General features: G+C 57.4%; 4 protein-coding genes across 5 annotated transcripts in view; 1 reads left to right on the top strand and 3 right to left on the bottom strand.

The window, feature by feature from the left end:
• The window catches only part of LOC127587235 (pleckstrin homology-like domain family B member 1), a 21,075-nt gene extending 44 nt beyond the window's left edge, over nt 1-21,031 (bottom strand). The window contains exons 1-14 of the mRNA XM_052045499.1: nt 20,955-21,031; nt 17,198-17,461; nt 16,557-16,694; nt 14,506-14,634; nt 13,469-13,624; nt 12,599-12,706; nt 11,874-11,981; nt 11,528-11,630; nt 10,488-10,695; nt 7,497-7,581; nt 5,314-5,397; nt 4,289-4,505; nt 2,811-2,896; nt 1-1,316 (exon numbers count right to left, since the gene is read on the bottom strand). The exon at nt 1-1,316 is cut by the window's left edge and continues 44 nt beyond it. Coding sequence (XP_051901459.1) covers nt 1,182-1,316; nt 2,811-2,896; nt 4,289-4,505; nt 5,314-5,397; nt 7,497-7,581; nt 10,488-10,695; nt 11,528-11,630; nt 11,874-11,981; nt 12,599-12,706; nt 13,469-13,624; nt 14,506-14,634; nt 16,557-16,694; nt 17,198-17,383 — 1,743 coding nt within the window. The 5' untranslated portion in view covers nt 17,384-17,461; nt 20,955-21,031 and the 3' untranslated portion in view covers nt 1-1,181. The remainder of the gene's footprint in view (nt 1,317-2,810; nt 2,897-4,288; nt 4,506-5,313; nt 5,398-7,496; nt 7,582-10,487; nt 10,696-11,527; nt 11,631-11,873; nt 11,982-12,598; nt 12,707-13,468; nt 13,625-14,505; nt 14,635-16,556; nt 16,695-17,197; nt 17,462-20,954) is intronic.
• Nucleotides 21,032-25,220: 4,189 nt separating this feature from the next.
• On the bottom strand, nt 25,221-33,717 carry ethe1 (ETHE1 persulfide dioxygenase). Of its 2 annotated transcripts, XM_052045540.1 has the most exons (7): nt 33,352-33,710; nt 32,469-32,613; nt 32,102-32,250; nt 31,659-31,788; nt 31,123-31,212; nt 27,431-27,547; nt 25,221-25,504 (listed from the first exon to the last, which is right to left on the bottom strand). In XM_052045540.1, the coding sequence occupies exons 1-7, from the start codon at nt 33,493-33,495 to the stop codon at nt 25,437-25,439; spliced, it is 843 nt and encodes a 280-aa protein (XP_051901500.1). In that variant the 5' UTR covers nt 33,496-33,710; the 3' UTR covers nt 25,221-25,436. The 2 variants fall into 2 exon arrangements, with proteins under 2 accessions (XP_051901500.1, XP_051901501.1); XM_052045541.1 differs by lacking the exon at nt 31,123-31,212 and having other exon boundaries at nt 33,352-33,717.
• Nucleotides 33,718-37,744: 4,027 nt separating this feature from the next.
• On the top strand, nt 37,745-57,611 carry xrcc1 (X-ray repair complementing defective repair in Chinese hamster cells 1). The gene is made up of 17 exons (XM_052045497.1): nt 37,745-38,024; nt 39,653-39,745; nt 40,830-40,937; nt 41,495-41,653; nt 43,828-43,908; nt 46,911-47,025; nt 47,357-47,505; nt 47,763-47,886; nt 48,362-48,611; nt 51,120-51,236; nt 51,828-51,924; nt 52,131-52,266; nt 53,696-53,753; nt 54,172-54,296; nt 54,719-54,809; nt 57,027-57,102; nt 57,275-57,611. Exons 1-17 carry the CDS (start codon nt 37,974-37,976, stop codon nt 57,386-57,388), a joined length of 1,944 nt encoding a protein of 647 aa, XP_051901457.1. The 5' UTR covers nt 37,745-37,973; the 3' UTR covers nt 57,389-57,611.
• Nucleotides 57,612-66,245: 8,634 nt separating this feature from the next.
• Nucleotides 66,246-67,397, bottom strand: LOC127587158 (interferon-inducible GTPase 5-like). The gene has a single exon (XM_052045352.1). The coding sequence runs from the start codon at nt 67,395-67,397 to the stop codon at nt 66,246-66,248; it is 1,152 nt and encodes a 383-aa protein (XP_051901312.1).
• Between the last annotated feature and the right edge of the window lie 1,149 nt (nt 67,398-68,546).

The raw sequence follows: 68,546 nt of genomic DNA, 5'->3' as shown, positions 1-68,546 counted from the left end.
CTCACGGGACAATCCCCCATCCCAGGGATCGATCCGGTGACACTTCACCGCCCCCTCCCTCTGTGGGGAGTCCGTCCTTCCTTAGGGAGGGACACCGGACGGTGCACAGTATTCCAGATTAATAAATATTTATTAATATCAACAGTGATGGCATCAATTCCTGGGAATACCGGCCAAGGTTTCAGTTCAGTTGTATGGGAGAGTTCGGGAATGAGGAATCCGTGATCCCTGTACATTCCCGCAGGAGAGAATCACTGCCAATTCCTGGAACAAGTACAGTGCATATAATGTCAATTAATGCTCCCTCTGCACCGTCCCGTCACACACTTCTGGGGTCAGACACAGGGTGAAGCTCCCTGCGCACCATCCCGTCACACACTCCTGGGGTCAGACCCACACCAAAGCTCCTCCTGTGTTGGTTTACGACACTGTTACAAAACATCCAGACCCCTCCTACAGGACAGGACCTCCCCAGCTCCCTCAGCCACCTCCCTGACACACATTTGAGGATTTGCATCATTCAACACTCTGTCCTTTCACACAGAGACGATGACAGTAACCCTGGGTAGGTACATTGAGAAAGAATTTACCGTCCACCAAAACTGCAATAGTTGAGAGCCATTTGAAAACTTGCACGTGTTGCTGTGAGGTTATTAACCCAGTTTGGTGACATCTCAACCACCATCTTAAGTGTACTGGCTTGATAAATGCAATGACACTCAGCTTCCATCTTGGGTGTACTGGTGCTGCTACCATCTTGAGTGTACCCACTCCAGTAATTGCCACAGCACATCTGTAGCCACCATCTTGAGTGTACCAGCTCGATAATTGTCAATGACACTGAGCTTCCATCTTGAGTGTACTAGTGCTGGGACCACCATATTGAGTGTACTAGTGCTGGGACCACCAGCTCATCCAATGACTCCTTCACCACCATTTTGGGTGTTCCAGCTCTGATACCACCAGTACCCCGGCAGCCAAAAGCAACCCCTTGGCTGGCAGTGGAACCCCTTCGAGGATGCTCCGGTGAGCGGGATCGGTCCTGGGATTTCCAAACCGTCCCCCACTGTGAGACCAGCGTTCCACGTTTTCTGGAGAAGTTGGGGGGGGTGAGGGGAGCGGCGAGGAATCGGCGAGGATGCATCCAGGGGGCAGGGGAAGGGTAGGGTAGGTGGTCCTGCTCAGAAACGACCGGTGCCCTCAACAGCAGTCAAGATCACCTCCATCCAGATCCGCAAGGCCACGTCGCTCGGGGCGACCAGGTAGTAGAGCCGATCGTAGGTCTTCAGGCAGAAGGTCAGCAGCGGGTTTGGACTCTTGAGGGAAGAGGAGAAGGTCAACGGCCACTGGGGCCCCATGGTAGCCACCCCTCCCCTCCAACCTCAGCGGGCAGCGCACCAACCTCTCCGCCAACTCCAATCCCTCCTCACCCCCAGCAGGGGCACCACTCAGCCTGGGTGTAGAGGCGCCCAGATGGTCCCTCCTCCCCTCCCCTCCCCCCTTCTCTCCCTTATCCCAAGAGTCCAAGACTCTCCGTCCCACTCTCAAAGCACGGAAACAGGCCCTTTGGCCCAACTGGCCCGTGCCGGCCCAGATTCCCATCCAAGCCCCTCAGTCGGGTCACCCCTCAAGTCTCCTACGCTCCAGGGAATAAAGTCCTAGCCTGCTACAACCTGAAGTCCCAGCAATATCCTCATAAATCTTCTCTGCGCTCTTTCCAGATTAATGGCATCTTTCTACAGCAGGGCGAACAAAATTGAACACAACACTCTAGGTGCGGCCTCACCGACGTCCTGTACACTGCAACATAACGTCCCGACTCCTGTACTCAGTGCCCTGACCGATGAAGGCCAGTGTGCCGAACGCCTTCTTCACCGCCCTGTCTACCTGTTACACCACTTTCAGGGGACCATGTACCTGTACCCCTGGGTCTCTCTGTTCTACAACACTCCCCAGGGCCCTGCCGTTCACTGTGAAAGTCCTGCCCTGCTTTGAATTCCCAAAATGCTACTCCTCGCTCTCTCCTGCTGGAATCCCGATTCCTGAGGCTCCAGGACAATGGAGTCCTCTCGAGCCTCAGGGCGATAGAATTAGGGAGTCCACTCAGCCCTTCTACCTGCTAGCCCAATGCCATAAGCCAGTCCCAAATCCCTGCCTGTTCCCCACGACCAACACTACGTCGCACTCCCTCCATCACTCTCTGGGGGTGGGGGGTTCTCACCAGCGCCTCTACTTCCTCAGGACGCTAAAGATATTCTGTATGTCCCCTTTGACACTCACCAACTTTTATCAATGCTCCATAGAAAGCATCCTATCTGGATGTATCACGGCTTGGTACGGCAACTGCTCTGCCCAGGACCGCAAGAAACCGCAGAGAGTTGTGGACACAGCCCAGCGCATCACGGACACCAGCCTCCCCTTCATGGACTCTGTCTTTACCTCTCGTGGCCCCAAAGACCCCACCCACCCGGGACATTCTCTCTTCTCTCCTCTTCCATCAGGTAGAAGATACAGGATACAGGACAGCTTCTACCCCACTGTGATAAGACCATTGAACGGTTCCCTTATACGATGAGATGGACTCTGACCTCACGATCTACCTTGTTGTGACCTTGCACCTTATTGCACTGCACTTTCTCTGTAGCTGTGACACTTTACTCTGTACTGTTATTGTTTTTACCTGTACTGCCTCAATGCCCCCTGCACTAACCCAATGTAACTGCACTGTGTAATGAATTGACCTGTATGATCGGTGTGCAAGACAAGTTTTTCACTGTACCTCGGTAGAACTGACAATAATAAACCAATACCTTGGGGGCGCTCCTCAGATGGTCGAAGTACACCTCCTCGATGGCCTGGAAGTAGATCACCCCCTTGCGTTTCGTCTCTCTCTGGTCTTCGGGGCAACAGAGGAAAGAAGATTAATCCGGCATTGGGGGACGGGCAGGGAGTCCGGCACTGCCTGGCCCCCCCCCCACCGACCCCCGACCGTTTCATCTCAAAGGATAGCGGAACGGAGGAGGTGTTGGCAGTTCCTGATACGGGGTCGGGGGGGGGGGGGGGAGGGTGGTGGCGCACCGGGGCAGGGGGGTGCCACAGGAGACCGGAGTGTTAGGGCGGGGGTGGGAGGCTGAGCTTCAGATTCCCAGGCTTCAACCTACAGTCACAGAGTGTTACAGCAGCCCCACACCACCAGGTTCAGGAACAGTGACTTCCCTTCAACCATTTGGTTCTTGAACCGACCGGCACAACCCTGATCACTGCCTCAGTGCAGCAACACTGGGGCCTCCTCATGCACTGCAGTGGACTTGTCTCTGATTGTGTGTTTGTGTTTGTGTTTGCACTGCCTGTATAATGTGACGTGCACTTTATGTTCTGTGTGTTGTCTGTACCTCTGTGCCTGTGATGCTGCTGCAAGCACATTTTACACTATACCGTCCCTTGCCCTCCCTGCGCCTCACCCTCCCTGCGCCCCACCACCCCTGCGCCTCACCGCCCCTGGGCCTCACCCTCCCTGCGCCTCACCCTCCCTGCGCCCCACCACCCCTGCGCCTCACCCTCCCTGCGTCCCACCGCCCCTGCGCCTCACCCTCCCTGCGTCCCACCGCCCCTGCGCCCCACCACCCCTGCGTCTCACCCTCCCTGCGTCCCACCACCCCTGTGCACACGGCAGTAAACAGCTCCTGTTCTTTCCCTCCCTTGTAGAGGTGTGGGAGGGGCGGTGAGGAGGGAGCGCCGCGCTGTGGGAGGGGCGGTGAGGAGGGAGCGCCGCGCTGTGGGAGGGGCGGTGAGGAGGGAGCACCGCGCTGTGGGAGGGGCGGTGAGGAGGGAGCACCGCGCTGTGGGAGGGGCGGTGAGGAGGGAGCGCCGCGCTGTGGGAGGGGCGGTGAGGAGGGAGCGCTGTGGGAGGGGCGGTGAGGAGGGAGCGCCGCGCTGTGGGAGGGGCGGTGAGGAGGGAGCGCTGTGGGAGGGGCAGCGAGGAGGGAGCGCCGCGCTGTGGGAGGGGCGGTGAGGAGGGAGCGCCGCGCTGTGGGAGGGTAGTGAGGAGGGAGCGCCGCGCTGTGGGAGGGGCGGTGAGGAGGGAGTGCCGCGCTGTGGGAGGGGCGGTGAGGAGGGAGCGCCGCGCTGTGGGAGGGTAGTGAGGAGGGAGCGCCGCGCTGTGGGAGGGGCGGTGAGGAGGGAGTGCCGCGCTGTGGGAGGGGCGGTGAGGAGGGAGCACTGTGGGAGGGGCGGTGAGGAGGGAGCGCCGCGCCGCGGGGGGGGGGGGGATTCAGAAGGGGCGACCCACCTGTGTAGTAGGACAGGCGGCCCTGGCGACTGTCGAACACGAACCACCGCTTCCTCCAGGTGCGGATGCGCCGACCCACCTTGGTGAGTGACCCTCGGCAGGTGGTGCTGGTCAACTCCAGGTGGGGGCAAGTCCCCACCCCGTGACCCGCTGACTCCACGTGGGAGCGCAGGTCAAAGGGAGCAGCCGGGGGTGGGGCCCAGTGTACTCGCTGGGTCTGGGGTGGGGGAGAGGGTGGAGGGGGGGGGGAGAGAGAGGGGCGAAGGGGGGAGGGGTGTGAGGGGGAGAGAGAGGAGAGCACGGGAGGTGGGGGGGCAGAGAGGGGGAATGGGAGAGGGGGAGGGGGGTGAGGGGGCAGGGGGGCAGGGGGTAGAGGGGGTGGGAGAGAGGGGAGGAGAGGGGGAGGGAGAGTGGGTGGGGGGGGTGGGGGGGGAGAGAGGGGGGAGGTGGGGGGAGAGAGGGGGAGGTGGGGGGAGAGGAGGGGGAGGTGGAGGAGAGGTGGGGTAAGGAGGCAGTGGGGGAGTGAGTAGGGGGAGGGTAGTTGGTGGGTGATCGTGGGGGGGAGCGATGGAGGATGGGGAGGGGAGGGAGGGCAGGGGAGGGGACGGGGAGGGAGGGGAGGGGAGGGGAGGGAGACATCGGTGAAGGACAACGTGAGTCTCTGCTGGTGATTCTGCACCAACCATCAACCTGGGGATCAAATCGGGCCCCCCCCTCCCCTTCCCCCTCCCCTTCCCCCTCCATTGCTGCCCCTATGCTCCCTCCTCGCTGCCCCTCCCGCGGCGCGGCGCTCCCTCCTCGCCGCCCCTCCCGCGGCGCGGCGCTCCCTCCTCGCCGCCCCTCCCGCGGCGCGGCGCTCCCTCCTCGCCGCCCCTCCCGCAGCGCGGCGCTCCCTCCTCGCCGCCCCTCCCGCAGCGCGGCGCTCCCTCCTCGCTGCCCCTCCTGCGGCACGGTGCACAACTCTGAAGCCGTGCGAATCTCCCAACGACCACCCCCCCCCGCCCCCCCCCCCCCCCGAAACCAACCTGCTGGCGTTGCCCCGGGCCCGCGGTTGAGGGGGCACCGTCCGCGGTGAGGTCGCCCTCCTCCGTCCCTCCCCTCTCCTGATCCTGCAGGAATACAGAACATCGTCACCTGTCCCTTGTCCGCTCAACAGGACCCGCTCCAGGGCAGCATCAATTGTCCCTCCCTCCCCGCCGCCCCCCCCCCCCCCCCCACCCCGAGAAGGTGGGGGGATGAGCCTCTTCCCCCCCTCAAACTGCCGCAGTCCGTGTGGGGAAGGGGCTCCCACGGTGCTGTCGGGGGGAGGGAGTCCCGGTGGTTCAGGGTGAAGGGACAGCCGATGGATTTCGCAGGGGGGAACCTGTGGGCGGTGGTGTTCCCCATGCCCCCCCCCCCCCGGCTGCCCCCATCCCTCTGGCGGGGGGGAAGAGGTGGGGGGTTCGGGAGGTGCTGTCGGAGTAGCCCGGGCGAGTGACCGCGGTGCGTTCTGTAGACGGTGCGCACTGCGGCCGCTGTGGGCCGGTCCTGGAGGGAGGGGGTGTTTGTGGGGGTGCGTGGGGGGGGGTTGCCGATGGAGCGGCTGCTCTGTCCTGGATGGTGTCGAGCTTCTCGAGAGTTGTTAGAGCTGCCCTCACCCAGGGAGGTGGGGAGTGTCCTGTCACACTCCTGACGTGTAGGTGGGGGACAGGTAATGTGGTGGACGTGGAGTGCATGGACTAACCCCACCCAGAAGTGGGGAGTGTCCCATCTCTTGGGCTGAGAGGAGGCAGAGAGATTTAGGGAGGAATTCTGGAGCTCGGGGTCTAGTCAGCTGAAGGGACAACCAAAAACAGCTTCATCTAATCATTCCTGGGAAGGGGGGGGATTGTCCCGTGAGGAGAGGTTAAACAGATGGGGCCGGGACTCTCTGGAGTCTAGGAGAATGAGAGGGGATCTCACTGACACAAAACCCTCGACGGTGGAGGGGGGGGGTGCTGTGGGGGAGGGGAGTCCAGGACCAGGGGTCCCTGTCTCAGAATGAGGGGTCAGCCGCTCGGGACTGAGATGGGGGGGAGATTTCTTCACCTAGAGGGTCGGGGAACCTCGGGAATTCTCTCCCCCCCTCAGATTGTGTCCAAGAGGGGTTTCCGGGAATGGGGTTGGCGCTTGGGAGGAGGTGGGTTGCAGTGGCAGGGAACAGGAGAGCAGGAATGAGCAGCCGAATGGTCTCTCTGTTGTGTGGGAACGGAGTGCCGGGGGCAGTCTCAGCGGGACATTGATAGGATGCAAAACCGGGCTGAGAAGTGGCAGATGCAGTTCAACCCAGATAAGTGTGAAGTGGTTCATCTTGGTAGGTCAAATATGATGGCGGAATATAGTATTAATGGTAGGACTCTCGGCAGTGTGGAGGATCAGAGGGATCTTGGGGTCCTAGTCCATAGGACGCTCAAAGCAGCTGCACAGGTTGACTCTGTGGTTAAGAAGGCATATGGTGTATTGTCCTGCATCAATCGTGGAATTGAATTTAGGAGCCGAGAGGTAATGTTGCAGCTCTATAGGACCCTGGTCAGACCCCACTTGGAGTACTGTGCTCAGTTCTGGTCGCCTCACTACAGGGAGGATGTGGAAGCCACAGAGAGGGTGCAGAGGAGATTTACAAGGATGTTGCCTGGATTGGGGAGCATGCCTTATGAAAACAGGTTGAGGGAACTTGGCCTTTTCTCCTTGGAGCGACGGAGGATGAGGGGGGACCTGATAGATGTGTATAAGATGATGAGAGGCATTGATCGTGTGGATAGTCAGAGGCTTTTCCCCAGGGCTGAAATGGTGGCCACAAGAGGACACAGGTTTAAGGTGCTGGGGAGCAGGTATAGAGGAGATGTCAGGGGTAAGTTTTTTACTCAGAGAGTGGTGAGTGTGTAGAGTGGGCCGCTGGCAACGGTGGTGGAGGCGGATACGATAGGGTCTTTTAAGAGACTGTTGGATAGGTACATGGAGCTGAGTAAAATAGAGGGCTATGGGTCAGCTTAGTAATTTCTAAGGCAGGGACATGCTCGGCACAGCTTTGTGGGCCAAAGGGCCTGTATTGTGCTGAAGGTTTTCTATGTTTCTATGTTTCTGCACAGGCGGATATCCCACCGGTATGTCCACCTGCCCACCCAATCCCGGGCTCGGTCAGAGGGTTGGGACACCCATCCTTGGACGGGACGGTCTCCCCGTTACTCACCCGCGCCCGGAGGAGCCGCTCTTTCTCTGCCATGGCGGCTCGGAGTTTCCTCTCCATCTCGACCAGGAGGCTGAGGGACCCTTCGCTGAAAAGAAGGGGAGATTCGTCGGAGGGTGTCCCACACAAGCCCCCTTCCCACCTCCCCTTCCCCCTCCGTCCCTCTGAACCCAATCCAGCCCAACCCAATCCTTCCTCACCGGGCAGTGACCTCTTCCAGGGTTCGGGCCGGCAAACCTTCTCCGAACCGCTCCCCCGGAGGGCAAGGGAAACCGACACCGTTCCGTCCTGGGTCCAGCTCTCCCCCCTGTCCGAAACTGCTCACAGTGCCATTACGGTTCACCAAGGGCAGCAGGTGGGAGCTTTGAGGTCTGAGCTACGAGGGACCAGCACCTGAGTCTCTGCTTTGCAGTAATGCAGCACAGAAACAGGCCCGTCAGCCCATCTCGTCTGTGTTGCCCAGCGAGCTGGTCCCATCTACCCACGTTTGGCCCACAGCCCTCTAAACCTCTCCCATCTGTGGACTTATCTAGATGGCTGTTAAACGTTGCTGATGTGCCCGCCTCAGCCACTATTTCTGGCAGCTCATTCCAAATACGCACCACCCTTTGTGTGAAGAAGCTGCCCCTGATGCCCCTGTTAAATCTCTTGCCTCTGATCCTAAACCTCTGCCCTCCCTGGGACAAAGACCGTGTGCTTTCACCCTGTCTATGCCCCTCATGATCTCATTCTATCAGGTCACCCCTCAACCTCCTATGTTCCAGGGAATAAAGTCCTCATCTACACAACCTCTCCTTGTAACTCAGGCCCCCAAGTCCAGGCAACATCCTGGGAAATCCTCTCTGCACTCTTTCTGGTTTAATAACATCTTTCCTATAACAGGGCGGCCAAACCTGTACACAGTGCTCCAAGTGCGGCCTCACCAACATCCTATATAACTGCAACATCACGTCCCAACTGCATTACTCAGTGCCCTGACCGATGAAGACCAGTGCGCCGAATGCCTTCTTCACCGCCCCGTCTACCTGTGACGGCGCTTTCAGGGAACTATGCACTTGTACTCCTAGGTCCCTCTATTCCACAGCACTCCCCAGGGCCCGACTGTTCACTGTACGAGTCTCACCCTGGTTTGATCTCCCAAAATGCAAACCTCACGTTTATCTGGATTGAAAGCCATTCCCCAGTCCTCAGTCCACATTCCCAGCTGGTTTAAGGAGACCGCCACATCATCGAAGACTGACAAACGTCTACAGGTGTCCACTGAAGAGCATCCTGACCAATTGCACCGTGCTCTGGTGTGGGAATTCCGACGCACGGGAATGCAAGAGGCTACGGGGAGCGGTGGGACTCAGCCCAGTTCCATCGCGGGTACAGCTCTCCCCACCGACAGGACATCTCGGGAAGGGGACATCCACCATCAGGGACCCCCACCCTCCCTCTTCTCGATGCTGCCCTCAGGCAGGGGGTACAGGAGCCTGAAGACCCCACACCTCACGGTTCAACAGCAGCTTCTTCCCCACTGCCGTCAGGTTCCTGAACCCACCTGTAAGACCCTAACACTGCCTTGGACACTACATTTTGCTCTCTCCCAATCGTGTACTCGTGTTGTTTTGTTTAATTTGTCGTGTAAGTTATGAATAATTTACTTTAGTTTCTGTGTCTCGGGTCTGTAATGTGCTGTTTCTCCGCTGCAGCAGGCAGAGTGAGAATTATTCACTGACATACAGCGTGAAACGTGTTGTTTTGTGGCAGCAGTACAGTGCCAGACATAAAAATCTGTAAATTACAAAAATAATTAGATTGTGCAAAAGAGGAATAATGAGGTGGTGTTCGTGGGTTCATGGACCGTTCAGGAATCTGACGGCGGAGGAGAAGAAACTGTTCCTGAATCGTTGAGTGTGGGTCTTCAGGCTCCTGTACCTCCTCCCTGACTATGACACTGTGATTGTGCACTACAGTGGACTTTTGTCTTTGTTCTGATTGTGTTCCTTCTTGTAAAAATTGTGCACAATTTATGTTTAATTGATGTTTTACATAGAACATAGAATAGTACAGCACAGGAACAGGCCCTTTGGCCCGCAACGTCTGTGCTGACCATGATAGAAACTATAGAAAACTACAGCACAGAAAACAAGCCATTAGGCCCTTCTAGTCTGTGCCGAAACATTATTCTGCTAGTTCCATTTACCTGCCCCCAGCCCCTACCCCTCCAGACCTCTCTCATCCATGTATCTATCCAATTTACTCTTAAAAGTTAAGAGCGAGCCCGCATTTACCACATCGGATGGCAGCCCGTTCCACACTCCCACCACTCTTTGTGAAGAAGTTCCCTCCGATGTTCCCTCTAAACCTTGCCCCTTTCACCAAATTAAACCATTGAAGCCAAACTGATGCCAAATTAAACTAATCCACCTGCCCGCACACGACCCGTGTCCCTCCTTTCCCTCTGTCTTCATCCATCTGTCTAAATGCCTCCGAAACACCAATATTGTGGCTGCTTTCACCACCATCCCTGGCAGCCTGTTCCAGGCACCCACCACCCTCTGTGTGGAAAAAAAACTTGCCCTGCACATTTCCCTTAACTTTCTCCCTCTCGACTTAAAGTTATGCCCTCTAGTACTTGACATTTTTATCCTGGGAAAGAGACTCTGGCTATCTACCCTACCTCTGCCATCATAATTTTATAAACTTCTATTATGGAGGGGGAGGTATTAAAGTTTTCCTTGTGAATGCTGCTTATCTGATGCTCTGTGCCTGTGATGCTGCTGCAAGGAAGTTTCTCATTGCACCCGTGTAAACATGGACTTGTGCGTCTGACAATAAACTCGACTTGACTTGGACTTCTGACTTCAGAGCTGGACACTGCGGAGCTCAGAAGGAGATCCCACTCCATCACCATGGAGATAAGATGCACCTTTCTACTTCTCGACCCGGAACGGATACCTTCACATTTTCCCACGTCATACACCACTTCCCAGATCCCTGCCCACTCACTGGAAGCTGGTTGCTCGGGAGCACCGGGTGTGACCAGCCCTCCGACGGGGAGAGGTCTCAGCAGCGGGATCCCTCTCTTCCGGGGATCCCGGGATGGTGGGCAGTTGGTTGGAGTGGGAGACGGACATCGTTTGGTGCGGCGTTCCAAAGCTTTTGCTGCGCTGCAGGGTGATGAGGGAGAGGAGGTGCAACGGAGGGAGGGAGAGACCTGGAACACAAAGAGGTCCTGCATTTGTACAGGGTGTAGTCCCCCTACACCGTCCCATCACACGCTCCCGGGGTCAGACACAGAGTGAAGCTCCCTCTGCACCGTCCCATCACACACTCCCGGGGTCAGACACAGGGTGAAGCTCCCTCCGCACCGTCCCGTCACACACTCCCGGGGTCAGACACAGGGTAAAGTTCCCTCCACACCGTCCCGTCACACACTCCCGGGGTCAGACACAGGGTGAAGCTCCCTCCACGACCCCCTTCTTTCCCCCAGTGACCTTTGGATGTCCTCTCCAACATCTCCCGAACCCTCCGCACTTCCCCCTCCTCATCCCAGATCCAGAGGTTCCCCGGGATCTGAAATGAGGAGGGGGAAGTGTTTTCCCCCGCCAACCCAATCCTTCTCCAGAATGGATTCCATTCCCCACTCCAATCCTCACTCATCCATGGATCCCTTCCCACACCCAGACCTCCCTCAACGTGAACCTTCCCATCAAGAAATGTCCGAATCCCTGCCCTCGGTCTGAAGTTGGGAACGATCACAAATTCCTGGGAAAAGTCTGGAATCTGCTGCACCACCCCACCCCCAAGCACATTCCCACCGGATCTTCCCATCTCCTTTTCCCAATTTCCGACCTGGGCTCTTCCCGCAACAACTTGGTGAATGCCTTGGTATATCATGTCACGTGTACCCCCCGGTCGAACCTCACTGAAGACGGACACGGGCTTCTCAGTCTCGGACAGTGTCTGGGGTGGTCTCCCCACTCCCCCACCACTACCCCTGGCGTATGACTGGAACCTGTCACCACCCTCACACCACCTGGAAGTACCTTCTGCCTGCATGGATTCCGGTCTCTCTGATCCCGGGATCCCTGACAATTCCCGCCTCTTCCGACGGAAACTCCCGGTGAGGCTCCTGTACAGGACGGGATCCTGTGGGAGTGGTAGTGGTCAGTCAGTAATGGCAGGGGGTCGAGAGAGGGAGGGGGGGCAAGGGGGGGAAGGGGGGGACAGAGGAGGGGAGAAAGGGGAGAGAGACGGGGAGAGGGAGAAGGGGAGAGGGGGAGGGGGGAAGGGGAATGGGGGAGATCGAGGGGGTAGAGGGAAGGGGGGAGGGCGTAAGAGGGGGAGAGAGAGGGGGGAGAGAGTGCGGAGTGAAGGAGGGGGTACACACACCTTCAGGACGCCCTGAGTCACAGAGAGACTGGCCGTGGTGAAGACACTCAGTGTGGGATCTCCCTGTGCACCCAACTCGCGAGGGGGTGTCCTCGCCATCCGAGAGCTCTGCGGGGGTGGTGGAGGAACAATGAAGTCATCTCCGATCCATCCATCCCTCCCCCCACCGTCAATCCCCCACACCGTCCCATCCGGAGGGGGGTCACAGGCGGGGAGGGGCGTAGGGGAGGGAGGGGGTCACTGAGACAAGGAGGGGTGTAGGGGAGGGAGGGGGTCAGAAACGAGGAGGGTTTCTCCCACGAGCTGGCACAGACATAATGGGATCAATGGCCTCATCCCGCGTCAGAAGAATGAGCCCTGGGTCCGACTGTCGGGGTTCGTACGGATTACATTACGCCCCCTCCCCCCCACCCCCCGGCCAGCACTGGGGTTTGTCCATGCACATCCCGCCCGCGTTCTCTAGCACTGTGTTTACACCGGTCAGGGTAGTGCGGACCTCCACGTGTGCATGTGCGGCTGGGTGACCGTGCGCAGTCTCGGGCGAGCACGGACTTCCATGCGCGCCCAGCTGGGAGACGGCGTACGTCGCCAGGGGAGCGTGGACCTCCACGTGTGCACGTGCGGCTCAGAGACCGTGCGCGGTCCCTGGGGAGCGCAGACATCCACGAGCGCCCGGCTGGGAGATGGTGTACAGTGCTGGGGGAGCACGGGAAGCGCGGGCTCACCTGCCCCAGGCTCTGGACGGCGTTTGCCTCCGGCTCCAGATATTGTCCCGCGTCTGACAGCTGTTCCCGTGCGCGTCCCACCATCTGCTCCAAACACCACACCCGTTCCTACGGCAAGTGGGGGGGGGGGGTTCATGGTGAATGTACCGGAACGTTCTCTCCCCCAGGACCCGGAGGTGGGGGTCAGATTATCCCCAAAACCGCCCACCCCCCCCCTCCACTGTCTCCCCCGAGTGTTGGAGCGAGGGTTTCCAATTGGGTGGGAGGGGCGGTGAGGGAGGTAGGGGGCCGGAGGGGGGTGAGGGAGGAGCGGGAGGGCAGTGAGGGGGGCAGTGAGAGGGGGTGGAAGGGAGGCGAGGGAGGGGCATTAAGGGGGTGGTGAGGAGGCGGTGGGGTGAGGGGGGGCAGTGAGGGACGGTGAGGGAGCGCTCCACACCGACCCCTCGGAGAGCCCAGGGACGTGTGGAGGGCCCCAGGGATGTGCAGGGGTCCCAGGGCTGTGTGGGTGTCCCGGTACGTGCGGGGGTCTCGGGACATGCAGGGGTACCGGAACGTATTAAGGGTCCCAGGAACGTGCGGGGGTCCTGGGGGCGTGCAGGGGTGCCCAGGGGCGTGCAGGGGTCTCGGGGGTGTGTGGGTGTACCGGAATGTGCGGGGGTCTCGGGACATGCAGGGGTCCCGGAACGTGCGGGGGTCCCGGAACGTGCGGGGGTCCCAGAACGTGCGGGGGTCCTAGAACGTGCGGGGGTCCTGGGGGCGTGCATGGGTCCCGGGGCGTGCGGGGGTCCCAGGGGATGTGCGGGGGTCCCGGGGGTGTGTGGGGTGCCCAGGGGCGGGCGGGGGTCTCAGGGCGTGCGGGGGTCCCATTACCTCTCGGGAGGACACCCTCCTCTGGCACTGCAGCTGCTCCAGGACCAGGCGCTGGGACTGGGCCTCGCGCTCCTCCTCCAGACCACTCAACCTCTCCAGAGCCTGGAACTCCACGTCCTCAAAGGCCCTGAGGGCCCCGTCCACGGCCTCGGCCTCCTGTCCACGGGGTCCGGGGAACTCACGGTTAATCCCGGGTCAACTGGGGGGGTGGGGGGGGTGGGGGGAGAGGGGGCAGGTGTGAGGATGGGGTGTGGGGGGAGGGTGTGCAGGGGGAGGGGGTGTCGGTAATGTAGGGGAGGTGGGAGGAGGGGGACTGGGGAAAGGGGGTGGGGGAAGGGGGTGGTGGTGGGGGAGGTGTGGGGGAAGGGGAGGGGGAGATGGGAGAGTAGAGGGGAGGGGATCTGGAGGGGGAGGGAGAGGAGGAGGAGGTGAGGGGGTGGGCCAGGGAGGGCAGGGGCAGGGTGGGTTGGAGGGGTAGGAGGGAGGGGGTAAGGTGGATGGGAAGGGTTAGGGGGAGGGGGAGCGGTGGAGGGGAGGGGGAGGGTTGGAGATTAGAGGGAAGGCGATCTGGAGGGGGAGGGGAGGGGTGGGGTAGGGAGGGCAGGGGAGGATGTTTGGGGGGGAGTGGAGGGGATGGTGGGGAGGGGGAGTAGGTGGGGGTGGGGGGAAGGGGGAGTGGGTAGGAAGGGAGGCGTAGGGTTAGGGGGAGGGAGGGAGAGGGCGAGGGGGGAGGGGGGAGGGAGGAGGAGGGTGGAGGGGGGGAGGGAGGGGGAGGGGGGAGGGGGGAGGGGAGGAGGGAGGGGGAGGGGAGGGGGGAGGGAGGGGGAGGGAGGGGGAGGGAGGGGGAGGTGGAGTGGGGAGGGGGAGGGGGGAGAGGGGAGGTGGAGGGGGAGGGGAAGGGAGGGGGGAGGTGGAGGGGGAGGGGGAGAGAAGGGGGAGGGGGAGGGAGGTGGAGGGGGGAGGGAGGAGGTGGGAGGGGCTGGAGGGGGGGAAGGAGGGGGAGGGGGGAGGTGGAGGGGGGGATGTTCTTCCCGTACCTCTTGCAACTTCTCCCTCAGCTGCTCCTTGCCGCATTCGGGAAGCGCCTGCACCCTCCGCTGCATCTCCTCGAGTCTCTGTCGAGCCTCGTGCAGCACTGCCCGCTGCCTCTCCACACGGTCCCTCTCCTGTGGGGGTGGAGGGGGAGGGAACCCCGTCAGACAGAGACCAATCACCCCCCCACCATCCCTTCCCCCCCCAGTGTCTGCCCCCTCCCACTGCCCCATCACCCCACCCCTCTGGAGGTCCCAGTGGCTCCCAATGCCTGGTCCAGGGGTTACAGGGCTGGCCGGGGTAATGGGAGATCTGTTCCCTCTCCTGGGGGCATCCAGCACTGGTGGGCAGGTCTGGGTGGGGTGGGAGGGTGGGGGGGTCACATCTAGGAGAGAAGAAAATTAGGACCTCCCTCCCCATCCCTGAGGACCGTCAGGTCCAGGGGTCTTTGGAGTTCCTGGGAGTAGGGAGATGGGGTCAATGGGTATCGAGGGAGAAAGTGGAGGTCCTGCTTCTGAGTGGGACAGGTTGAAGAGGGGCCGAATGGCCTCTTGGATCAGGTGACATACGCCGAGTTTCCTTGCGAAGGGGGTAAATTGGATTGGGTGATGTCAAGTTCCGGAACAGCCAATCACAATGCTCAGTAGGTTTGGCTTGGCCAAGGCACCAATGGAGCTGTGATACTGGGGGAGGCCACCAGATGGCAGAGGGGGGTCAACACTGGGCTTAAAGGGACATCACAGAGAGAACAACCCAAGTTTGTCCGACCTCTCCTTATAGCTCATGCCCTCTAATCCAGGCAGCGTCCTGGTGAACCTCTCCTGCACCCTCTCCAAAGCCCCCGCACCCTTCCTGTAACGGGGCGACCAGAACCGCACACAATACTCCAAGTGCGGCCTGACCAGAGTTTTATACAGCTGCAACGTGACTTCCCGACTCTTGTACTCGACGCCCCGACCGATGAAGGCCAGCGCGCCGTACGCCTTCCTCACCGCCCTGTCGACCTGTGCGGCCATTTTCAGGGAGCTGTGGACTTGGACCCCAGGATCCCTCTGTACATCAACGCTGTGAAGGGTCCTGCCATTAACTGTGTCCTGTCCCCTTACATCTGACCTCCCAAAGTGTAACACCTCACACTTGCCCGGATTAAACTCCATCTGCCACTTCTCCGCCCATGTCTGTAACTGATCTACATCCCGCTGTCTTCTATCTTCTGCACTGTCCACAATGCCAACAATCTTTGTATTGTCTGTGAAATTACTGACCCACCAGGTACATTTTCATCCAAGTCATTATAGACATCACACACAGCAGAGGTCCCAGTACGGATCCCTGCAGAACATCACTGATCACAGACCTCCAGCCAAAATAAGTCCCATCGACCACCACCCTCTGTCTTCGACGGACAAGCCAATTCCGAATCCAAACGGCCAAGTCCCCGTGAATCCCATGTACCTTGGGGCAGGCACAGTAGTGTAGCGGTTAGCATAACGCTTTACAGCGCCAGCGACTCGGGTTCAATTCTGGCTGCTGTCTGTAAGGAGTTTGTACGTTCTCCCCGTGTCTGCGTGGGTTTCCTCCGGGTGCTCCAGTTTCCTCCCACATTCCAAAGACGTACGGGTTAGGAAGTTGTGGGCGTGCTATGTTGGCGCCGGAAGCATGGCGACACTTGCGGGCTGCCCCCAGAACACTACGCAAAAGATGCATTTCACTGTGTGTTTCGATGTACATGTGGCTAATAAAGAAATCTTGTTTTATCTTTCCTTACCTTCATCTTGTGGGCCAGCCAGCCATGAGGAACCTTGTCAAACACCTCACTAAAGTCCATGTAGACAACGTCCACGGCTCTCCCCTCGTCGATCACCCTTGTCACCTCCCCAAAAAATGCGGTCAAGTCACTCAGACACGACCTGCCCCGCACACAGCCACGCTGACTGTCCCTAACCGACAGCCCAGCTCTTACACCGACTCTCTCCCCTCCCGGCACAGGAGCGGCCATGACCTGCTCCCTCAGAATGCTAGCCCAGCAGGCAGCCGATGGGCTGAATGGCCTCACCTTCTCCTTCTCAGCCTGGTAGTGGAGGTTCATGGCTGTGATCTCACTCTGCACCTGCTCCGCTCTCCGACGCTCCCTGCACAACTTGTCCAGCGCCGTCCTCAGCTCCGCGCGGAGGAGGGGGAGTTCCAGGTCCGCCTGAGGGGAGGGAGCGGAGGGCGAGTGAGGTGGGGAGGGGAGGGAGGGGAGGGGGAGTGGGGACGGGAGGGGAGGGGAGGGGGAGTGAGGAGGGGAGGGAGGGGAGGGGGAGTGGGGTGGGGAGGGCGGGGAGGGGGAGTGGGGAGGGGAGGGGGAGTGGGGTGGGGAGGGAGGGGAGGGGGAGTGGGGAGGGGAGGGGGAGTGGGGTGGGGAGGGAGGGGAGGGGACGGTGAGGGGGGAGGGGTGGGGAGTGAGTGGGGAGGAGGGAGCCTCCTCCTGTCCCCCGTCTCACAGACCAATCGACCCCCCTCCCCTCTGACACCCTCTCTCCACCCCCCCAACCCATCCAGACCCGAACCCACACCCCCCACCCCAATCCCTGCCCCGTCCCTCCCCACTCCTGCCCCTCTCCCCATCACCCCTCCCCTACGGCCTCCCTCCTCCCTCTCCCTCCCCCTCTCCCCCTCCCTCATCCCTCTCCCCCCACCCACTACCAGACGAACCTCCATTCCCTGGGATCCGACGCTCCCGACGTTCCCATTCCTCTCCTCCTGGGCGGTGTCCAGTTCCGGGGGGAGCCCAGACCACCCGTCGGCTGAGGGGGGGCTCCCTCGGTGCCCCGTCCGCCCCCTCATCTGGTCTCCCAGAGTTCCCTGCGGCCCGTCCGACCCCGACGTCCGGTCGATCATTCCCCCCCTCCACCGGGTCCTCACCTCCGTCCTCTGACCCGTGACCTCCCAAGGACGGCCGGAGGTGGTGGTGTCAACCTGTTGGGTGGGGGGGTGGTCAGAGGACAGTACAGCCAATCAGAGCGTTCCCTCCTCACCGCCCCTCCCACGGCGCTCCCTCCTCACCACCCCTCCCACGGCGCTCCCTCCTCACTGCCCCTCCCACAACGCTCCCTCCTCACCGCCCCTCCCACGGCGCTCCCTCCTCACCGCCCCTCCCACGGCGCTCCCTCCTCACCGCCCCTCCCACGGCGCTCCCTCCTCACCACCCCTCCCACGGCGCTCCCTCCTCACCACCCCTCCCACGGCGCTCCCTCCTCACTGCCCCTCCCACAACGCTCCCTCCTCACCGCCCCTCCCACGGCGCTCCCTCCTCACCGCCCCTCCCACGGCGCTCCCTCCTCACCGCCCCTCCCACAGCGCGGTGCTCCCTCCTCACCGCCCCTCCCACAGGGCTCCCTCCTCTCTCCTCACCGCCCCCTCCCTCTGTGACCCCTACCCCTGTTTCAGGAACAGCTCAGGTTCTGTGTAACAGGGACAGGCTCAGGAGGACATCACCCTACCTGTGCGGGTGGGCCTGTGTAAAACGCAAGCAGGACCCGGGGCTGCGTATCACGGACTGATTCACGCTAATTAAACGCGGCCCTGATGGTCTCTGTTTTAAGGAGGAAGCTTCTGGAACTTTTGTGCGCCTGTGACATGCAAAACAACCCGAGCTGGTTTCACTTCCCCATCCCTGTTCCCTCCGGCTCCCAACATCCGGCACCACAGCCCACTTGCAAATTTATCCACACGGTGACAGGTGAAGTCAGGAGCACGGAATCCAGTCAGTCACACACACACACACACACACACACACACACACAACCATGCACACACACACACAACCATACACATACACACACACAACCATACACACACGCACACACACACACCATACACATACCTATGCACACACACACACACCCATGCACACACACACAACCATGCACACACACACACACACAACCATACGCATACCTATGCACACACACACCCACGCACACACACAACCATACACACACACCCACACACAACCATACACACACACACGCACACACACACACACAACCATACACATACCTACGCACACACACCCATGCACACACACACACAACCATACACATACCTATGCACACACACACCCATGCACACACACACACACACAACCATACACATACCCATGCACACACACACACCCATTCACACAGACACCCAGCCACACACATATACACACTCACCCATACACAGAAATACATACACCCATACACCCACCCACAACATAGTCACACAGACGCACACACCCATACAGACCCACACACAAATACAGAGACACAGATATGCAGACATACACACACACACATACACACACACACACCCAGGCACACGCGCGTGCACACACACACACACACACACAAACACACACACACACACACACCCGACACACATTGTCGGCAGTAAGCGCCCAGGATTCCAGCACGCCTGCTCTCAGCCAGAACTATTCGACTGGGGGAGCTGCACACAGCAAGAGCCTGCATTGTGCAGGACCTCGTGGTGTCTGGGGGGCCATGTGTTGGACAGACGTGGGGCGCAGACTGTCTGTGTAAGGCAACGGTTCAACGATTGGAACAGTGTGGGGATACAGTGCGGCCCTCCCTCCTCAACGCCCCTCCCATGGCGCTCCCTCCCTCCTCACTGCCCCTCCTACAGGTAACCTGCTGGGGTAGAAATAAAGCCACAGCCCTCTGCCTCGAGGTGTGAGAGTCTGTGCCTCATTCGGTAGTTCACCAGCCAGTCCCGAGAGCTGTCATTCACCACCCCTGCCTGGGGACTAAGCTACACTTCACCAGCTCTTAAAGGGACAGGACTCGTTCCTCTCCAAGAAAACCAGTTCGGCAACCTCAATCCTGCTGAGTCAGCAGGTGCCATACAATCCAACAGCCGAGTCACTTTATCCAGCCTCACCCACTCTGCTGCATTGGGAGTGTCCACCGAGTGAAGGGGCTAATATTCAGAGGGAGCCCAGCTCCCGGTGCATCACTGTGGGGCAGTGGGATCAGTGTGGGGACTGACACGGCTGTGGGGAGAGATTAGGGCAGTGGGATCAGTGTGGGGACTGACACGGCTGTGGGGAGGGAGCGGGGCAGTGGGGTCAGTGTGGGGACGGACACGGCTGTGGGGAGGGAGCGGGGCAGTGGGGTCAGTGTGGGGACGGACACGGCTGTGGGGAGGGAGCGGGGCAGTGGGGTCAGTGTGGGGACTGACACGGGGCTGTGGGGAGAGATTAGGGCAGTGGGATCGGTGTGGGGACTGACACGGGGCTGTGGGGAGGGAGCGGGGCAGTGGGGTCAGTGTGGGGACTGACACGGGGCTGTGGGGAGAGATTAGGGCAGTGGGATCGGTGTGGGGACTGACACGGGGCTGTGGGGAGGGAGCGGGGCAGTGGGATCGGTGTGGGGACTGACACGGGGCTGTGGGGAGGGAGCGGGGCAGTGGGGTCAGTGTGGGGACGGACACAGCTGTGGGGAGGGAGCGGGGCAGTGGGGTCAGTGTGGGGACGGACACGGCTGTGGGGAGGGAGCGGGGCAGTGGGGTCAGTGTGGGGACGGACACGGCTGTGGGGAGGGAGCGAGGCAGTGGATACACCAGTCAATAGTTAACTTGACACCGGCCCCTGTGAAATTTATCAGATGATTAAAATTCTTCTCACAACTATCAGGTCTTGCTGAAGACATTGGCTAATTCCACGTAAATGTAATCAGTGACTCCTCATCATGTGGGAAAGATTAGGGGTTAACTATCTGTTTCAAGGTGAGATAATCCAGGAAACCAGAGGCTCCTTCATCTGCCTCAGCGACGGCATAGGAAAATTTAATTTGTGAGTTCCAGTGTAAACGTTATCGGCACAGGGTGAGATCCGTCACTGGAGATCGATGGAATCAGACCAAAAATTCCCCAGGGTAGTTTAGCAGGGATTAGACACAGGGTGAGGTTCCCTCCGCACCGTCCCATCACACACTCCCGGGGTCAGACACAGGGTGAAGCTCCCTCCACACCGTCCCATCACACACTCCCGGGGTCAGACACAGAGTGAGGCTCCCTCCGCACCGTCCCGTCACACACTCCTGGGGTCAGACACAGAGTGAAGCTCCCTCTGCACCGTCCCGTCACACACTCCCGGGGTCAGACACAGGGTGAAGCTCCCCCCGCACCGTCCCGTCACACACTCCCGGGGTCAGACACAGGGTGAAGCTCCCCCCGCACCGTCCCGTCACACACTCCCGGGGTCAGACACAGGGTGAAGCTCCCTCCGCACTGTCCAATCACCCACTACAGAACACTGTGGGAGGGACCAGGGCAGTGAACTGCTGCTGTCGAGGACATCTCTCGCTGGGCTCCCTGACAGGCTGGGGCACTCCAGTGGGGAGGTCTGTGGGTGGGACCAGCTCCCCTCCAAACCTGTCCTGAGCGGAACCGGCGGTGTGGGACTTACCTGCAGGGTGCCCTGGGGAGGAGGGGGCTGTGTCCCGGCCGCTGCTGGTGTCAGGTGTTCCTGTCCTTGAGCCGGGAGACGGGGCAGGGATGGGTGGGAACGTCCGGAACTGCGAAGTAACCTATCACGGGGCCGGTCTGACCGGCTGTGTGTGAACAACAGGCAGGTGTGTGTGTGTGTGTGAGAGAGAGGGAGGGGGGAGCAGGGAGGGGGAGGAGAGAGGGAGAGAGAGAGGGAGGAGAGAGGGAGGGGAGGAGAGAGAGAAGGAGGGGAGGAGAGAGAGAGGGAGGGGGGAGAGAGATGGGGAGAGAGATGGGGAGAGAGAGAGGGAGGGGGAGGAGAGAGAGGGCTAGAGAGGGAGGGAGAGGGAGAGAGAGGGAGAGAGAGAGGGAGGGAGAGAGGGAGGGAGATAGGGAGAGAGAGGGAGAGAGGGAGGGAGAGAGAGAGAGAGGGAGGGAGAGGGAGAGAGGGAGAGGGAGAGAGAGGGAGGGAGAGGGAGAGAGAGGGAGAGGGAGAGAGGGAGAGGGAGGGAGAGGAAGAGAGAGAGAGGGAGGGAGAGAGAGAGGGAGGGAGAGGGAGAGAGAGGGAGAGGGAGAGAGGGAGAGGGAGGGAGAGGAAGAGAGAGAGAGGGAGGGAGAGAGAGAGGGAGGGAGAGGGAGAGAGAGGGAGAGGGAGAGAGGGAGCGAGAGGGAGGAGGGGAGGAATGGGGGAGAGAGGGGGAGGGTTTGTGAGGGGGGAGGGAGTGAGGGTGTGGGCAGGGGTGGTGGGGAGGGGCGGGGGGTTAAAGCTGCTCCTGAACAGCAGACAATGTCCGGAGTGAGTTGTGGGACGTCCCACAGATACGCCAGCCTTTCCCTTCGGAAACAGGATGAGTGGGGAGAGACCCTGGCCCTCTCACTCACACCACCACCCCACCACCTCCCCCACCCCCTCACTCTCTCTGCCTCTCTCTCTCCTCTTCCTCCCCCCTCACCTCTCTCCTCCCCCCCACTCTCTCCCGCCCCCTCCCCCAACACACCCCTCTCAGTCAGTCGAGGGAAAGCCCCTTGTCCCGGCTAGCCCCCACCGACACAGAACACGGGACAGTCCAACACAGGGACAGGCCCTTCGGCCCACCGTGTCTGTGCTGAACACGAAGCCGAATTAAACTAAACCCCTTCTGCCTGCACACGGTCCGTCTCCCTCCATTCCCTGCACATCCCTGTGTCTAACAGCCTCTTAAACCCCTCGATCGTATCTGCCTCCACCCCCACCCCTGGCAGCACATTCCAGGCACCCACCGCTCTTTGTGTAAAACACTTGCCCCGCACATCTCCTTTCAACTTTTTGCCTCCCACCTTAAATGCACGCCCTCTGGTATTGGACATTTCCACCCTGGGGAAAAGATCCCGGCTGTCTACTCTATCTGTGCCTCTCATAATCTTATAAACCTCTATCAGGTCTCCCCTCAGCCTCTGCCGTTCCAGAGAAAACAACCCAAGTTTGTCCAACCTCTCCTTATAGCTCATGCCCTCTAATTCAGGCAGCGTCCTGGTGAACCTCTCCCGCACCCTCTCCAAAGCCCCCACACCCTTCCTGTAACGGGGCGACCAGAACTGCACACAATACTCCAAGTGCGGCCCGACCAGAGTTTTATACAGCTGCAACGTGACTTCCCAACTCTTGTACTTGACGCCCCAACTGATGAAGGCCAGCGCCCCGTACACCTTCCTCACCGCCCTGTCAACCTGTGCGGCCATTTTCAGGGAGCTGTGGACTTGGACCCCAGGATCCCTCTGTACATCAGCACTGTGAAGGGTCCTGCCATTAACTGTGTCCTGTCCCCTTACATCTGACCTCCCAAAGTGCGACACCTCACACTTGCCCGATGACCTCACTGGGGGACGGGTCCCACACACATTGACCCTCAACGGGGGACAGTCCCGCACACACACACACACACACACACACACTGACCCTCCCTAGGGGACAGTCCCACACACACACATTGACCCTCACTGGGGGATGGGTACCCCCCCCCCACACACACACACACACACACACACACACACACACACAGACCCTCCCTGGGGGACGGTCCCACACATGCACATTGACCCTCACTGGGGGATGGGTCCCACACACACACACACACACACACGCACACACACACACACACACACACACACACTGACCCTCACTGGGGGATGGGTCTCTCTCTCCCTCTCTCTCTCTCTCTCACACACACACACACACACACACACACACACACACACACACTGTTCAGGATGAGGAACCACAATGTGATCCCTGTGTGGACGGAACAATCTCCGTGTTCAAGGTGCCTCCCTGTCTCTTCACCTTGTCAGGTAAGGGTTGGGGCGATCGGGACTGCGGGCGAGGGGGTAGGGGAGGGACACCAGAGAGACCGTCAACACCAGAGCTGATCGGAAAGGCAGCAGTTCCGAGAAAAGCCTTCGGAAATCACTGAAGCGTGGGACTTCTGTTCCCATCTGACAGAACGTGTCTGGGCAGTGTGTGAGGAACGGGAAACACACGCGCGAGCGCACACACACACACACTCACACATACAGAGAGACACACACTCTCTCACACACTGATGACCACAGTTCCCCAGGGCAGTGCCGTGGGCCCAACCACCTTCAGTTGCTCCATCAGTGACCGTCCTCCTGTCAGGAGGTCAGGACTGGGGATGGTCACCGACGGCTGCACGCGGTTCGATCCCATCCACAGCCCCTCAGCCTAGGGAGCAGCCCACCCCCGCGGGGAGTGAGACCCAGACAGCATTCAGACACGGGCTGATCAGTGGGCAGTGACGTCCACCCCACACATGTGCCGGGCAGTGACCGTCTCCCACTGGAGGGAATCTCACCACCTCCCCTCAACATTCAGTGGTGTTCCCATCGCCCAGACCCACACCCTCAACATTCTGGCGGGGGGGGGGGGGGGTGTCACCGCTGACCAGGAACTCAACCGGACCAGATTCCTCCCCTACACCCCACCCGTCTCTGTGACCCCCTCCTTCCCCTACACCCCTCCCATCTCTGTGACCCCCTCCCTTCCCTACACCCCTCCCTGTCTCTGTGACCCCCCTCCCTCCCCTACACCCCTCCCCGTCCCTGTGACCCCCTGCCTCCCCTGCACCCCTCCTGTCTCTTGTGACCCCCTCAGGCTCCTACACCCCTCCCCATCTCTGTGACACCCCCTAGCCCTATGCCTTTGGCACTGTGGTTGGTTCAGGTGTTGTCTCTGTGTTCCAGGAATCCCGGAATTCCTGCTGGTACATGCTGGGTAGTTTTGCTTTTCCTGACATTGCTCCTCACAGCTTTCACTTTCCCATTTGGCAGCCGGCCGTCTGCCTTCCCCATGGGAAGGGTGTGTGGGTGGCGGGGGGGGGGGGTTCTGAGCCCACCAACAACTCCCTGACAGGTTGGTCTGAGCTCACACCCCTCTGTGGGCAGGTCCTTACTGTGGCTGGAGAGTACAGTCGCTCTGGGTGACTGGAACCGGAATCACACGTGTGTGGGCATGTATGTTTTTGTGTGCGTTTGTGAATGTGTGTGTTTGTGAGTGTTTGTGTGTGAGAGAGTATGTGTTTGTGTGTGTATTTGTGAGGGAGTGTGTGTTGGTGAGAGTATGTGAGAGTGCGTGAGAGTGTGAGGGTGTGTGTGTGAAAGTGTGTGTGTGTGTCTGAGAGTGTGAGGGTGTGTGTGTGAAAGTGTGTGTCTGAGAGTGTGTGAGAGAGTGTGTGTGAGGCTGCATGTGAGAGTGTGTGTGTGTGTGTGTGAGAGTGTATGTGTATGTGTCTCAGAGTGTGTGAGAGGGTGTGTGTGTCTGAGAGTGTGTGTTTTTAGTGAGTGTGTGTGTTTCTGTGTGTGATTTTAGTGTGTGCCTAAGAAAGTATGTGTGAGGGAGTAAGTGTGTATCAGTGTCTGAGAGTATGTTCGTCTGTTTAGGATTGTGTGTGTGTGTGTGCGTGCGTGTGTGTGTGTGTGTGTGTGTGCGTGCGTGCGTGTGTGTGTGTGCGTGCGTGCGTGCGTGTGTGTGTGGGCATGCATGCGTGCATGATCCTGAGTGTGTGAGCGGGGGTGTGCGAGGGAAGGTGTGCGTTTGTGTTGTGGGGAGGGAACAGAGCAAACGGCGGGTGATGCTGGGGCTCAGAGACAGACAGAGAGTGCTGGACACAGGAGCTCGGGGAGTGTCTGTGGGGAGGGACACGGGGAACGTTCCATCCATCTTCGGATTAAGGCTCCTTGACAGTGTGGAGGGAGTTTGCTCAGCGAGGGTATATTTTACAGTTAATAAACAGTGACATTCTCAAACTGACACACACGGTGATTACAGAGGTCTGAATTCTGCTCCGTTTCAGACGGGTGAACCGGAAATGGATGCTCCCTCACTGCCTTCTCCTCACAAGCTTCCCTCCAACACCGCTGGAGCATCCCAGCAGCCTGCTCCGTTCTGAGCAGAACGTCCCAGGGTCTACGAGGCACCACTGCTGCCCGGCTGGTCCTGAATCCCACAGCGCAGGTTGGCAGGGACAGCGATATCTGTTGGGATAGAGAGGGAGGGTCAGATAGTGGTCGTACACGGGGGGGGGGGCAGCACTGGGGGTGTGTCAGAGTGTGTGTGTGTGTGTGTGTGTGTGTGTGTGTGTGTGCAGGAGTGTGTGTGTGTGTGTGCAGGAGTCTGTGTGTGTGTGTGCAGGAGTCTGTGTGTGTCAGAGTGTGTGTGTGTGTGCAGGAGCGTGTGTGCAGGAGTGTGTGTGCGCGCACGCGCAGGAGTGTGTGAGAGAGAGTGCGTTTGAGTGTGTGAATGTGTGTCAGTGAGTGTGAGTGTGCATGTAAGCGTGGGTGTGTATGTGTGTAAGTGTAGTTGTGTGTATGTGTGTATATGTGTGTCTGTGTGTGCGTATGTGTGTGTCAGTGCGGGTGTGTGTGAGAGAGAGAATATGTCTGTATGTATGTATGTGTGAGTGTGTGTGTGTGTGTATGGGTGTGTGTGAGAAAGAGAGAGGATGTGTGTGTGTGTGTGTGTGTGTGTGAGTGTGTGTGTGTGAGTATGGGTGTGTGTGAGAAAGAGAGAGGATGTGTGTGTATGTGTGAGTGTGTGTGTGTATGGGTGTGTGTGAGAAAGAGAGGATGTGTGTGTGTGTGTGTGTGTGTGTGTGTGTGTGTGTGTATGTGTGTGTGAGTGTGTGTGTGAGTATGGGTGTGTTTGGATATGCATGTGTCTGCATGTATAAGAGAGTGTGCGTCTCAGGTATGTGTGTGAGAGAGTGTGTGTGTCTGTATGTGTGTGTGAACCAGAGACCTTGTGTGTGTCAGTTACATGCATCAGTACGTGTGTGTGTGTGTGTGTGTGTGTGTGTGTGTGTGTTACACACTCTGTCTCCGTGTTTGTCTTGCTTTCTGTGTCTCCATCTCTCTCTCTTTCTGTTTCTCCCTCTGGCTCTGTCTCTATCCTGCATCTCTCTCTCTCTCTCTCTCCCTCTCTGTATCTCCCCCTCTTTCTCTGTGTTTGTGTCTAGGTCTCTCTGTTTCTCTCGTCCTCTGTCTAGGCGTGAGGAAAAGTCTCGGGGGGGGGGGTCAGTGGGGAGGGGAGGGGAGTCAGTGGGGAGGGGAGGGGAGTCAGTGGGTGGGGAAGGGGAGGGGAGTAGGTAGGGAGGGGAGGGAGATGAGGATAATGTTGCTGGAATGGAGGGCAATGAGAGACGTGGGATGGTTGGGACAGCTCCCCTGGTGGCTAGCACACGCCTGTAGGCTGAAGGGCCTCTCTCTCTCTCTCTCTCTCTCTCTCTCTCTCTCTCTCTCTCTCTGCCAGGGACAGAAGCAGGGGGGTGGGTGGGGAATGTCTGACTGGCGACGAAATCCACTGGGAAGGAACGGCCTCCAATCAATTCACCCTCCCACCAGGAATAACAAAAACTCAGCAGGCCCGGATCGGGCTCGGTGACACCCCCTGACCTTGGAAAACTGGGCTCAGGGAAGTGGCTTTGACCTTCCTGGATCTGAGCTCCCCCTCCCGGGATCCCTTTTTCCCGAATCCGAGCTCCCCTCTCCAGAGATCCAGAGTTTCTGGATCCGAGCTTGCTCTCCCTGGGATTCAGCCTTCCCAAATCTGAGCTCGGTCTCCCGGGATCCCGACTTCCCAGATCGGATCTCTCTCCTGGGATCTGGTCTTCCCTAATGCCAGCCAAATATCCCAGGATATCGTCTTCCCGGATTCGAGCTCGCTCTCCCGGGATCCTGACTTCCCAGCTCGGATCTCACTCCTGGGATCTGGTCTTCGCTAAAGCCAGCTGAGTATCTTGGGATATCGTCTTCCCAGATCCGACCTTGCTCTCCCAGGATCCGGCCTGGGAGGACCTACGGGATTCCGATCCGGGCTTGGCCGGGAAGTGGTGGGGGGTGAGGTGGTGGGAGAGGGGGGAGAGGCGATGGTGGATCCGGCTGGGAATCGGGATGGGCGCTCACCGATCTGAGCGGGTCTGGGGAGGTTGAGGTTGTCCATGATAGCGACGAACTCGTCCTGGGACTTGGTGAGACGGGGATTGTGTTTCCGCTCCTCCTCCACCGTGGTCACGGTCTGTCCTATGGGGGGGGAGGAAGAATGGGGAGGTGGGGTCACTCCGGTGCTTGCCCTCCCAACCAACCCAACCCAACCCGGCCACCCTCCGCCCCAGTGGACACTTCATTACCCCCCCCCAACCCTCCTCCTAGTCCCCTCCCTCCACAGGACAGGACTCCCCAGCGTCGCCCCCCCCACACAGCTCCAAGTTTTAAGCCCCTTCCCCGACGCTCTGGAGACGAAAGAGGGTCGCCGATTTCCCCCTTGCCAGCGGAAAGCTCCCTCCGATCCGTGAGAGAGGGCCACATCTCTGGGAAAGGTTGTGGGATACAGGGATCATACCGATTCCGAGACCTCGGTGCAATGGTATTGAGTGTACCCGTTCCAAGAGCCCTAAACTTCAGTCAAGACTTTAACAATGGCTAACACAAGGGGACATCATTTTGAGGTGATTGGAGGAAGGTATAAGGGGTAAGTTTTTTACACAGGGAGTGGTGGGTGCGTGGAACGCACTGCCGGCAGAGGTTGTGGGGGCAGATACATTAGGGACATTTAAGAGACTCTTAGATAGACACATGAATGACAGAAAAATAGGGGGCTATGTGGGAGGGAAGGGTTAGATAGATCTTAGAGCAGGATAAAATGTCGGCACAACATTGTGGGCCGAAAGACCTGTAGTGTACGGGCAGCATGGTGGTGTAGCGATTAGCGTAACGCTATTACAGCGCCAGCGACCCGGGTTCAATTCCGGCCGCTGTCTGTAAGGAGTTTGTACGTTCTCCCTGTATGTCTGTGTGGGTTTCCTCCAGGTGCTCCGGTTTCCTCCCACATTCCAAAGACGTATGGGTTAGGAGGTTGCGGGCGTGCTATGTTGGCACCAGAACACTCCACGCAAAAGGTGCATTTCACTGTGTGTTTCGATGTACATGTGACTAATAAAGAAATCTCATCTTATCTAGTGTTCTATGTCCTATGGTATAAGTATCTACGAATAAACTAAAATAAACTAATCCTTGAAGTGTAGGTAACAGTATACTCTCACAATAGAGAGATTATACTGTGTCAACCTACACTTTGATTAGTTTAGTTTAGTCTCTTTCTGAAGGGATCCAGCTGTCAAAAATCACTATTTCGAGCAGTGGGCCCCCAGCTAATGAAGCCGCTTAAACACAGGTTATTTTTAAGTGAGCAGTGCTCAACTGTGAGGAGTAATTCTTGACGGAGGTTTAGAACTTACAACAGATCTCCAAAACGCAAGTACCATTCCCACAGATTGGAAAAATTGTACCACTGGGTCGCGGAGGAACAAGTTGTCTGTTGCAGAAACCAATCCCTGACTGCCATCTAACATCTACGCTGTTTTTGTTTCGGGAACACAAGAAATTCTGCAGATGCCGGAATCTGGAGCAACACACAAAAAGTGCTGGAGGAACTCAGCAGGTCAGGCAGCATCCGTGGAGGGAAATAAACAGTCGACGTTTCGGGCCGAGACCCTTCATCAGGACTGGAGAGGAAGAGAGCAGAAGCTGGGATAAGAAGGTGGGGGGGAGGGGGAGAAGCACAAGCAGACAGCGGACAGGTGAGTTCAGGTGATAGGCGAGTCCAGGTGAGGGGGGGGGAGGTAGGTGGGTGGGGGAGGGAGGGAAGATGTAAACAGGTGATAGGTAGAAGAGGCAAAGGGCTGGTGGGAGAGGGCAGTGGACCACGGAGTAAAGGATGGGGGAGGAGAGGAGATGGGCAGGTCATCAAGGCAGGGAAGGCAGCCACAGGAATAAGGGAAGACAAAGGAGTTGTGGGGGGGAGAAAAGGAGGGGGGGGTTACCGGAAGTTAGGGAATCGATGTTGAGACCATCAGGTTGGAGACTCCAAAGGTGGAACGTGAGGTGTTGCTCCTCCAACCTGCGTCTGGCCTCGAGGTGGCAGTAGAGGAGGCCGTGGACAGACATGTCAGTGTGAGGGTGGGATGTGGGACTGAGGTGGGCGGCCACTGGGAGGTCCTGGCTGTTGCGGCAGACGGAGTGAAGGTGCTCGACGAAGCGGCCACCCAATCTGCATCGGGTCTCACCGATGTAGAGGAGGCCGCGCCGGGAGCACCGGATGCAGTAAATGACACCCTCAGACTCACCTGGTAGGACGGTCTGGGACCCTGAATGGTGGTGAGGGAGGAGGTGTAGGGACAGGTGTAACACTTAGTGCAGTGGTAGGGATGTGCCAGCGGGGTTATTGGTGGGGAGGGACGAGTGGACAAGGTAGCCATGGAGAGAGCGATCCCTGCGGAAAGCGGGGAGAGGGGAAGATGTGCCCGGAGGGTGGGATCCCGTCGGAGGCGGTGGAAGTTGCGGAGAATGACGTATTGGGTGTAGAGGCTCGTGGGGTGGTAGGTGAGCACAAGGGGACCGAGTGAATCTGAGGGCAGGGTGGAGGTTGGAGGCGAAGTTGACATTGATCAGATCAGCAAGGGTGCAGCACAGGAAGCAGCCCCAACGCAGTGGAGAAAGGGTTGGGGGGGTGGGGGACATCACCGGTGCAGGCTTGCAACACGGACTGTTCTGCGCAGCCGGCAGAGAGGCAGGCGTAGCCGGGGCCGGGTGTGGAATTGAAGTGGGTGGCCGGGGGGAGTTCCTGGCTTACGGAGCATCATCAGGGTGTGACGTTCTGTCAACTGCCTTCATCAGGCCGTGGACGGAGTGTTTAATTAGGCCAACGTGGACCCTCCCGTTGGTCACAGTTCAGCTCGGCCATTGTTTCTCTTGATCAAGTCAAGGGGGTGAGCAAAGTATACTGGCTGGAAGTTTAACGTATTGAACCACAAAAATCTTGAACGTAGAACATAGAACACTACAGCACAGTACAGGCCCTTCAGCCCACAATGTTGTGCCGACATTTTATCCTGCTCTAAGATCTATCTAACCCTTCCCTCCCACATAGCCCCCCATTTCTCTATCATTCATGAGTCTCTTAAATGTCCCTAATGTATCTGCCCCCACCACCTCTGCCGGCAGTGCGTCCCACGCACCCACCACTCTCTGTGTAAAAAACTTACCCCTGACGTCCCCCTTATACCTTCCTCCAATCACCTTAAAATTATGTCCCCTCGTGTTAGCCATTGTCGCCCTGGGAAAAAGTCTCTGACTGTCTACTCAGTTTATGCCTCTTATCATCTTGTAACCTTGGACAATTTCTGCCACTGTACAAGAGGACAGCAAAAGGCCTTTTGTTGTGGTTTCTGCGGTTGTGCAGTTGGGGTCAGTAACAGATCTCCTGGGCCTGGGAAGCAACGTCCATCATATTGGCAAGCGGTCAGGAGCGTCCTCGAGGCAATGTGGGTTTGTCAGCATTGAGCTTGAGCACAACGGGTCCCGGGGTGCAGTGGGGGGGGTGGGGTGGGTGTTGGGGAACAGAGGGGAGGTTCTCCCCCACCCTGGAACCCGGAGACAAGACCTTTGGGATAAGGTGGGACGTCCCCGCTGAGAATTCCTGCACGTCGAGTGGCGGTTGGTGGAGATGGGAAGGGGGGAAAGAGAGAGGGGAAGGGGGTCGGGCTGGGCTAGCCTAACCGGTGGGGACGAACGGCCTCTCCCTGCCGGAAGTCGCTTACCAGTGTAATCGTGCGCGGGGTACAACAGGCAGTGTGGGGGCAGAGTCAGGATCTTCTCATGGACTGACTGGTAGAGAGTCCTGGAACAGCCTGAGAACATATTCCGAAACGGAAGGTCAGAGGGAGACAGGGAACTTCAAAATAGACACCAGGGTGAAGCTCCCTCCGCACCGTCCCATCACACACTCCCGGGGTCAGACACAGGGTGAAGCTCCCTCCACACCGTCCCGTCACACACTCCCGGGGTCAGACACAGGGTGAAGCTCCCTCCGCACCGTCCCGTCACACACTCCTGGGGTCAGACACAGGGTGAAGCTCCCTCTACACCGTCCCATCACACACTCCCGGAGTCAGACACAGGGTGAAGCTCCCTCCGCACCGTCCCATCACACACTCCCGGGGTCAGACACAGGGTGAAGCTCCCTCCGCACTGTCCCATCACACACTCCCGGGGTCAGACACAGGGTGAAGCTCCCTCTACACCGTCCCATCACACACCGGGGCTGGAGCAGGTTACAGTGACGGGGAGGAAGTACCTTGCTGGAAGTCCGTCCGCCCACACCCTCGGATGAGGAGGGCATCTCCAGTGAAGGCCATGGATTCATCGTTCAGGACATAGGTGAGGCACCCGTCAGTGTGTCCAGGGGTTGAGCGAGCCTTCAGGTGCTGAGTGTGGATGGACACTTGGAAAGAGCACAGAAATTGACCCCTCCCTCCTCACCGCCCCTCCCATAGCACGGCGCTCCTTCCTCACCACCCCTCACATGGCGCAGCGCTCCCTCCTCACAGCCCCTCGCACAGCGTGGTGCTCCCTCCTCACCACCCCTCGCACGGCACAGCGCTCCCTCCTCACCGCCCCTCCCACAGCGCTCCCTCCTCGCCACCCCTCCCACAGCGCTCCCTCCCCACCACCCCTCACGGCGCTGCGCTCCCTCCTCACTGCCCCTCCCACAGTGCGGCGCTCCATCACAATACTCACGAAGTTCCCGAAGTTGATGGTATCTCCCTCGCTGATCCAGATGTCCGCCTTGGCCCCACTGTCTTTGGAGATGACACTCCGACACCCAGGAATGATAGATTTGAGGAGGCCGCTCCCTGTCACGTGATCCGCGTGGCAGTGCGTGTTGACTGGGTGTAACACAAGCAGATCAGCGTACTCGCCTCAGCAACCTGGCCCCAGCATCCAGACCTCCAAAACTGCTTCCCGCGGACCATAATGAACTTCTTAGGGAGTGTAGGAAATGTGGTGGCCAATTACCAGACAGTATAGAGGGAGCTTCACCCTGTGTCTGACCCTGGGAGTGTGTGACGGGATGGTGCGGAGGGAGCGACTCTGTAAGTCTTACCTGCGTAGAGAAGCTTTAAGCCAAGCTCCTGAATTAACTTGGAGTCTCTGCTGACTTCTTCGAGCACTGGGTCGATAATGATGGCGTCCTTGGTCTGCGCGTCAGCGAGAAGGTAGGTGTAGGTCGAGCTAACTTTTTCAAACAACTGGGCGAGATGTAGGGAAAAAAGGGAGACGAGGTCAGTGAGAGAACGTTGAAGGCTAATGATTACCCCGGAGTACGTACGTGACTGGGAGCTGTCGGCAGGAGACCGCACCTAGTGATAATGGAGAATGATTAACGAGCAGAAATCCTCTCCAAACCCATCACCTGACCACCTCATCCCAGGACAGAGGGAGGGGTGTTGAGGAGGGGGAGGGGGCACTGAGGTAGTGGTGGTGAGGAGGGGGAGGGATGGGGAGGGAGCGCCGTGCAGAGGGACGGGCGGTGAGGAGGGGGCACCGCACGGAGTGAGGGGCAGTGCTGGGAGGGAGTGGGGTGCTGAGGGATGGGCAATGAGGGAGGGACTGAGGAGGTTGAGGGGCGGGAGGGGGCACTGAGGGAGGGGAGGTGGGAGGACGGAGAGGGGAGGTGAGGAAGGGGCGGTGAGGAGAGGGAGGGGTGGTGAGGAGGGGGAGGAATGGTGGGGAGGGAGCGCCGCGCAGCAGGAGGGGTGGTGGGTGGAGGGAGTGGGGCGCCGAGGGAGGGATGGTGAGGAGGGAGTGCCGCACAGAGGGAAGGGCAGTGGGGAGGTAGGGGCGGTGGGGAGGGAGCGACCTACCCCCTATGCCCCAGGACATTAACTCGTCCCAATTTGCTCCCTCCCTCCCTCACCTGATCCCTTGCCGTCCCTCCCTCACCCCTCTCCCCCTCACACCATCTCCCCCTCCCTCTCCCCTGTCACCTGTCGGAATAACAGCCCTGAGCGCGGCAGGCTGTAACTCCGGGGGCGCTGGACACCCGGGGGTGCAGGTGGGGGCAGAAATGCAGCCCCAGGCTTGTTCCTGCACAGTAGGCCCCGCAGCGGAAGGCGCAGCACTGCAGCCATGCAGCCAGAGGGCAGGGGTGCCTGCTGCGGCTGGGAGACCTCGGACTGGCCCTCCGGTCACCAGAGAGACCAGGAAGCGTTTCACCACCCTCCCACCTCAGGCGTCCCGTCGCATTTCCTGCTGCGGCGGTCAGCTGCGAGGCTGCAGCGCCCCCACCGGGCGGGGAGGAGGGTCCGGCAGCTGCTGGGACTCCTGCGACGGGGGTTGCGATCGCTGGCGAAGGGAGCTCTCCGCGGACAGGCAGACGTGCAGGCGGCTTCCCGGCTGCGGGGGTCCCTCAGCAGTGCAGGGGGGTGGCAGAGGGACGGCAGTCCATGCAACAGTGCAGCCTGGCTGCAATCCACACACAGCCCCTACACCCCTCCCCGTCACCCCCTCCCTCCCCTACACCCCTCCCCGTCTCTTGTGACCCCCTCTCTCCCCTACACCCCGTCTGTGACCCCCTCCCTCCCCTACACCCCTCCCTGTCTGTGACCCCCTCCCTCCCCTACACCCCTCCCCGTCTGTGACCCCCTCCCTCCCCTACACCCCGTCTGTGACCCCCTCCCTCCCCTACACCCCTCCCCGTCTGTGACCCCCTCCCTCCCCTACACCCCTCCCTCTCTGTGACCCCCTCCTGTCCCTACACCCCTCCCCACCTCTGTAACCCCCACACCCCTACCTCTGTGACCCCCTATGCCCCTCCCTGCCTCTGTAATCCCCCTTCACACCCCTCTACCTATGTGACCCTCTACACCCCTCTCTACCTCTGTAATCTGCCCCCATGAACCCCCTACCTCTGTAACCCCCCCACGCCCCCACCTCTGTAATCCTCCCTCACAAGCCCCCACCTCTGTAACCCCCCTCCTCTGTAATCCCCCCTCACACCCCCCCACCTCTGTAACCCCCCCACGCCCCTCCCTACCTCTGTGACCCCCCCACGCCCCTCCCTACCTCCATGACCCCCTACGCCTCTCCACAATCTCCCCCCTCCTCCAATCCCAGCCTCTTGACCGGACCCCAATCCCCGTGCCTTCAGCTGCCCGGACTCCCGAGCTCCGGAATTACCCCCCAACCCTCCCCGCTTCTCTCTCTCCTCTGTAACCCGCTCTCTCCTCTCCAACCAACCCATCCCGCTATCTCCCGACGAGGTGGGGGCTTCGAATATTTGTTAATAATCACCACTCCCCCTCAATGATCTTTGGGCCTTCCTTCTGTTGGGAAGGTTGCTCGGAGAGGGGAATGGGGTAGGACGTTGGGGATAGGGGCTGGTGGGATTCTCGTAACCTGTGCTAGCATTGAGCCAATGGGCTGAATGGACTGTATTTGCATTGTAATGTGTTGCCTTATCAAGTCGCACAGGGCTCTGAGATTATTGGTTAATGGCATTCAGTTGTGCGCACAGGAAGATCCAACATCCCCCCAACGTTGTAGATGGTCAAGGGGCCCAATCGGTGCTCTTCCCACCCAACCCTATGGTTGCCCCCCACCCCATCCAACCTAACCCCATTAGTTGCCTCCCATCCAAACCAACCCCATACTTGGCTCCCATAACCCAACCCCACCCCAGTAACTGCCTTCACCACAACCCCAATCTTGCCACCATCCAACCCACCGACTATAGTTACCTCCTATTCAACCCAACCCCAATAGTTGCCTCCCACACGACCCTAATCTTGCCCCATCTAACCCACTGCAAATAGTTACCCCCCATTCAACCCAACCCCAATCTTGCTCCCATCCAATCCACGGCAAATAGTTACCCTCCTATCCAACCCAACCCCAATCTTGCCTCCAACTATTGGGGAATAGTTGCCTCCTACACAACCCCAATCTCACCCCCATCCAACCCACCACCAATAGCTTCCCCCCATCCATCCCACGACCAATAGTTGCCCTCATCCATCCCAACCCAACCCCAATAGTTGCCTCCTACACAACCCCAATCTTGCCCCCATCCAACCCACTGCAAATAGTTACCCTCCTATCCAACCCAACCCCAATCTTGCCTCCAACCCAACCCCAATAGTTGCCTCCTACACAACCCCAATCTTGCCCCCATCCAACCCACTGCAAATAGTTACCCCCATCCATCCCAACCCCAATCTTGCCCCCATCCAACCCACTGCAAATAGTTACCCCCATCCATCCCAACCCCAATCTTGCCCCCATCCAACCCACTGCAAATAGTTACCCACCTATCCAACCTAACCCCAATAGTTGCCTCCCACACAACCCCAATCTTGCCCCATCCAGCCCACTGCAAATAGTTACCCCCCATCCAACCCAACCCCAATCTTTCCCCATCAAACCCACTGCAAATAGTTACCCTCCTATCCAACCCAACCCCAATCTTGCCTCCAACCCAACCCAAATAGTTGCCTCCTACACAACCCCAATCTCGCCTCCATCCAACCTACCACCAATAGTTGCCCCCATCCATCCAACCAATAGTTGCCCCCATCCATCCCAACCCAACTCCAAGAGTTGCCTCCTACACAACCCCAATCTTGCCCCCATCCAACCCACTGCAAATAGTTATCCCCTATCCAACCCAACCCCAATCTTGCCTACAACCCAACCCCAATAGTTCAAAAGATCACAAGACAAGGGAGCAGAAGCAGGCCATTCGGCCCATCAAGTCCGCTCCAAGGAAAAGGGAAAAAAGAAACGAGAAATGGGGAATGGAGGGGGGAAACAAAAAAAAACCTATTCTAATCCCAATTTCCGGCCTTATCCCCATATCCCTTGATACCCTGACTATTTAGATATCTATCTATCTCCTCCTTGAACGCCCCAACTGATCTGGCCTCCACTGCTGTACGTAGCAAGGAGTTCCACAAATTCACCACCCTCTGGCTAAAGAAATTTCTCCTCATCTCTGTTTTGAAACTGTATCCTCTATCTCTAAGATTGTGCCCTCTGGTCCTGGACTCACCCACCAAGGGAAACAGCCTAGCCACATCTACACTGTCCTTTTCTATCAACATCTTAAACGTTGCTATGAGGTCCCCTCTCATTCTTCTGTACTCTAGTTGCCTCCTACACAACCCCAATCTCACCCCCATCCAACCCACAACCAATAGTTGCCCCCATCCATCCCACCACCAATAGTTGCCCCCATCCATCCCAACCCAACCCCAATAGTTGCCTCCTACACAACCCCAATCTTGCCCCCATCCAACCCACTGCAAATAGTTACCCCCTATCCAAGCCAACCCCAATCTTGCCTCCAACCCAACCCCAATAGTTGCCTCCTACACAACCCCAATCTTGCCCCCATCTAACCCACTGCAAATAGTTACCTCATCCATCCCAACCCCAATGTTTCCCCCATCTAACCCACTGCAAATAGTTGCCCCATCCATCCCAACCCAACCCCAATAGTTGCCCCCATCCATCCCAACCCCAATAGTTGTCCCCATCCATCCCACCACCAATAGTTGCCCCATCCATCCCAACCCCAATAGTTGCCCCCATCCATCCCACCACCAATAGTTGCCCCATCCATCCCAGCCCCAATAGTTGCCCCCATCCATCCCACCACCAATAGTTGCCCCCATCTATCCCACCACCAATAGTTGCCCCCATCCATCCCAACCCCAACAGTGGCCTCCCATCCATCCCAACCCCAATAGTTGCCCCCATCCATCCCAACCCCAACAGTGGCCTCCCATCCATCCCAACCCCAATAGTTGCCCCCATCCATCCCAACCCCAACAGTGGCCTCCCATCCATCCCAACCCCAATAGTTGCCCCCATCCATCCCAACCCCAACAGTGGCCTCCCATCCATCCCAACCCCAACAGTGGCCTCCCATCCATCCCAACCCCAATAGCTGCCCCCATCCATCCCAACCCCAATAGCTGCCCCCATCCATCCCAACCCCAACAGTGGCCTCCCATCCATCCCAACCCCAATAGTTGCCCCCATCCATCCCAACCCCAACAGTTGTCCCCCATCCATCCCAACCCAACCCCACCCTAATAGTGGCCTCCCACCCAACCGACCAATAGGATGTCGAGCCACCTCTGCCAGCATCAAACATGGCCGCCCTCCCTCCCGGCTAAGCCCCGCCCACATGACCTGCGGCGTCCTGGCAGCTGCCACAACACCCCCGCTTTTGCCTCCTCTAAAACTCTGAGAAGTCCGGGGTGAACTTTTCCCGCCTCCTCCCCCCTCCCCGACGGGCAGTTTGTGTGGGGGGGGGGGGCTGAAAGTGATTGAGGATCCCGCCTTCGGGGCGGGGCCGGCGGCTGACCCGGAAGTGGAAGGCGCGGGCGGGAAGGGCGGGAGAAGGCGCCGTAAACAGCCCGACTCTGGGGCGGCTCTTGGCGGCGGAGGGCGGGGTCCGGGGGGGGCTCCATGAGGAGAAGTCCCCCTAAACCCGCCGCCCCTCTCCGTCCCGGGACGCTCCGGCCGCAAGTTTGGACTTTTTTTTATTTCGGTGCCTTTTTTTGAGGGGGCGGTGCCCCCCCCCCACCCCCCGTCCCACAAAATGCCCGAGATTAAGCTTCAGTACGTGGTGTCCTGCAGCAGTGAAGACCCGGTGAGAGGAGGTCCCCGTTCCCCCTTCTGGGGGGGGGGGGGGCAACTAAATGTCCCCTTCTGGGGGGGGGGGGCAACTAAATGTCCCCTTCTGGGGGGGGCAACTGTAAATGTCCCCTTCTGGGGGGGTGGCTGTAAATGTCCCCTTCTGGGGGGTTAACTGTTAATGTCCCCTTCTGGGGGGGGACAACTGTAAATGTTCCTTTTTGAGGGGGGCAACTAAATGTCCCCTTCTGGGGGAGGGCAACTGTAAATGTCCCCTTCTTGGGGGGGTTAACTGTGTCCCCTTCTTGGGGGGGGGGAGCTGTAAATATCCCCTTCTTGGGGAGGGCAACTGCAAATGTCCCCTTCTGGGGGGGGGCAACTGTAAATGTCCCCTTTTGAGGGGGTAGCTGTAAATGTCCCCTTTTGAGGGGGGCAACCGTAAATGTCCCCTTCTGGGGGGGCAACTAAATGCCCCCTTTTGAGGGGGGCAACTATAAATATCCTCTTCTGGGGGGGAGCAAGTAAATGCCCCCTTCTGGGGGGAGCAACTGGTGTGAGGGGTGGCGCGAGTTGGCACGTGGTGGTGCTAATGGTTGGGTCGGGTCATTGTGGTCAGTGACGGATCACACCAGGGGTTGGCGCGGTTGGGGGGTTGTGCCAGGGGTTGGCAGGTTGTGCTGGGGTTGGTGCGGTTGACGTGTTAGTCGGCGCAGGTGACGATTCACACCAGAGGTTGGCATCGTGTCATTGTTGGCGCGGTTGACGGGTCGTGTCATTGTTGGCGCGGTTGACGGGTCATGTCAGTTGTTGACGGTTTGCGTCTGTTCGGTGTGGGTGATGGGTCTGTCGTTGGCGGTTGAGTAGGTGACGAGTTGTGTCGCCAACGGTTGGTGTGGGTGATGCTCCTATGTTGGTGACACGTCGCCACGTCAGTGGTTGACGAGCATTGGATTGGGCTTGGCCATGGACTGCGGGGGAAAAGCAGTTGCATTCCCACATCCCAGAAATCCGGTGCATGGTGGAGAGGAGGGGCAGGTGACCACTTGGGAAACCGGAACGCCTGCATGTGGGTGGGATGGAGTGTGGGGCTCGTCTGACACGATCTCCACAAGCGAGACAGGGTCAGGTGGTCCGTGCCAGTTGGGGTGTTGCAAGGGGAATGTTGGGCTCCAATTCGGGGGCAACTTGGCCAGTGTTTCCCTGGACAGGATCCCACAGAGTTGGTATCACCCCTCTGGCAGTGGGACCCTCCCTCAGTAATGGACCCCAAGGCCAATGTCACCATCTCTATCAATAGGAAGGGATGGGTTACAGAGACGGAGAGAGTTGTAGGGGCCGGAGGCGGTCACGGAGACGGAGAGGAGTGCTGGGGACGGAGGGGGGTCACTCTCCCCTCTCTACCTCTCCCTCGGTATTCCCGGGAATTCTGTCCCAGAGGGAGGTGGAGGATGGATCATTGGTAGGAACTAATGAGAAGAGAGATAACTGTTTGGAAGGTCGGGGGATGGAGGGCGATGGGGAACTGGACGGGACGGGGGAGAGCTCTGGGGCAGAGCAGCCGTGATTGGACTAAATGGTGGGGTAGGATAGAGGGGCCAAGTGGCCAACTGCTCCTCTTGTGACGGGTGTTCTGTTGTCCCCTAGACACACAAGGCTGAGAACCTGCTGCGTGCGGACACCTACCGTAAATGGCGGTGCGGTGACTGTGGAGAGAAACAGAACTCGGTCATTCTCCAGGTACGTCTCAATGCTTGCAGTGAGATGTGGCCTTTCCTTCACTCGGTACTCCCGGTGTGGTCTGACCCAGGGATATGGAGACTGGAACTGTGCACGGTGCTCCTGGTGTGGTCTGACCCAGGGATACAAAAACCAGGACTCTGCACGGTGCTCCCAGTGTGGTCTGACCTAGGGATACGGAGACCAGAACTGTGCACGGTGCTCCCAGTGTGGTCTGACCCAGGGATACGGAGACTGGAACTGTGCACGGTACTCCCAGTGTGGTCTGACCCAGGGATACGGAGACCGGAACTGTGCACGGTGCTCCTGGTGTGGTCTGACCCAGGGATACGGAGACCGGAACTGTGCACGGTACTCCCAGTGTGGGTCTAACCCTGGGATACGGAGACTGGAACTGTGCACGGTACTCCTGGTGTGGTCTGACCCAGGGATATAGGGACTGGAACTCTGCTTTCAAGGAGTCAGTGGACACCGCGTGCTCCCTCTCTAGGGACTCACAGGCATGGATGTAACCTCGGAAGAGGAACAGGCAGTTGGCTCGGGTGGAACCCTCGAATGTCTGCTGCCTGGACCCATGAATGGCCACCTTGGCCAGGACCAGAGGCAAACAAACCAGGAGACCCCTCCCCCCTCCACCGAGCGACCCAACCCCTTCCACACTGGGTGACTGAGGATCAGGAGCGTGGGGGCTGAAGTGCAGCCAGGACTTGTGAGGCAGCCCCTTCAAACAATCAAATGGGGGCTGCAACCTTTCACACTCGATATATCCACGGCCCTAAATCCATTCGTAATTTTTGCTCTGATTCTGAATATCTTCTGCTAAAACTGGGTCTGATTTATTTACATGGTATTGTCTTTTAACCGATATTCTCCACTAACTGCATGCTCCTGGAGAAATTATCCTGCTGTTATCAGGAGAAGTTGCTGCAGTCTCAAGCACAAGTATAGCCTCGTTCTTGAGGCAGATAGACTCTTGGGGGCTTTTGCATCCCCCACCATCTGTCTTGTGGTCTGTGAACACACAGGAATGTGTAAGGAGTTGGGGTACACAGTGGTACAAACCTTGTCATCTCTGTTCCTGCAGTTTGAGAAGGCGGAATTGATTCACAGTATTGATATCGGCAATGAGGGGTCTGCTTTTGTGGAAGTGCTGGTGGGCAATTCGACGTCGGCCTGTGAGCAGGATTTTGAGGTGAGGGGCAAGTCCCATCTGTCTTCATCTGTGAACTCCCACCAGCAGATGTGTCAGCCCTCGCTCCAGAGGCGATTCAGATGCTTGGATATGGAGCTACTGCTTCCAGCTCTGTCTGCACTGTCCCTCCCTGTCTCAGTGGCTCCCTCCGGCCCCTACACCCCGTCTCTGTGACCCCCTCTGGCCCCCACACCCCTCCCCGTCTCTGTGACCCCCTCCGGCCTCCATACCCCTCCCCATCTCTGTGACCCCCTATGCCCCTCTTCAATCTCTCCCCCCACCCCCATCCCGACCTCCCTGTTTCCCGTTGTTCCGCCATTGACGGCCATGCCTTCAGCTGCCCGGGTCCCAAGCTCCGGAATTCCCTCTCTCACCCTCTGTCTGACCCAGCTGTGGATGACCTGCCGGAATTTCCTCTCTCAGACCCAGCTGTGGGTGACCTATTCCTGTACCTCCTCAAGGAACCGCTTTCGGTTGGAACATGCCCCTGAGTTTCTCGCTCTCACCCCCCCACCACTGATGTTGCCTGCGGCACTGACGTGTCCTCTCCCTCCCAGGTCATCCTGGTCTCCTCCTTTTTCATGTCTCCCACGGAGAGTCGCAGCGGCACCAACCTCAACCGCGTCCGCATGTTTGGTCCGGACAAGTTGGCCAAGGGTGTCCTGGGAAAAAAGTGGGACCGAGTCAAAGTGGTCTGTACTCAACCATACAACAAGGTGAGGAAGGGGATTCCAAACCCTGGGGGGTGGGGGTTGCTGTGGTAGGGGGCAGCTGTGTGTATGAGATCATTGAACAACCATCAAGTTCATTGTAAAATGCACAAATACACATCTACACAGGCGCAATGAGAAACTTAATTGCAGCAGTATCACAGGCACATAGCATCAGATAAGCAGCATTCACAAGAAAAAAGCACAAGTTAAACATAAATTACACATAATTTTTACAAGAAATAACAATTAGAACAAAAACAAAAGTCCATTGCAGTACAAAGTGGTCCCAGTGTTGCTGTACTGAGGCAGTGATTAGGGTTGTACCGGTCGGTTCAAGAACCGAATGGTTGAAGGGAGGTGCTGTTCCTGAACCTGGTGGTGTGGGACTTCAGGCTTCTGTACCTCCTGTCCGATGGGAGCTGTGAGAAGATGGCACAGCCCGGATGGTGGGGATCTTTGATGATGGATGTTGCCTTCTTGAGGCAGCGCCTCCTGCAGATACTCCTGATGGGGAGGGATGTGCCTGTAATGTATTGGGCTGAGTCCACTATTCTGTGCAGCTGCCTGGGTTAAGAAGCTGCAGAGAGTAAAAAAAAACTTGCCCCACACATCTCATTTGAATTTTCTCCACTTTACCTTAAATCCATGGCCTCTTGTATTTGACATTTTGACTTTGGGGAAAAGATACCGGCTGTCTACTCTATCTGTGCCTCTCATAATGTTATAAACTTATGTCAGGTCTTCCCTCAGCCTCCGCCGCTCTGGAGAAAACAACCCAAGTTTGTGCAACCTCTCCTTATAGCTCATGCCCTCTAATCCAGGCAGCGTTCTGGTGAACCTCTCCTGCACCCTCTCCAAAGCCCCCACACCCTTCCTGTAATGAGGCAACTGGAACTGAATGCAATGCTCCAGATGCGACCTAACCAGAGTTTTATAAAGCTGCAACGTAACTTCTTGACTCTTGAACTCATTGCATCGACTAACAAAGGCAAACGTGCCATGCAACTTCTTAACCACCGTATTGACTTGTGCGGCCACTTTCAGGAGCTATGGACTTGGATCCCAAGATCCCTCTGCTCCCAGATGTTTGGCATGGGAGGTGGGGAGGCCAGACACTGCCTTTGCGCACCTCTATCCCCCCTTGCTCAATCTCCCCTTTACCATGAATCTCCCAATTTGACCTCTGATTCCGTGGTGGGCAGTTCTGCAGGAACTCCTGACGAATCCCAGGACTTTTGGTTGGTTTTCCAGATGGAGAGAGTGGGACTGGGCGAGGGTTAGAGTTTGAAAATTCCGGCTTTGGTTCTGGGAATGAAGTTGGGAAGTGGTTCTACAGGTTGGGGAGGGTGGGAGGGATTGGGGATTCTTCCCCACCCCCATCAACTGCATTTGGAATATTTGAGCAATTTTGGGTCCCATATCTAAAGAAAGATGTGCTGACCCTGGAGAGGGTCCAGAGGAGGTCCACAAGAATGATCCTGGGAATGAAAGGGTTAACGTACGAGGAGCGTTTGATGTCCCTGGGCCTGTCCTCGATGGAGATCAGAAGGATGAGGGGAGGATCTCATTGAAACCTCGGAATAAAGGGACGTCCCTTTAGAACTGAGATGAGGAGGAATTTCTTCAGCCGGAGGGCGGTGAATCTGTGGGATTCGTTGCCACAGAGGCTGTGGAGGCCAAGTCATTGGGTGTGTTCAAGGCAGAGATTGATGGGGTCTGGATCAGTGAGGGGGTGAAGGGTCACGGGGAGAAGGTGGGAGAATGGGGTTGAGGAAAAAAAATCAGCCATGAATGAGTGGGGGAGCAGACTCGATGGGCCAAATGGTCTAATTCTGCTCCTATGTCTTATGGCGAGTGTCAGGGATTGGTTTCAAATCCGAGATTGCGAGAGGTTTGTTGACCAATTGGATTAAGGGATTTGGGGTGGAGTTGGGGCTCAAAACGGATTGGATAGTAGGATAGAATGGAGGGCTGAAGGGCCTCCTGCCCCTGTGTAACAGGCTAGAGAGGGGCTGAACAGCCTTCTGTTCCCAGGGAATAGTGGTGAAGGTTGAATTCTCTGTGAACTGAACGGAGAAATTCATGGGCCGCGGTTTGCCAGGAAGCTTGGTTTTGTTCACTAATATAAGTTTCTTTTCTTTCCCCTGCTCACCGACCCGGTTCCAACACCGGGGTAGAATTTGCCCTACGGCCTCTCGTTCATCAGGTTTAACTCCACTCCGGAAGCCGATGAGAAGATCCCAGGTTCATGCACTCCGGTGAGTGACTCCCACGCCTCCCAGTCGCAAGCAGCGCATCGTGTCAGCAGAGCGGGATCACCGAGCGCTGGGAGTCCCTCATTAGCGTGGAAACAGGCCCTTTGGCCCAGCTCGTCCATCCTACCTACCGGAGCCAGTACCATTTGCCCGCGGTTGGTCCATATCTAAATCTTTCCCATCGATGGACCTGTCCAAGTGTCCTAAATGTCGTTAACGTAACTGCCTCACCCACTTCCTGTGGCAGCTCGTTCCATACACTCACCAACCTCTTGGTGAAGGACTTTCCCCTCTCACCTTCAACCTGTGCCCTTCAGTTTTAGACTCCCCCACCCTGGGGAAAAGACTGTGAACGTCCACCTTATGGTTGGACATTCGTGGTTTTACAAACCCCTCAGCCTCCTTCGCTCCAGGGAAAACTGTCCCGGCCTGTCCAGCCCGTCCTTATAACTCCAGCCCTCCAGTCCCGTGAACGTCCCCGTGAACAGTTTCTGCCCCCTCTCCAGCTCAATGACACTCTTCCTATAGAACTGCGCACAGTACTCCAGGTGCGGCCTCACCGACGCCTTGTACAGCTGTAACGGGACGTCCCAACTCCTGTACTCAGTGCCCTGACAGATGAAGGCCAGCGTGCTGAACGCCTTGTCTACCTGTGACCCCACTTTCAGGGAATCATGTACCTGTACCCCTGGGTCTCTCTGTTCTACAACACTCCCCAGGGCCCTACCGTTCATTGTGTAAGTCCTACCCTGGTTTAACTCACCAAAATTCATCACCTCGCCCTTGTCCGAGTTAAACTCGAGCTGCCGGTCCTTGGCCCACTTCCCCAGTTGATCCCGATCCTGCTGTAACCTTCGCCAACCTTCCCCACTGCCCACCACACCTCCGATGTTGGTGACGTCCGCAAACTTACTAACATTTGCACCCAAATCGTTAATAGTAACATTAATATTGGTCAATGTTCACCAAATCATTGATGAGTGCCTGTGGGAGGCTGTGGGAATGCAGGATACAGTAGCACCTTGGTCTTTGTTGCCAGGAGGGTGGATGGTAGTCATTGGGACATCCCACTACCACAGTATAGAACATTGGCGAGACCATCACCCCACCCCCGGGCACAGTAGGGGCTCCGTACTGGAGGTGGGGGACAGACAGGTGTTGGGGAGAATGTGGGGTCCTGGGACGGGGAGAAAGGGTTCCCGTATGAGGGACCTCATTCCTGTGCTCTCTGGAGATTCGAGGAACTGGGGGGAGGGGTCTCAGTGAAGACCCTGAGGGAGCTGGACATGGGGGGGAGGGCTTGATGTGAGGAGAGGAGGTTCCCTGGTAGATGGGAACGGGGAGGGATTTCTTCTCTCAACCCCCACCGAATCCTGGGAATTCTTCTTCCCTGTAAGAGTGGTGGGTGAACGTGGTCAAGGTGAGCAGGCGTTTGGTTGGGGAAGTTGTGGGGGAACAGCCTGGAAAGTGGAACTGGGCTGACGCTGAGTTTTTCCGGAATGGTGCAGAGGAAGGAACAGGCAGGAAGAGGCCCTTTGGCCCCTCGTCCCTGTTCTGCCATTTCCTGTGACCCCCGGCTGATCCCCTCCCTCAGCCCCCACTTCCATGCACTAACCCCGCATTCCCTCCGTTCCCTCAGCACCCAGAAGCCTCTCGGATACACTGAGATCTCCAGGGAGGGAGAGAATTCCTGAGGTTCCCCGAACCTCTGGGTGAAGATATCTCCACCCACCACCACCACCGCCCCTCCCCCCCATCTCTTGAATAGTCGACCCCTCATTCTGAGACCGGGACCCCTGGTCCTAGACTCCCTCGGCCAGGGGAAACCCCCTCCCCACCACCACCACCCCCCCCGCCCCCGTCAAGGGCGTTGTGCCTCAGTGAGACCCCCTCTCATTCTCCCAGACTCCAGAGAGTCGTGGCCCCCATCTGCCTAATCTCTCCTCCCCTCTCGCTGTTGTCCAGCGGTAGAAGATTCCAGATTTCCTTCCTACTCTCAGAGATGAGAGAGATGAACTTAAATTGAAACAACTGAACAAAAATGTAAATAAGATGCCCATTCCAGTTGTGGTGTCAGTGAAACAAATGGATTGTTTAAACCCATCATCTTTGAGAATCAGACCAGCATTTATTGCTCCTCCATCCCTGCAGCCGCTGTCGGGCTAGTGGTGGAGGGAGGGGGTGTTTTGGGGGGGGGGGGGGGTGCTGATGGAGCAGCTGCTCTGTTCTGGACAGTGTTGACCTTCTCGCGAGTTGTTGGAGCTGCCCTCACCTAGGGAGGTGGGGAGTGTCCCGTCACACTCCTGACGTGTAAGTGGGGGACAGGTAATGTGGCAGATGTGGGGTGCATGGACTAACCCCACCCAGGGAAGTGGGGAGAGTCTCGACACACTCCTGACGTGTAGACGTGAGAGAGGCCTTGGGGTGTCAGGAAGTGAGTCACTCTCCGCAGGATCCCCACCCTTTGACCTGCTCCGGTAGCCGTGGTGTTCCTGTGGCTGGTCCGGTTGAGTTTCTGGTCAGCGGTGGGCACCACCCCGCACCCCCCCCCCCCCCACCACCACCTCTGGATGTTGAGGGTAGGAGTCTGGGTGATGGGAACACCACTGAATGTTGAGGGGAGGTGGTGAGACTCCCTCCTGGGGGAGACGGTCACTGCCCGGCACGTGTGTGGGGTGAACGTCACTGCCCTCTGATCAGCCCGTGTCTGAACGCTGTCTGAGCCTCGGTCCCCGCAGGGGTGGGCGGCTCCCTGGGCTGAGGGGCTGTGAGTGGGATCGAACCGTGTGCAGCCGTCAGTGACCATCCCCGGTCCTGACCTCCTGACAGGAGAACGGTCACTGATGGAGCAGCTGAAAGTGGTTGGGCCCAGGGCTCTGTCCTGCAGAAATCCTGTACTGGTCCGTGTGTCCGTACCTGCCCCAGGGAGGGTTTCAGCGGAGGGCCGGGGTAGTTATTGAGGGGGTCTCAGAGGAGGATGATCTCACGCCCGTGTTTCTCCGCAGAAGGTGACCAAGCTGGGCCAGTTCGTGGTCAAGGAGGAGGAGGGGAGCAGTGAGGGCCTGCGGCCCGGCAGTCTGTTCTTCAACAGGGCCACCAGGCCCCAGTCTGCTTCGACAGGTGGGTCATGTGGGACGGCGGGGGGAGAGGATGGAGAACCCTGTACCTCAGCCTGGGAGACCCCTGCCCCTGCCTGACTCCGTGTGCTGGTCAAACCCGTCAGCTAACGTCTGTCGGGACAGGCCCTGACTCAGCTCTGTTTCTTCCTCCTGCTCTCTGTCTGAAGCTGGGACGTCTTTCCCTTTCCCTTCCACCCCCCGTCTGGGAGCTGGGGACGTCTCCCTCTCCCTCTCCCCCTCCTCCCCCTCTCCGTCTGGGATCTGGGCATGTTTCCCGCTGTCCATCTGGGACAGGTGTAGTTACTGTTTATTCTCTGCCCACCCTTCCCCAGCGTCCCCCCCCTCACCGAGTGGCCGGCCTGGATCCAGTTACGCAGCAGCTGCCCTGCAGGCCAGCGGGGTGACCTCCCCCAGCTCTTCGACTGTGGCAGCCGTCGAGAAGATCCCAGGACAGCCCGGCTCCCGATCACCTCCCCCCAAGGTAGGTTCCCTCTCCAAGGGGTGGGGTCAGTGGGGGGAGGGTGTGCGGGTTGCTTTACCTGTGGAGGGAGTTTGGGGAGGGGGTAGTGAGGTGGGTGGGGATAAGGGAAGTTGGGGTGGGAGGGGGGGAAGGAGGGAGGCGGAAAGGGTGGGGAAGGAAAGGGGGGTAAGAGGGAGTGGGGAGGGGGTAGGAGGGGGTGGAGCTGGGGGGAGGGGGTGTGTGACCACTCGTGTCCCACCAGGCCACTCTCCCCACAGGAGGGGGTGCCAGCCAAGAGGAAGTTCGAGTTTCCCAAGGAGCGAACGAAGAAGGAAAAGGAGATGGCGGAAGGTTCCGGCAAGAAGGCCAGCCCGTCTCCGTCTGCTCCGAAACGGCCCCGAGGTGAGGAGGGCCGTGCTGCCGGAGGGGCGGCAAGGAGGGAGCGCCGTGCTGCGGGAGGGGCAGTGAGGAGGGAAGGCTGCGTTGCGGAGGGGGGGCAACGAGGAGGGAGGGCTGCGGTGGGGGGGGGGGCGGCGGCGAGGAGGGAGGGCCACGCTCCGGGAGGGGCGGCAGCAAGGAGGGGGGGCCGTGCTGTGGGATGGGCAGCGAGGAGGGAGGGCTACGCTGCGGGAGGGGCAGTGAGGAGGGAGGGGTGGCAAGGAGACCCCAGGACCACAATCGGGGGGAGTGCACGGGTGACTGGCACCCAGATTGTAGGCATTGCTGTCTATGGGATCTTGCTCTGCACAGATAGGGAGGTGATGTGGGGTTGTAATGATTTCTTTCTGCTTCCCCCCACTCTCTCTCTCTCCCTCCTTCCTCCCTCTCCCTCCCTCCTCCCTCTCCCTCCCTCCCAAACCCCCCACCTGTTCCATAGTCGACCCACCTGCCACGTCCCCCTCCCCGAAGACAGCCCTGGCCTCCGGGAGGGGGAAAGGGAAGCCAGGGGCGGGCGGGAGGGAGCCCAGACCCCCCGGCGAGGCCCCCGACTTCCACTCGCTCCTGGCGGGCACCATGCTGGTCCTCAGTGGGTTCCAGAACCCCTTCCGCTCCGAGCTGCGGGACAAGGCGCTGGAGATGGGAGCACGATACCGGAGCGACTGGGACGCAGAGTGTACGCACCTGATGTGAGTGAGGGGTGCACAGGGCGATCCCACTACAGGGGGACTGGGAGTGTACGCACTTGGTGTGAGTGAGGGGTGCACAGGGCGATCCCACTACAGGGGGACCGAGAGTGTACGCACCTAATATGGGTGAGGGGTGCACAGGGTGATCCCACTACAGGGGGACCAGGAGTGTACACAACTGATATGGGTGAGGGGTGCACAGGGCGATCCCACTACGGGGGGCTGGGGGTATATGCACCTGATGTGGGTGAGGTGGTGCACAGGGCGATCCCATTACTGAGGACCAGAAGTGTGCACATTTGGTGTAAGTGAGGGATGCACAGGGTGATCCTGCTACAGGGGGACGCACCTGGTGTGAGTGAGGGGTGCACAGGGCGATCCCATTACTGGACTAACTGGAACTCGGGAGCAGCCACCATGGTTTGGTGTCGTTAACCCCACACTTCCTTCCATCCCTCACATCAGACATCCCCCCCCTACCCCCTGCTGTACCTCAGGTACAACCTCTCTCTGACTCTCTGTTGTAACTCACCCTGCCCCCAGGGCTCAACCTGTCAGATACATCTCATGCAGCTGGGGAACCAGGGTGGGCTTGCCCATGGGATACGGTATTGTCACGGTGGTGGGAGGCAGAGGGTGGCAGTGGAGAGATGTTTCTCAGACTGGAGACCTGTGACCAGTGGTGTGCCGCAGGGATCGGTGCTGGGTTTTCTGTTGTTTGTCAGTTATATTAACGATTTGGTAATTGGTTTATTATTGTCACGTGTACTGAGATACAGCCAAAAGCTTTTGTTTGCATGCTATTCAGACGGATCATTACGTACATGAGCACATAAAAGTACAAAAGGAAAACAATGCAGAATAAAGTATCACAGCCACAGAGAAAGTGCAGTGCAGGCAGACAATAAGGTGCAAGGGCCACGACGAGGTAGATTGTGAGGTCAAGAGTCCATTTTATCGTTTGATAATCTGATAACAGCGGGGTAGAAGCTGTCCTTGAGCCTGGTGATACGTGCTTTCAGGCTTTTGTATCTTCTGCCTGACGGGAGGGGGGAGAAGAGAGAATGTCCGGGGTGGGTGGGGGTATTTGAAGCGGGAAGTGTAGCCAGAGTCCATGGAGGGGAGGTTGGTTTCCGTGATGTGCTGAGCTGTGTCCACAACTCTCTGCAGTTTCTTGCAGTCCTGGGCAGAGCAGTTGCCGTACCAAGCTGGGATACATCCGGATAGGATGAGAGTGTAGGTAGCGTGGTTAGCAAGTTTGTGTATGACATCAAAATCAGTGGTGTAGTGGTGAATAAAGAGGGTTGCCCAAGATTAAGAATCTAGATCAACTGGGGAAGTGGGCCAAGGAATGGCAGATGGAATTTAACTGGGATAAGTGTGAGGTGATGAATTTTGGGAGGTTAAACCAGGTCAGGACTTGCACAGTGAACGGCAGGATCCCGGGGAGTGTTGTAGAACAGAGAGACCCAGGGGTACAGGTACACGGTTCCCTGAAAGTGGTGTAACAGGTAGACAGGGCAGTGAAGAAGGCGTTCGACACGCTGGCCTTCATCGGTCAGGGCACTGAGTACAGGAGTTGGGACGTCCCGTTACAGCTGTACAAGTCATTGGTGAAGCTGGTCGCCCAGCTATAGGAAGGGTGTCACTGAGCTGGAGAGGGGGCAGAAAAGGTTCACGGGGACGTTCGCGGGACTGGAGGGCTGGAGTTATAAGGAGAGGCTGGACAGGCCGGGACTTGTTTTCCCTGGAGTGAAGGAGGCTGAGGGATGACCTTAGGGTGGTTTGTAAAACCACTAGGGGCATAGATAAGGTGGACGGTCACAGTCTTTTCCCCAGAGTGGGGGAGTCTAAAACTAGAGGGCACAGGTTTAAGGTGAGAGGGGAGAGATTTAAAGGGGACCTAAGGGGCAAGTTTTACACAGATGGTGGGTGTATGGAATGAGCTGCCAGAGGAAGGGGTAGAGGCGGGTACAATTACAGTGTTTAAAAGACAATTGGGCAGGTACATGGATAGGAAAGGTTTAGAGGGGTATGGGCCAAACACGGGCAGGTGGGATTAACTTGGATAGGCACTTTGGTCGGTATGAATGAGTTGGGCCAAAAGGCCTGTTTCCGTGCTGTGTAACTCTACAACTAACTTGAAAGTGACCCTTTCCCACCTCTGCCAGTTAACCAACCATCTCCCTTTCCTAACACAGTAATCCACCCAACAATGACCCAACCCCTGGGTGGCAACTCCTGACTGTTCTTTGATAAATTTCAATATACTCCATCTACCAGGTTCCCCAGAACGTCCCACTTTGTCTCTTCCACAAACTCCTGGAACCTTGTCGGTCTTTGAGATTAATCTGTGGACGCTGCAGAATGTATTCTCATTGCTTTCTGTTAGTCGCTTTTCAATGGGCTGTGAGGGTGGGAGACAGACCACGCGGTGACCACGAGTGTGGTGGTCTCGCGGGTGGCTGCGTGCACCAGTGTGATCTCCTCCCCCCTTGTGTTTTCCAGCTGTGCATTTGCCAACACCCCCAAGTATACACAGGTGAAGGCGCTGGGCGGGACCGTGGTGAGGAAGGACTGGATCCTCGACTGCCACAGGAGGAGACGCCGGCTCTCTCACAAACGGTGCAGCTATCTCCCCTTTCCCTCTGCTCTCTCTCCCTCTGTCCATCTGCCTCGCTGTGTCTGCCCTCAGCCCCCTCGCTCCGCCTGCCCTTGCGACCCCCTCCATGTCTCTGTCTCTTCCCGGGCACGGTAGTGTAGCGGTTAGCATAACGCTTTACAGAGCCAGCGATCCGGGTTCAATTCCGGCTGCTGTCTGTAAGGAGTTTGTACGTTCTCCCCATGTCTGCGTGGGTTTCCTCTGAGTGCTCCAGTTTCCTCCCACATTCCAAAGACGTACGGGTTAGGAAGTTGTGGGCGTGCTATGTTGGCGCCGGAAGCGTGGCGACACTTGCGGGCTGCCCCCAGAAGATGTATTCCACTGTGTGTTTTGATGTACATGTGACTAATAAAGAAATCTTACCTCTCTCTCGTTCTGTCTCTCTCTTTCTCGCTCTCTTCCCCCCTTTCTCTCCTCTAACTTCTTCCCTCCCTCTGCATGCTTCTCTCCCCCTCTGTCCACCTCTACTCTCTGTTACCGACGACGACACTGACCCCGCCGCCCTCTCCCGCTCCCCACACTAACCACTGTCCCCTTCCCCTCCCACCTGACAGTTACCTGTTGGACGGCGCTGGCTCGAGCAGTGAGGACGAGGAGGAGGGTGAAGCCCCCGGCCCCCCGTTGCCTCGAACACAGACGGTGGACAGGAAGGTAGGGATGGGGAGGAGGTGGGGGGGGGGGGGGGGGGAGGTCAAAGGAAACCATCAGCCCCTCTCTGGGTTGATAAATGCCAGGTGAACAACTCCCGCTGAGGGCCCCCATGAGCTGCCCCCTGCCCCCGGCCGCTCTCCCTTCGGCCCCTGACGGGAGGTTCTGGGGTGGGACAGTTCTGAGATTCGCTGCTCTTGTTCCCACAGACCCCCCGCAAGGACACACCAGGCCCCCACAAGCAAGGACAGCAGGCGGACGTGACTCCCACCACCTCCCGGCGAGACGACAGGCCGCTGATTCCGGAGCAGGACTACCAGGGATCCACGGACGAGGAGGTGCCAGGTGGGAACGTTTATGTGGATGGACGCAGGGCCTGGAAACCACATCCCACGTCGCCCTCGTCACTGGTCGTGGGCTCCTCCTGTGACCAGCCGTCCCCGCACTCTTCCCCCTTCCCCGGAACATCCAGCTCCTGTTCTGCTTCCTCTTCCTTTTGAAGCTCGCTTCCTCCAGATTCCCTGCCAACTGCCCCCAGATTCCACCCCTCACCCACACACCGGGGGTGGGGGGGGGGTGATTTTACAGCGGCCAATGAACCCACTGACCCCAGGGAGTGGGAGGGAACCAGAGCCCCCGGGGGCGGAAACCCACGAGGGTCATGGAGAACATGCAAACCCCACACAGACAGCGCCGGAGGTCAGGATCGAACCCGGGTCTCTGGGGCCAGAAGGCAGCAGCTGCAACAACCACATCCTGGGCCTGATACTAGGAGTCACAGAGTCACAAAGCGGGGAAACAGGCCCTTCAGCCCAACTGGTCCAAGATTTCCTTGCAAGCCGGTCCCATTTGCCTGCGTTTCGCCCATGTCTCTCTAAACCTTTCCCATCCATGGACCTGTATGAGTGTCTTTTAAATGCCTCACCCACTTCCTCTGGTAGCTCATTCCACGTACGGACCACCCTCTGGGTGAAAAAGTTGCTCCTCGGGTCCCTTTTAAATCTTCCCCCTCTCGCCTTAAACCTGTGCCCTCTAGTTTTAGTCTCCCCTATCGTAGAGAAAAGACTGTGTGCATTCATCCTGTCTGTACCCCTCATGGTTTTATACACCTCTATAAGGTCACCCTTCAGTCTCCTACGCTCCAAGGAATAACGTCCTGGCCTGTCCAACCTCTCCCTATAACTCAGTCCCTCGAATCCTGGCAACATCCTCGTAAATCTTCTCTGCACTCATTCCAGCTTAATGGTATCTTTCGTATAGCAGGGCGACCAGAACTGAACTCCATGTGTGGTCTCACCAATGTATTGTCCAACTGAAACATCACATCCCAATCCCTGCACTCAGTGCCCTGACTGATGGAGGCCAGCGTGCCAAACGCCTTCTTCACCGCCCTGTCTACCTGTGACCCCACTTTCAGGGAACCATGTACCTGTACCCCAGTTCTCTCTGTTCTACAACACTCCCCTGTGATTTACCAGTCTCTCTATGTACCTGTACCCTGGGTCTCTGTTCTACAACACTCCCCAGGGCCCTGCTGTTCACTGTGAAAGTCTTGCCCTGGTTTGTCTTCCCGAAACAGAACACCCCGCACTTCTGCAGGTAATCCTGTCCCAACCCCGAGCAGGTGTGCCATCTGCTGTGCTGTGACACTAAAGGTATCACAGAGGGCGTGTGGCCCCTGTCTTTGACCCCACACACACAGCTGGACAGATTGCCACTTAGGGATGGGTGGGGCCACAGGGTAACTGGTGTCCCCTGTTCTCCCCCACTCCAGGAGCACAGAGGACGGTGGATGACGATTCAGGCTGTGACACGGAAGATGAGATCAAGAGGTGGGTCCCACGTCGCACGGAGCCCCCTCGGGTCCCCCCACCTCCCCAGTGCCGCTGGCATGAATCCCACCCCCATCCCACGGGGGAATCCAGACACCCAGGGCTCAGTCAGAGGGGGGGTGGGGGGGGCGGAGAGGGTGAGGGAGGGGATTCTGGAGCTCGGGGCCCGGGCAGCTGAAGGCACAGCCGTCAGTGGTGGATCAAAGGGAATCGAGGGTGGGTGGGGCGGGATTGGGGGGGGGAGATAGAGGAGGGGCGTGGGGAGTCACGGAAGTGGGGAGAGGTGTAGGGGTCACAGGTGCGGAGGGGCGTAGGGGTTACGGAGGCAGGGATGGGCGTGGGGGTTCACAGAGCAGGGGAGGGGCATGGGGGTCCCAGAGCCGGGAGGGGTTGAACCTGCGCTCTCCCATCTGCCCAGGGTCCAGGAGCACCTCGAGAAGCAGCGGGGGGAGGAGAGCGATCCCTACACGGCCTCCACAGACGAGAATACCGACGTTGAGGATGGAGGAGAGGCGAACGACCTGCCCATTCCGGAGCTTCCTGGTTAGAACCTGGGGACCTCCTCCAGCCCCAAACACCCCTCCCTGTCTCCGTGACCCCCTCCGGCCCCCACACCCCTTCCCATCTCCGTGACCTCCTCTAGCCCCTGCACCTCTCCCTGTCTCAGTGAACCCACCCACCGGCCCCCACACCCCTCCCTGTCTCTGTGATCCCCTCCCTCAGCCCCCACTCCACTGCACCAACCCCGCATCCCTCCGTTCCCAGAAACCTCTCGGATACACTGAGACCTCCGGGTGTGGGGGGTGGGAGGGAGAGAATTCCCAAGGTTCCCTGACACTGGGTGAAGAAATCTCCCCCCATCTCCGTCCCTGAGACCGGGACCCCGGGTCCTGGACTCTCCGGCTGGGGAAATTACAAGCATATTATGGAGCGTGTGTGTAACTGAGCCAATTTGTTTTCCACAGATCTCTTCATGGGGAAGCACTTCCTCCTGTACGGAGAGTTTCCAAACAATGAGCGTCGCGTGTTAACTCGTTACATCACCGCCTTCAACGGGTGAGGGGGGAGCACTGTGCTGTGGGAGGGGCAGTGAGGAGAGGGGAGCGCCGCGCTGTGGGGGGGGGGGGCAGTGAGCAGGGAGCGCCGTACTGTGGGGGGGGGGGGCAGGGGGCAGTGAGGAGGGAGCGCCGTACTGTGGGGGGGGGGGGGGCAGCAGAGGAGAGCACTGTGCTGTGGGAGGGGCGGTGAGGGGGGAGCGCCGCGCTGTGGGAGGGACAGCGGGGGTGCAGCAGGTGGGGAGCACCGCACTGTGGGAGGCCAGTGCCTGACCTCTTGCGTCCACAGTGTTTCTGCGGCTGGACCGGCTGAGTTTCTCGTCAGTCGTGACCCCTAGGATGTTGACGGTGGGGGTCTGGGCAAGGGAATTGGTCATTGGTTTATTACTGTCACATGTACCCAGATACCATGAAAAGCTTTACTTTGCTTGCCATCCATACAGATCATTCTGTACATCAGGGTGGTACAGAAGGAAAACAGAATGCAGAATAAAGTGTCACAGTTACAGAGAAAGTGCAGTGCAGGCAGACAGTAAGGTGCAAGGGCCATGACCGGGTAGATTGTGAGATCGAGAGTCCATCTTTAACGTAGAGAGTTCCGTTCGAGGGTCTTATAACAGTGGGATAGAAGCTGTCCTTGAGCCTGGTGGGACGTGCTTTAAGGCTTTTGTATCTTCTGCCCGACGGGAGGGGGGGGGGAGAAGTGAGAATGTCCAGAGTGGGTGGGGTCTTTGATTATGTTGGCTGCTTCACCAAGGCAGCGAGAAGTGTAGACGGTCCGTGGAGGGGAGACTGGTTTCTGTGATGCGCTGGGCTATGTCCACAACTCTGCAGTTTCTTGTGGTCCCGGGCAGAGCAGTTGCCGTACCAAGCCGGGGTGCATCTGGATAGGATGTTTTCTATGGTGCATCTGTAAAAAATGGTGAGGGTTGAGGGAGACATGCCAAATTTCCTCAGCCTCCTAAGAGGGGCATTAGTGTGCTTTCTAGGCCATAGTGTCAACGTAGGTCTCATTTTAGACTCCCCTACTCTGGGGGAGGGGAGACTGTGACCATTCTCCCTACTTATGCCCTCCACAAGCCTCCTATGTCACTGGTGAGCTCTCTTGGCTGCGGTTGGACAAGTTGTTAGTGAATCCACCCAGGAACGTGAAGCTCTCATCCATGGTCACCTCAGCACCTTTGATACAGACAGCGGCGTGTGCACCCCCCTCCCCCCCCCACTTCCTGAAGTCAGTGAGCAGCAGTACAACAGTTTTCTCCCCCAGGCTGTCAGGCTCCGGAATACCCCGGAGTCAGTCGCAGACAAATGCCGCGTCAAAAGTCCCGGTTTGCACAACGGCGTATAACAACTTTGGCCGCTGTGAGCATGTTATACACTTAGTGCAACGCACTGAGTTCTGTATTTTCTTTGTCCAATTCAGTTTTGCACTAACCTTGCACTAATTTTGTATCTTGCACAATTTTTCTGTCTGCATTTATTGCATGTTCCCTGTTCTATGTCTGCCCTCTGTTGTGAGAGTCTGGGGGAAACAACATTTCGTTCCTCTATGTGTTTTACAATATCCTATCTGGCTGTATCACCGCCTGGTACGGCAACTGCTCTGCCCAGGACTGCAAGAAACCGCAGAGAGTTGTGGACACAGCCCAGCGCATCACGGAAACCAGACTCCCCTCTGTCTTTATCTCTTGTTGCCTTGGTGAAGCAGCCGGCATAATCAAAGACCCCACCCAGCCGGGTCATTCTCTCTTCTCCCCTCTTCCATCAGGTAGAAGATACAGGAGCCTGAGGGCACGTACCACCAGACTCAAGGACAGCTTCTACCCCACTGTGATAAGACTATTGAACGGTTCCCTTATACGATAAGATGGACTCTGACCTCACGATCTACCTTGTTGTGACCTTGCACCTTATTGTACTGCACCTTCTCTGTAGCTGTGACACTTTACTCTGTACTGTTCCTGTTTTTACCTGTACTACCTCAATGCACTCTGTACTAACTCAATGCAACTGCACTGTGTAATGAATTGACCTGTAGGATCAGTTTGCAAGACAAGTTTTTCACTGTACCTTGGTACAAGTGACAATAATAAACCAATTCCAATATCGGTGAATGACAGTAAAGTATAACTTGAACTTGTTTTGCTGACATTGAGGGAAAGGTTGTTGTCCCTGCTGTATGCACGAGCTCACCTAGTGTGTGTCCCTTCCCCCACAGGGCCCTGGAAGACTACATGAGCGAGAGTGTCAACTTTGTAGTGACAGCTGAGGACTGGGACGACCGATTTGATGAGGTGAATGCCCCCACCCCCACGGCACGGTGCTCCCTCCTTGCTCTCCTTCCCCCGGCACCACCAGTTAACTCTGACCAGAGCCGCAGAGGGTGGGGGAGAGGGGCCGGATTTGTTGAGAGCTCCGTTCACTGACGCTAGTTTTGCCTTTTTTTTTTTCTCCCCCACCCCACAGGCCCTGATGGAGAACTCAAACCTGGCCTTCGTCCGTCCCCGCTGGGTGTACACCTGTAATGAGAGGCAGAAGCTGGTTCCCCACCAGCCCTACGTGGTGGTACCCAGCATCTAGACCACCCACCCATCTCCTGCGGGGGGAAGAGGACGGAGCCCACCAAGGAAACCTTCCTTCCCTCCCCCCCCACCTCCCCATTTGCTGTATTGTGTCTAGCCACTGGGGATGAGCTCTATGCTGGTGTCCCTCCCAACCTGTTCTATGGGCAACTCCCTCCCCAATTCTCATCTTTTATTGGTTCTATTTTGATATAAAGAAAGTAAAACCAGCGTTTCACAGACGCCCCTCTGAGAGTCATTTATTTCGCGTCTTGCATCAAAACATTGCATGGGGCATCAAGACCCAGACAGTGTTCAGACACGGGCTGATCAGTGGGCAGTGACGTTCACCCCACACACATGCCGGGCAGTGACCATCTCCCACAGGAGGAAGTCTCACCACCTCCCCTGGGGGGGGTGGGGTTTGGGGTTGGGGTCACTGCTGACCAGGAACTCAACCGGACCAGCCACAGAAACACTGCGGCTACCGGAGCAGCTCAGAGGGTGGGGATCCTGCGGAGAGGGACTCACCTCCTGACACCCCAAGGTCTCTCCTCCGTCTACACGTCAGGAGTGTGACGGGACACTCCCTACTTCCCCGGGTGGGGTCAGTCCATGCACTCCACATCCGCCACATCTACACACTGCATTGGGAGAGTGGGGGAAACCTGGTAAGTGGAGTGTAATGTGGGGAAGGCGAGGTCATGGACTTCAGTGGCAGGAAACTAAAGACATTGATCCAGAAGGTTAAAATGCATGGGATCCATGGTGACTCAGCCATTTGGATACAGAACTGGCTCGTCTGTAGAAGACAGAGGATAGTGGTCGATAGGACTTATTGTGGCTGGAGGTCTGTGACCAGTGGTGTTTCACAGGAATCTGTACTGGGGTCTCTGCTGTTAAATGACTTGGGTGAAGTGGTATGGGGGGGGGGGGGGGTGCGTTGGTAAGCAAACAATCCAAAGGTTGGTGGTGTGGACTGTGTAGAAGATTGCCAAAGGATACACTGAGATATACAGTGGCATCCAAAAGTTTGGGCACCCCTGTCAAAATTTGTTACTGTGAATAGTTGAGTAGAAGATGACCTGATCTCCAAAAGTCAAAGTTAGACATGAAACATTCTGTTCAACACTTTAAGCAAGATTAGTGTATTATTTTTGCTTTGTACAATTTTAGAGTGGAAAAAAAAGAGGAAAGGAGCACCATGTAAAAGTTTGGGCACCCCAAGAGATTTGAGCTCTCATAACTTTGACCAAGGTCTCAGACCTTCATTAGCTTGTTAGGGCTATGGCTTGTTCACAGTCATCATTAGGAAAGGCCAGGTGATGCAAATTTCAAAGCTGTGGTGAGTTGGCAGTTTGGATTCAGAGTTGGCTTGTCCATAGAAGACGGAGGGGAGTGGTGGAGGGGTGTTGTTCTGGCTAGAGGTCCGTGACCAGTGGTGTTCTGCAGGGATCAGTGCTGGGACCTCTGCGGTTTGTGATGTCTATAAATGACCTGGATGAAAATGTAGATGGGAGGGTTAGTAACTTTGCAATCAACACAAAAATTGGAGGAATTGTGGACAGTGCAGAGGGCTGCCAAAGGACACAGCAGGATATAGATAAGTTACAGACATGAGAGAAGTGGCAGATGGAGTTCAATCTGGCCAAGTGTGAGGTATTACACTTTGGGAGATCAGATGAAAGGGGACAGGACACAGTTAATGGCAGGACCCTTCACAGCGTTGAAGTACAGAGGTCCACATCCACAGCTCCCTGAAAGTGGCCGTACAGGTCGACAGGGCAGTGAGGAAGGCATACGGCGCGCTGGCCTTCATTGGTCGGGGCGTCGAGTACAAGAGTCAGGAAGTCAGTTTGCAGCTGTATAAAACTCTGGTCAGGCCGCACTTGGGAGTATTGTGTGCAGTTCTAGTTGCCCTGTTACAGGAAGTGTGTGGGGGCTTCGGAGGGGGTGCAAGAGGTTCACCAGGATGCTGCCTGGATTAGAGGGCATGAGCTACAAGGAGAGGTTGGACAAACTTGGGTTGTTCTCTCTGGAGGCTGAGGGGAGACCTGAGAGAGGTTTACAAGATTATGAGGGGCACAGACAGTAGACAGCCAGGATCTTCTCCCCCAGGGTGGAAATGTCCAATACCAGAGGACGTGCATTTAAGGTGAGAGGGGGGAAAGTTGAAAGGAGATGTGCGGGGCAAGTGTTTTACACACAGAGCAGTGGGTGCCTGGAATGTGCTGCCAGGGGTGGGGGTGGAGGTAGATACGATCGAGGGGTTTAAGAGGCTGTTAGACACGTGGATATGCAGGGAATGGAGGGAGACGGACTATGTCTGGGCAGAAGGAGTTTAATTCAGCATCGTGTCCAGCCGAAGGGCCTGTTCCTGTGCTGGACTGTTCTGTGTTCAGTTCTATGACAACAAAATTATTTAAGGAGGAACAGAATCTGAAGTAAAGTAGCACGAGGGGATAACTGGGAGAGGGCGAGATTTGCTGGTGGTGTGAAGAGGGGGAGCATGGAGACAGCAGATTAAGCACCTCATTCAACCCTGGGATCTGCCCCAGGCCAGCATTTATCACCCGCCCCCCCCCCCCCCCCCCCGAACCACTGTAGTCCATATGGGGAAGGGGCTCCCACGGTGCTTTCGGGGGGGGGGGAGTTCCGGGGTTCAGGGTGAAGGAACAGCCAATAGCTTTCCCAGTGGGGAAGGCGGAGGGGGAGGGGGGAACCTGCGGGCGGTGGCGTTCCAGACCATCGGTGTATATCGGGAACAGCCAGATCCTCAGCACTGATTCCCCCCACTTACCCCCCTGCCCATGGGACATCCCACTCACTGCCTGTTACTGAGTGTCCCACACAGTCCTCACCCCCCAGTGGTGCGTCAGCTCCCAGTCCTAGACAGTGTAACACCCCCCCCCCCCCCGTCCCATTCAGTCTGTACACTCACTTCCCAGCTGGGAGCTTCTGAGAACCCAAGTGAAAAAACCTGTTATCTCTTCCAACCAGTTACATCCTTGAATCAAACACCTGTAGGTTTGCCAAACACACTGCCTCTGCCAAACCCTGTTGGTGTTTTCCCAGGACTGATGTACAGTCCTAGAGTCACACAGCACAGAAACAGGTCCTTCAGACCAACCGGTCCATGCTGGCCAGGATTCCCATCCAAGCGCTTGGCCCATATCTCACTGAACCTTTCCCATCCACGGACCTGTCCCAGTGTTGTTAATGTACCTGCCTCACCCACTGCCTCTGGCAGCTCGTTCCACACACGGACCACCTTCTGGGTGAAGAAGTTGCCCCTCAGGTCCCCTTCAAATCTCTTTCCCCTCTCACCTTACACCTATGCCCTTAGTTTTTACTTCCCCCAACCCTGGGGAAAAGTCTGCGCAGTCACCCTGGCGATGCCCCTCGTGGCTTTATACACCTCTATAAGGTCACCCCTATGCTCCAAGGAATAAAGTCCCAACCTCTCTCTGTAACTCAGTCCCTCGAGTCCCGGCGACATCCTCAAATCTCCCTCCGCGCTCTCTCCAGTTAGACTGCTATCCCAACACACACAGTACAATCTGACATTTCCCCTCCATGTCAGGCAAACCAGTTGATCGTTCTCCATCTCCCCTCCCGCTTCCCATTTTCAACCAGTGGGGGTGGGGGGGGGTCACATTTCCCAGCCTCCGGTCCGCAGGAACCATTCTGTAACCCGCAGACCTTTGGAAGATGAAGGAACACCACATCTTCCAGGGCCAACTCCCTCAGTGCACTGGGGGGGAGCCTTGATGGGTGGCAACTGGTCACGCACACAGGGCTCTATCAGCTCCCAAACCAGTTTGCTCCCATCCTGATTGTTTGTTCATCAACATTTACTCTTTCCTTCCTGAGCTTTGTGCTTCTCAGCGTTGGAAAGAGAAACAAAGTTTGTTTACTTCCTCTGGCCCCAATTATTAATCCCCCCTGAGTCTGACTGGGGAACCAACATTAAGTAATTAAGTATTTTTAATCTTTTCCTTCGCAGGAGTTTTCCCACTGTGTTGTTCTGTACTACCCCTGACAGAACCTGCTGCTTCCGTTCCCCTCAAACTCCACACTACGCAGCACCACACACCTTATGCCACCCCGTCTGTCCCGCAGACCACGGGTGGGCTACCTGCTGCCTGGTGGGGAGGGAGAGGGATGGATGGTCCTTGCAGTTGCCACCGTGGTCCAGTGAACGTTACCCTCTGCCTGTCCAGCTGTTGAACCTTCCATCCATCTCCCCAGTTCACCCAACAAACCACCCCCCCCCCCCCCACCACCACTCCGACCCAAGCAGTGTGGGTGGACGGAGTCTTGCGACACCCCCCCAGTGACGGGGTCTGTGACAGGCTGGGAGGGGGAAGCAGTTCATTTGGGAAACGGTGACGGGGCAGAAGGTTCTGATGGAGGAATATCCTCCTCTGCACCGTCCCGTCACACGCTCCCAGGGTCAGACACAGAGTGAAGCTCCCTCTGCACCATCCCGTCACACACTCCCGGGGTCAGACACAGGGTGAAGTTCCCTCCGCACCATCCCGTCACACACTCCCGGGGTCAGACACAGGGTGAAGTTCCCTCCGCACCATCCCGTCACACACTCCCGGGGTCAGACACAGGGTGAAGCTCCCTCCACACCGTCCCGTCACACACTCCCAGGGTCAGACACAGGGTGAAGCTCCCTCCACACTGTCCCACTTGCAGGACACCAGAGTTAAAAAATCAGGGCTTTCAATTGAACACGAACCAGGCAGTGAATTCAGTTTTGAGGAAGTGGCTTGTTATGGTGGGGGTAGGTTCCGGCTGTCTGGAACACCTCCCCCGGCGATTGAGGGAGGCTTGTGCTGCTGCCGTCAGAGGTGAGTGAGCAGAGGGAAGGACTCTGTTCCCTTCTTGTGGCCCTCTTCATCACTTCCTCCTTCGCAAGGGAGGAACAAGGGGCCTCGGACGTCTCAGCTGCTCAGTGCAGGCGGCAGGTACGCACATGCACACCCCCCCCCCCTCCCCCCACTGAGGCCAGGACTGCCAATTGACATCAGTCCTCCCACACTGGCTGCTGTTGTAGCATGAGCACAGCAAGATCCCATTTATCATAACCATGGCATCCCCCTCCTGTGGCGCTCCCTTCTCACCACCCCTCCTGCAGCCTGATGCTCCCTCCTCACAGAGCCTGCAAGGTCTTGGAGCAGAATGAGGCCCTTCAGCCCATCGAGTCTGCTCCCCCATTCGATCATGGGGGACTTTTCCCTCAGCCCCATTCTCCCCGTGACCCTTCACCCCCCTCACGGATCCAGACCCTATCAAACACACCCAATGATTTGGCCTCCACAGTCTCTGTGGCAATGAATCCCACAGATTTGCCACCCTCTGGCTGAAGAAATTCCTCCTCATCTCAGTTCTAAAGGGATACAGCATAGCACAGCCTCAGAATAAAGGGAGCACTGAAGGTTGCAGACTTCAATCACCTCTACATGGAGCAGGTATAATTGCAGGAACTCAGGAAACCCACCCTCTAGTAACCCATCTCATCTCCCTCATCCAGACACAGCCTGGAAACACTCAGAACTTCCAGGGTGAGATCACATTCTGTCTCAGAAAATTATTGGACCAATATCCCAATTATTATTCTAAGGATTTGGGGGTAGTGGTCAGTGTGGTCTGACCCAGGGATACAGAGACCAGAACTGTGCACAGTGCTCTGACCCAGGATACAGAGATGTGATCTATACATGGAGAACAGGCTCTTGGGCCCACCAAGATTGTGTAGACCAAATTCACACTAATCCCATTGGATTCAGCCATCAACTCCCCCCTACACTACCCCTCACCCAAACAACAGGGGGGCAATTTACAGCAGCCGATTAACCCACTGACCCTTGTCATTGGGATGTGGGGGAAAATAGGAGCACCTGAGGGAAACCCACACCGTCACAAGGAGAACGTGCAAACTCCGCACACGGACAGTGCTAGAGATCGGGATCGAATGTGGGTCTCTGGAGTTATGATCACCCCCCCCCCCCCCCACCACAATCGCTACAATGCAGAGGCTCCTAGCCTTCCCTGACAGGCCAGTGGCTCTTCTACATGGAAGCCATGACATAAAGGGGAAGACTCTTGTGTCTGCTCCACCGTTTAACATCTATGGGCACTTTCTCCCACTTTCCTGCACTAACACCCCATGTCCCTGAACTGACCGAGCCTCCACAAGAGAGAATTCCAAAGATTCCCCAACATCTGGGTGAAGATAAACTCTTCAGGAAGACACTTTGGTTGGGCCAAAGGACCCGTTTAACTCTATGACACCATCTGTCCTGAATGACAAATCACTCATCCTGAGATGAGACCCTCGATTCTAGACCACCCTGCCCAGAGAAACATTCTCCACATCCAACGCATCAAGAATTTTGTACGTTTCAATGAGATCCCCTCATTCCAAACCGGGAGCTGGGGCCTACACTCCCACCATCTTAGCTCTTCCATACAGATGGCCTGGGACAGATGAGCATTTTGGGTGGGTGGGGAAAAAGGGGTGACATTTATGGTGGTCATCCATTGAGATCTTGATGACCGATCAAGGCTAACTCCAGGCAAGCAAGAATCCCAAGGTGTCATAATCTCTGTAGTGTTTCACATCAGTGGTGGGCAAGGTATTTGGAACAGATTCTAGGGATAGGATTTATGAGTATTTAGAGAACTATGGCCTAATTAGGGAGAGTCAGCATGGGTTTGTGCAGGGTAGGTCATGTCAGACTAACTTGAGTCTGAGGAGGTGAAGGTAGAGCTGTGGATGTTGTCTACATGGATTTCAGTAAGGTGTTTGACAAGGTCCCTCACAGGAGGCAGATCTAGAAGATTAAAATACATGAGATCCAGTGACTTGACCAACTGGATCCATAATTCACTTGCCCATAGGACAGGACAGTGGCTGATGGGACTCATTCTGGCTGGAGGGCTGTGACCACAGATCTGTACCGGGTCTTCTGCTGTAAAAGGACTTGGGTGAAAGTGAGGGTTAGTAAGTTAGTAGATGATACCAAGAATGTTGATATTGTGGATAGTGTAGAAGATCACCAAAGGATATAGGTCAGTGGAAGATATGGGCAGAGAAGAGGCAGATGGTGTTTAATCCAGCCAAGTGAGGTGTTGCATTTTGGAAGATCAAATGCAAGAGGAAATGCAAAGGACCCAGTTAATGGCAGGGCCCACAACAGCACTGATGTACAGATGCCGCATAAGAGCCAAATTAGGCCATTCAGCCCATCTAGTCTGCTCTTCAACCATGGCTGACATTTTCCCTCCAACCTGATTCTCCTCAGAACCCACTACCAAGCAAGACCCCCCTCAAACTGTCTTAAACATACCCAATGACTTGGCCTCCACGGCCTTCTGCGGCAACAAATCCCACAGATTCACCACCCTCTGGCAGGAGAAGTTCCTCATCTCTGTTCCAGAGGGATGGCCCTTCATTCAGAGGCTGTGCCATGTCAGGAACACTGAAGTTTGCAGACTTTAATTTTCTCCACATGAAACAGGTATAATTGCAGGAGTTTGGAGAACATGACCCAGAAACTTCACTCCCAGAAACCTACACTCCCAACTCACCCCTCTCCCTCATCCAGTCACAGCCTGGAAAGTTATACAAAACTTCCAGGGTGTTATCACATTCTGTCCCACAGCCTCAAAACTATTGGACTGGTATCCTGAGCTTTGGAATAAGGATTTGGGACAGTGGTCAGTGTGGTCTGACCCAGGGGATATGGAGACCAGAACTGTGCACAGTGCTCCTGGTGTGGTCTGACCCAGTACACAGATGTGAACTATACATGGAGATCCTACAAAGGATATTGCAAGCTTAACTGCTTAAAATTGTTCAAAAAACTCAAACAAGCTCCAAAATGCAGTAATGAATTCCATTTATTCACAAATCCACAAACAATTCAAAGTGCCAAGTACAAAAAGGTAGACAAATGGTGAAAATGTCATTCTCAATTGGATTTAACAACCAGTGCCTTATCTGACCCAGTCCCAACCCATTTGTATGGGCACAGACTGGCCAGCTGGCAGTGTCATCTTCCCAAGGTCCCACAACAACAAGGAGAGGTTGGCCAATCCCAGCAATCACACCTTAGTGTAGCTGGGCTGCTGAATTCATTGGAAGCAGTGTTGGAAACCTTCCCCTGGATAGAGGAGAGGTTGGGATTCATGTAAACCCATTGGATGGGTAAATTGCAAGCACCATTGACCCAAAACATCTGTGCTGTATTTGTCTGCACAATGGGCATTACATCACCCTGCCCCCTCCCCCATTCGTGGGTGCAGGATAATTCCCGCTATCTTTGCAAATCATGAGGGGAGGGGGAAGATTAGATTGCTTACACTTGGATTTGTGGAAAGTTCAGTCTAGAACCACCCCATTATCTCTCCATTTCCAAACCTAGGAAGAAGCTTCACCTTCTCCCAATCCGGAGGGAATAGTTTGCAAGACCACTTCCCAGGGGGATTCAGGTGACAAAAGGTTCAAACACAACACCAGTTCCCAGCAAAGTTCAGCATCAACCACCACAGATCATTCCAGGAGCTATTGACACCATCTACAAGGAGGCAGGCAGTATGGTCTCCTGTCAAGAAGAGTTTGGAAGTGGTGGCAAGAACATCTCTTCATCCCATCTCCACATTAGGAGACAGTCCAAGATTCCCCCCACAAACCAACGCTACATTATTCCTGCCGTTGGGAAGCCATCCTGGATTGGATGAGCCAATCCCATTCAAAACTTGGTGGTGGACTGGACTGATTGGAGAGGGAAGGTGGATGGTGATTGTAGACCATTCCCATCTTAATGCCCTCATTTCCCTCCCCCCCCCCAGTGCAGACTTCAATCACCCCTCAGCACGGCAGCGATCTTGCTCTCCACTCTGTATGCATCGTCTGTGAACTGCACCAACATGGCATCCAGCAGGCGGACGGTGGTGGCGCCAGAGATCTCTCCGCCGGGCAGCTGGCGCAGGAGGGGCACCCACTTGAGGTTGCTGGGGGCAATGGCAACGTTCTGCCTGGTCCACTTGATCAGCTCACGTACCACCCCCTTCTCCGTCAGCTCCCGCGCCATCTGGGTCTGGATCTCGTCGGAGAGCACGAAGGTGGGCATGGCGATCCGCTTGGCGGACTTGTGCAGGTCCTTGTAGTCCAAGCCCAGGACTGTCCTGTAGAAACGGATCTGGTCAAACAGGAAATGGATGTTGACCTGGTAGGACAAGCCCTCCAGAGGAACGGGATGACTGATGCAGCTGTGGATGGCGGAGACTGGGATGAGCTCCTTCAGCGAATTCCTCAGCTCGATCTTGGCAGCCAGGTGGTTGAGGGAGAGGAGGAGGGCATGCTGGAGCAGGGCAGAGGGAGCGCCCTTCTGCAAGGCCTGCACGCAGGCCATGAAGTCGAATTGATTGGGGTCCCTGCAGTCGATGTAGAACAGCCTCTTGGCGGCATACGCCTCATCCAAGTTGGGGAGAGCCTCCCTCCTGACAGCACGGAGGACATCGCCCGCAAAATCCTTGTTCTTGTAGCAGTGGGGCCGCAGGTCGATCTTGGAGTGGATGAGGTAGAACGGCTTGCCCATCCCCTTCAGCTCAGACACCAGGGCCACCGCTTCCTTGGTGAACTCCGTGGAGGACATGATGAAGAAGCCGGCGTACTTCTCCACCCCCACCTGCCGCAGGTAGGCGGACGGACAGAAGGACGCGTCCTCGATACCAGGAAGCTCCCAGAAGACTGAGCAGGGCCGGCCTGGTCGACTGTAGGCCACCGGTTTCGGGGCCTCTCTGGGAGGCTGGGAAGCGGCGGCTGCCGAATCCTCGCCCTCGGACAGGCGCAGGGCCGTGCTGATGAAGGTGGACTTGCCCACACGGGACGTCCCGATCACTGCGACGTGGGCTGTCACGTCCTCCACCCTCCTCATCGCTGCCTTCACCGCCTCACCCAGCTCTACCACACCACCGCGCTCCACGGCGCTCATGAACCCCCGCATCATCCCCTCGACTTCCAGTTCCAGCATCTGCAGAGAGGGGCAGGGAGGGGGGATTAACACAACCTCTGTGCCCCACATACCACACGAGCCACCCACAGTGCAGCCTCCTCTACCTCCAGGAGGGGTTAGGAAACACAGGGAATGGTGACCCTTCACAGGACGTCTGCCCCAATCCACATGGACACCACCCAACAAAACCTCCGATCACCCCTCACCCAGTTCCCCTGCCACTGGGACCTCTAGTGGAGAACAGGAACAGGCCATTCAGCCCATAATGTCTGTGCTGAACGCACTGCTGAATTATACCATCTACCTGCATATGAGCCATATCCCTCCATAGTCACAGTTGCAGCTATAGGACTCCATCTCCCCCATTTACCCACCTATACCCCTCCTTTCCACCTCCCCTATTGCCCCATCCACCCCCCCAGCATCACCCCATCCATTTCACACCCCTACAACCTAGACTGGCTCCCAATAGATCCACCCCCAGCCTAAAGTGGGCCACAGCCCTAAGAGCCCCCAACCCAATATAGGCTACAGAACCCCAAGAGCACCCACTTACCTCTGAGACCCCACCACCTTGACCAGCCATGACACCTACTGCCCTGATCCCGGTTTTATAAAGCTGATCAAAGTGTTGAGACAAACTACTTAACTAGGTCACCTGGTGCCAATTTGGGAGGGGGGGAGGGTGGTATCAGCCCTGAATGTGTTAACCCTTTGTGTGACCTGCCAGAGGGAGCTCCTGGGGGGTTAATGCCTGCCCTCTGGGGCTCACACGGAACATCCCGGGCCAGGATTGGGAGGAAGCTCTGCCCGGGGGTCCTGAGGCCAAGGCTGGACAATGGGAAATGTTGTGCGATTCCTGGATGGGGCAGGGAATCTTGGAAAATGTCCCCCTCATGTTGAGGGTGAGCAGAGGGGTGACTTTACTGGGGATGGGGGAGGGTTCGTGAGGGAGTGAATGGCCTACTTTGCATGGTAAGATCCTGCTCCTACACCCTATGAGCCAACCAAGCTCCCTCTCCCCGGCTCCACACTCCAGGAGACCTGGGGAGGGGAGTGTTGTAGAACAGAGAGACCCAAGGGTACAGGTACATGGTTCCTTGAAAGTGGTATCACAGGTAGACAGGGCGGTGAAGAAGGCGT

This window comes from Pristis pectinata, chromosome 39 (genome assembly GCF_009764475.1).
Source record: "Pristis pectinata isolate sPriPec2 chromosome 39, sPriPec2.1.pri, whole genome shotgun sequence".
Taxonomy (NCBI): domain Eukaryota; kingdom Metazoa; phylum Chordata; class Chondrichthyes; order Rhinopristiformes; family Pristidae; genus Pristis; species Pristis pectinata.
The sequence above is the reverse complement of the archived record's forward strand: the minus strand, read 5'-3'. Positions and strand labels throughout refer to the sequence as shown.

What these genes read in the sequence shown, in the direction of transcription:
- ethe1 (XM_052045540.1), bottom strand. Translation starts at nt 33,495, where the DNA reads ATGGCTGCAGTGCTGCGCCTTCCGCTGCGGGGCCTACTGTGCAGGAAC. An exon ending in CAGGGCTGTTATTCCGACAG is followed by an intron (nt 32,614 to 33,351) that starts GTGACAGGGGAG and finishes CATCTCGCCCAG; the next exon opens with TTGTTTGAAAAAGTTAGCTC. An exon ending in GCGGACGGACTTCCAGCAAG is followed by an intron (nt 31,213 to 31,658) that starts GTACTTCCTCCC and finishes ATATGTTCTCAG; the next exon opens with GCTGTTCCAGGACTCTCTAC.
- xrcc1 (XM_052045497.1), top strand. Translation starts at nt 37,974, where the DNA reads ATGCCCGAGATTAAGCTTCAGTACGTGGTGTCCTGCAGCAGTGAAGAC. An exon ending in GTACTCAACCATACAACAAG is followed by an intron (nt 41,654 to 43,827) that starts GTGAGGAAGGGG and finishes ACACCGGGGTAG; the next exon opens with AATTTGCCCTACGGCCTCTC. An exon ending in TCCCAGGTTCATGCACTCCG is followed by an intron (nt 43,909 to 46,910) that starts GTGAGTGACTCC and finishes GTTTCTCCGCAG; the next exon opens with AAGGTGACCAAGCTGGGCCA.
- LOC127587158 (XM_052045352.1), bottom strand. Translation starts at nt 67,397, where the DNA reads ATGATGCGGGGGTTCATGAGCGCCGTGGAGCGCGGTGGTGTGGTAGAG.